At 38.9% G+C, this 72,089-nt stretch overlaps 1 protein-coding gene and 1 pseudogene across 1 annotated transcript; both read right to left on the reverse strand.

Moving 5' to 3' along the window:
- Nucleotides 1-15,465: 15,465 nt before the first annotated feature.
- LOC127081749 (uncharacterized) lies at nt 15,466-40,235 on the reverse strand (annotated as a pseudogene).
- A 611-nt stretch (nt 40,236-40,846) lies between these two features.
- Nucleotides 40,847-42,523, reverse strand: LOC127081751 (uncharacterized). Its single transcript, XM_051021971.1, has 2 exons — nt 41,729-42,523; nt 40,847-41,683 (listed from the first exon to the last, which is right to left on the reverse strand). Exons 1-2 carry the CDS (start codon nt 42,521-42,523, stop codon nt 40,847-40,849), a joined length of 1,632 nt encoding a protein of 543 aa, XP_050877928.1.
- Nucleotides 42,524-72,089: the final 29,566 nt, after the last annotated feature.

The following is a 72,089-nucleotide window of genomic DNA, read 5'->3' on the forward strand; positions in this document are numbered from 1 at the left end:
TGTGCACAACGATATTGGTATCCGCCCTGGCATATCCTGACACGACCAGGCGAAGATGTCCACATGCTCCTTCAACAAGGCTACCATTCTGCTCTCGATTCGCCTCTGAAGCGGCTTCATTTCCCTTTATGACCTCGGCGGTGCTCGGAATAACAATCTCAACCCGCTCCTCGTGCGGCTGAATCACCTTCTCCTCTTGTCTTGACAACCTGGCTAATTTCCAGCAGATCACAATCTTCTTCGTCTTCTTCTTCAGCAAGATTGCTCGGATTGTCGAAGTCATATGAGGGGTAACCCAATTGTTATCAACGAGATCCGGAGAATTATTTTTGAATTTGGGACGAGACAAATCAAAAAAGGAAAACTGAAAATAAACATTGCCATTTTTATTTGTTTTTAAACTGCAAAAATAAATGAAAAACAGAGAACACCGCTTTTTGACTGAAAAACATCCATTTATTAATGATGCAGAAAATGCAAATTTAGACATGAGGTGGCCCTTACAATGGACCATTACGTGTCGGGCAACACATATGGCTTTCATGCAAATAAACTGAAAACAAGAAATCGTTACTCTTCCAGACGAGTGACAGTGCTGATCTTGTTTAGGCCTTCCAGCTTCTTGGTACACACGATTTTATCCATTGATCAATCTCCCAGTCACTGTCAGTTTCTTTACCCATTGTATAGGCGTGATCTGAATCTAGCATTCCGGCACTTACAAAGGTGAACGACGGACGACGTCCTCTGTTCTGCTCAGACGAGTCTTGACCTGGATAATAACCAATCCCAAACATATCCGCCTTTACTACAATGCCTATGATTTTTCCCCAGCCTGGGATCCCTCCATTTCTCAACATTTCCAGTGCCTGTTTGTAAGAAGACACAGACGGTTTTTTCTCTTTCCCAACACCATTGTCATTTTCCACCTTGACGGTTTCAATCAGACTGGGTGTTTCAAATTCTCCACCGTCCATTTCCTTCACCTTCTGGATCATATCCCCCATCGGTACACCACCCTCTGTGGCGACGGCCATACAACAAGTATCAACACTAGGGAAAATTCCCTCTTTCCTCCGAGGTTTTGGGACCACAGGCCTCGGCATTTTTAACCGATCCCCATTCACCAACCCAATCGTCTTCCTATCCTCAGAAATTGCATTCATCTCCACCTCACCCTGCGCGGGCATATGATTAGCATTAACATTGGGAAATTGTGCAAAATTAATGGCCTTGGAATCCACCAGGTCTTGGACAGCATGCTTGAAAGCTCTACAACCCTCAATGTTATGCCCAGACGCCCCCGAATGGAATTCGCACTTAGCATTCTCATCGTAGTTGGTTGGCCTCTGATCAGGTTCTAATGGAGCTAATGTCCTCAATTGTACCATTCCGAGATCTTTCAACTTCCTCAACAGAAGAGCATACGGTATGGGTGGCCTATCAAATTGACGATCAACCCCTTTTCCTCTTACCTGGTTCCCAGCTCTCTGTGCTCCCGGGCGAGGTGACGGATGTCTCGGTGGTACAGATGAACCACCAACAGGAATGGTTGCAGTGGCAGCATAAGGGTGATAACGATCCTTACCGCATTCTCTTTTAGTCTGCGCACCACCTGATTCAACCTTCTTCTTGGGCTGACCACCGTCAAGGGATTTCTTCACCACAGAGCCAGAGGGATTTGTTACTTCGGACGACGGAACCTTTCCCCAAACTTTCTCCTTGATCATCCAGCCCTCAATCCTTTCTAATCTCTCGGCCATGGCTTTCTGCCCCAAGGCAAGCCCTTGCACAACCCTGAATAAATCCCTCACCATCTCTTTCAGTTCGAGGATGTCGGCGTTGGGAGGATCCATCAGCTTGGATTTGTTGCCCATAGCAGGGTATCTGAACAAACGAGCTATGTGCATCGGTCGACACCTACAAAATAGCAAATGGGTTAGTATGCATGAATGCAACGTCTATCCATATGAGGAAGATTCTGTCCTTTGATTCTGGTTTCATCGAGACAGATAACATTTTGACATCCACATTCTGAAATTCAAGATGTCTCTCAACCAGATTCTCAATCCATCATACTCCCCATATGGCTAGACGTGAGTTTGAGTGCAGATGAATGCAAAATGAGAATGATGCAGATGTATGCAATGCACTGAGCCATCCTCCAAGTCATCTGATCATCTTTTGCTCTGAATCACAGCCCTGATCTCTGAACTGATCACAACCATCTGAGGTACTGATTAACCATAAGTCCGACTCAAGGGTTCCGAAATAAACGGAAGACAGATACATCATCATCATCATCAGTCTCTGAGCAGACACACCACCACCATCTGAATCGGCCCGGGGAATCCTGAAATAAACGGATCCCCACTGATAAATATCTCGGCCCGGGGAATCCTGAAATAAACGGATCCCCACTGATAAATCACGGACAGCACTCCGGCGTCTCTGAAATAAGCGGCCATAAATCCGACTTATAAATAGGACCCGGATCCACGGAACAAAAGTCACCATCAACGTCACCATCAATCACCAACAGTCACCATCTGTACCTGTTAGAATGATCATTCCCTCCCCACTCACGGGTGTCATCTAGGCCAGGGTAAAGTCGAAAGAAACGCAGCATAAATAACCTTTCGCAGAATACCATCATATACACACCCGAAGTATGTAACGATAATATCCCACCAGGGTCTGAACTGCTCGTGATATCAATGTTCCGCTAAGTGGCGCCATACCACCCGCTTCCCATGAATCACTCTATTCCTAGGTTTCCTAGATTTCACTCATAGCCTGGGTATTGGGCCTTTTACCTCGAGTAACTCCCACCCCAAAACAGAGGAACCACCTGTACAGAGGACGGCAACAATATGATAGTATGATGCATGCAGACATTAAATGCAAATATATACACAGTGGTTAGAATAATAAATGCAATAAATAACACGACACAAGCAACCTAAACTAATCCTAGAACGCTAGGAGAGACTCGCTTAGGGAAGATGGACCAGCACAGGTCTACATCTATAGATCCCCAGCAGAGTCGCCAGCTGTCGCATCCTGCGAAAAATCAACCGGCGAGCCTAAAAATAAAAACACACAGAGCCGCCACTAAACGTTATTTATCCCAAGATAGGGAAAGGAAACGCTCAGAGAAACCTGGAAAGACATGGTCTCGCGACCAGAGAGAAAAGGTTCGGGAGTCGGTTACGCGAGGGGAAGGTATTAGCACCCCTCACGTCCGTCGTACTCGACGGGATCCACGTTCTAAGAAAAGAAAAGGTTGCTAAGCATCACACACACACTGGGAACGCAGGTGGGGTTAGGAGAAACGGGCTCGATAAGGTATCGCACCTTGTGCCTACATATCTTGTCTGGAACAAGAATCAGAGCCACTGTAGTTCGGCTTACGCACGCCAAACAACACAAAACATACAAACAAGCAAGGGTGGCAAACATGGAGCCCGACAACCACTGGATGGAATTACGTCGGCATCCGAACCAAAACACACTCAAAAGGGCAAACGTGGAGCCCGACTGCCAATCACTGGGCTTACGTCGGCATCCGAACCCAAACATACAGTCAGATAACAAGTAAACGCACGCAAAAAAGAAAAAGGTTGCCCGGAGTGGTCTCGCACGACCACCTGCCTACATACCTCGTCTGGCACGAGGATCAGGGCGATGTAGTTCCCCTGAAAGGGACTAAATTGCTAACCAGAAACCGGGGAAAGATACACAACTAGGGAGCTGAGACTCGAGCCTAATGTTGTCATGCATCGTTAACCCTAAGTTCGGTTTTCTATCCTACTTGCATAAGCAAACTAACCTAACCAGGAAAGAAGCTAGCACACAAGCATACAATCATATACCATCAAATGAGAACAGGTATCTCAAACAAGCATGTCAATCAGATATCCACATAACACGCACTATAGCCAAACAAGGGGCTCAATCAATCAGGTTTGACTGCCTAAGCAATCGTCTGTACAGGCTGTGTTTGCTCTTAACCTTGCCATTACGAGGCTAAGGTGAAGCAGATGAAAGGATGAAGTGAGGATCAGACCTCACAGCTCTTATCCCTAACCAGGGAGAGCTGACAAATGAGCATGGGTCCAGAATAGGGGAACCCTTCTATACTCGATGACTCTGACACGACAGATCTTGGGCTTTTGATCTCAATGCTACAACCATGTAATGGGAGCAAGGAGAAGACTCACTGAATAGTGGGGGACAGGTTGCTTGTCCCTACCTTCCACCAATTGCCTTACTTGAAGGACTTTTCCTGCTTGGGCTTAAAAATAAACATACACAAGCATTGCCTCTTAAGGAGGACTTCAGACAATTTGCCCGGCCCGGTAACAGCCGGGTCTCCAGACTACATGAAGTTAGGAAGTTACCTCAATGCAAGTTGCTTATGCAAAGCAAAGCAAAAGTTCACAAGGAACTAAGCAACTAAAGTACCTGGAAACAATCAAACTCAGTCAGTACTCAATCAGACAAACTATACAGCAAACAATCAAACAGTTTAAACAATACAACACAAAGCAAGCTCAAGGCTTAAGCCCAAGCTCCAACACCTACAAAACAATGTTATGTTAGTGTACAAACATCAACAACATCAATTAAAATTGATTTGAATCATTCTCCATGTGCATTATGCTTTTGATCCTGAAAAATCAAGCAAACATTAGCAACTAGACCACTAGGCCAAGCCTAGGGTCCAAAACAAGAAAAAATCCTTAAACAGCAAGGCATTCACAAACCAAAATCAAATTAAAGTCAAACAAGAGCAAACATCATCGGTCTCATGTTTATATCATCCATCATGTTCAATTCATGCACAAAACAATCCATATGAGGTCAAATGAACCACCAAGCATACAAACAGAAGTATTGCATTCAAATCCATACCAAAACACATCAAAAAATTCTCAAATTAAATACACCTAAACAGGGGTCAATCAAGGTCTACCATGTCAAATTTGAGCTCAATTGGGCAAATGGAACCATGTCAATGAAAATCAACAAAAACAGACACAATTACATGCTTCAATTCACACCATCAATGCATACATCCACTTCAAAAATTCATATCTCATTGGAAACTAAAAAGAAATGGATGAGACCAAAACAGGGAGGTCCTAACATGTGTCTAGTTCATGCATATCAAATTTCATGGCCATACAATACAATATGAGGATTTCCCAATCAATCTACCAACATGTATCACATGAGCTTGCAATTTCAACAACCAGAAATGAAAAATCAAGATTAAATTGAAAATACAGTGAAAAATCCTACAAAAATTCATCAAGCATCCTAACATGTCAACAAGTCATCATGCAAAATTTCAGCCAATTCCAACATGCATAGGTCATCCAATTAAATTCAACAAGTTGACATCAAGAGGTGTGACACAAATTGTCACACCTAAGTTCCAGAATTTGCTGCTCTCTAACCAGGTATCAAAAATTCATGAAATTTACATATAAATAATCCTCAATGAGTCAAGAATCATCACAAAAATTTTCAAGAATTTATTCAACACTATGAGCATTTCATGAGCAAATTGGTAGAATGTATCAAAATGTGACATACATTAGAAAAGCCTATGCCAAATAAAATATTTGCCAAGCACAACTTTGACCAATAGGTCAAAACAATTCTACACAAGTCAACAAAGTCAAGGAAAAAATCTCCATATTTTTAGGAATTTTTTACTATTTTTTATGAATTTTTAAAGGTGCTAATGATTAATTAAGATTTAATGTGAATTAAATTAATTAATTAATTTAGCAGTGGCAGTATTGTAAATAAGTGGAGGCGGGAAACATGTTTTGAAATTGGAACTAGCCACAATTGGATCAAATTGTACAATTTTCCAGAAAGTTTCTTCTCCCTCGCGCGGCTTACACACTCACGTTCAACATCAACACACAACTTCGACCTTGCTCACTTCATCACCAAATTTAACAATTTAATAACCGTTGGAAAGGTCTCGGTGCCTAGATCATGAATATGTAACTAATTTTGCCTAACTCTCACTGTGCGAACCGGATCGATCGCTTAAAGTTTCACACTCAAAACTAAAAAATCACTATATCTCCTTCTACAATCATCCAAATCGAAAACTACAAATTGCATCACGCTCAGCCATGAATGAACTACAAGAACCACATCTTAATTCAAGAAATAATGAAACTCGAATCCGTACCTTATTCCGATGACGGCGAGGAATCCGTGAGCTTCACCCTTCAATTTATGAAAACAGATGCAGATTAACATCCAAGGAGGTGATTGGAGAAGTCGAATTGGCTTGAACACGATCCAAACGCAAGAAAAGTGAAAACTCCATTGTTGAGCTCAAGCATGACAATTGCGATTCATCACTCTATTCCTTCCAAACAGCTCAAACAGATGGAGAAGAAGATGATATGAGTTGAATGCAAAAAGAATTTCGTGTTTTGGTTCAAGATTGAGGAAGAATTGTGAAGTTGAAGGTTTTGTGTTCTTGATGAAAACTTGAGAGAATGAAGAGTTTTCAGATCCAATCTTGGGGAATGTAATTTTGTTATGATTATGAAGTGTTTTAGAATATATATGGTAGCTTAATCCATCACTAATCATGTTAATTAGCATTTTGGCTTAATTAGTGAAATTGCAATTTTGCAAATGGAGGGTAAAATGGTCAATTCCTTTAGACAGCTCATGCCACCTCAGTGACAGCACATACACCTTCTAAATATCATATGTGAACTGTAGAAACTTGTTTCATGCTCATTGGTTGCTCCATTCTCAAATTCACCATGTGTATGCATTTGGTCCATTTTTGTCATTTTCATTTTTCAAGACAAAATCCAAATTAAAAGCCTTATGCATGAAATGAAAATTCAAACACATTCTAAATGCCATTCCTGAGGTGTTGGAAAAAGTCCCATTCAAAAATTCCAATTATTTTGACATTTGGACAATTTTGCCCCTGGTCCAATTCAGCTGTCCAGTTGAAAAGTGACTTTTTGCCTTGGCCATTTTTGGGAAATTCCAATGATGCACCCTCAAAGTACATGTCAAATGGAGTTTGTGCATATAAAGAACTTGCAATTTGGACAAAGTATGTGGTAGTTATGGCCTCCTGATTACGGGTCTTTTCTGAAATTCACTGAGCCATACTTTGCAAACCGTACATTGGATTTTCAAGTTCTTGGACTTTTTGGAAAGGTGAGAACAAGATCTACATCTGTCATGTTGAACAATTTTTCATTTGAAGCTTCCTTGGACATCTGTTTTTGAGGTTTTAAACTTTCCATTTTTGGAAACTTCAGTTACCAGTCACCTGCTATTTTTGGCAGTTTTTGTCCTGACTTGATTTTCTTCATTCTTAAGCTTCGAGATGTAAAATATCACTTGTTCCAACATGAATGAAGTGTATCCAACTCATTTCCACCTCCACATCCATCAGATCATGTACAGTTGACCACAGTTGACTTTTCATCTGACAGATGAATTTGGCAATGCATAGATCAATTTGAACCCCAACTTCCAACTGAAATGGCTCAAGGGTAACACCCTAGCCTCAATAAGCACAATATAATCACAAAATGAACCCCATAACCATCATGAACCCCATCTCCTGATCCAGCCCTGATTGGCCCAATACAACTGATTAGGGTTGACCAGTGGTCAAAACCCTAATCTCAAGGAATCTTCTTCAACCACTTGATGACATCCAACCCTGATGATGATGATGTATCAATTCAAACAAGATGAAGACCAATATCCCTTGAGAATCATGAAACCCTAATTCACGGCCCAATCCTCAGATGGCCATGATCAGTCAGTAAACCCTAGGCTTGCACCCTCTGACTTCCTCATCTCCTGATTAAGACTTGGGAAGATGGCTTGCACTATGTTACCACATGTTATGCAACATGAAATGCCTAATGCCCTAAAATGATATGCAAATATGTTAATGCTAGTCCCAAGAGAGGAGGACAAATTTTGAGGTGTTACAAGTACTAAGGTAGGAATTAGGTATTTTGAAATTTGAAAGACGAGTACTTGTGACCTACAAGCTCTTATAGCTTGGGTCTAATACTCGGGACTACGTCTGGACATTCCACCCAGGCAGTCTGTTTCTTTCCAATATTGCTAAGAAAATGATTCGAATATTTATGAATGTTTTGGAGGGAAGAAGAATATTTATGGTTTGCAAGCTCTTACAGCTTGAGCCTAATATTCGGGATTACAACTGGATATTCCCTCCAGGTAATCTTTTTCTTCCAACTTTATTAAGAAGATGATTTTTGAATATTAAAGTGTTAAAGAGAAGACGAATATTAACGGCTTGCAAGCTCTTACAGCTTGAGCCTAATATTCGGGATTACGACTGGACATTTCATCCAGGTAACCTTTTTCTTCACGTTTTATTTAGAAGGTGATTTGGGATATTTACGGATATTTTGGCGCGAAGACGAATATTTATGACTTACAAGCTCTTACAGCTTGAGCCTAATATTCGGAATTACAACTGGATATTCCCTCCAGGTAATCTTTTTCTTCCAACTTTATTAAGAAGATGGTTTGAGATATTTACAGGTGTTTTGGAGAGAAGACGAATATTTATGGCTTGCAAGCTCTTACAGCTTGAGCCTAATATTCGGGATTACTCCTCGACATTCCATCCAGGTAACCTTTTTCTTCCAACTTTATTAAGAAAATGATTTTGAATATTGGAGTGTTAAAGAGAAGACGAATATTAACGGCTTGCAAGCTCTTACAGCTTGAGCCTAATATTCGGGATTACGACTGGACATTCCATCCAGGTAACCTTTTTCTTCCAACTTTTATTTAGAAAACGATTTGAATATTAAATTAAAATAATCAAAGTACAGAGGTTTGAAATTGTTTAAAGTTGAGTTGATGTTGCTTAAGAGCTCATTGTAAGAAGGCCCAAGAGTAAGCCAAGTGAGGTTGATGGCGATGCTTAAAAAGCAATCGACTTACAAGGGTGTGGAAATGGGGCTCGACATTGAATCGAGAATTTAGTGATATCTATCATTATTTTTTGAATGGTTTTTCTTTCTTTTTATCAATGAAATTGAGATGATTTATCATGATTTAAACATACCTCACACATAAAAATTTATATTTCACATAAATCCCAAAGAAAGAATAATCACTTAAGTTATATTAAAAATAAAATAATAAAAATGAATAAACAATAGAAACATGTTAGTAGTAAGACTATTTAATTAAATCTGAGAATTGAAGGAAAGTAATTATATATGTGAGAATTGAGGGAAAAGATGGGACAGTAAAAAAATATTGAAGGAAACCCCACACAACACAACTGGGTATCGAACCCAGGACCAAAGGGTAGCTAAGTTAGCTCCATTTCCGCCAGGCCATGACTAACTTACTGTTAGACTTGCAGTGGCCCAAATATATAAACAACAAAATAAAATAAATAGATAAAATAAAAAAAAAATAAACAAATAACAAAAGGCCGGCATGGGCCGAGCATTTGGGCTTGGGTCGAAGGAGTCCCACTCCGGGAGTGGCCCCAAATGAATAGGAGAAACCCAACAGTCACCCTAGCCGCATGGCTGTTGGGTGACGGAACAAAAGCAATGAAGACCCTTAATGCCAGTTGTCGGCGTAATTAATGGAGGGTAGGCAATGAAAAAACGAAATGTCAGCAATAGCATTGGTGGTGTCAATTCCCAGACACGGTTCTTCTTCCCAACAAAGGGAATATTTTATTTGCTTTAATCATCAAAAAAACAAAAAAACGTTAACAGTATTTATTATTATCCTTTAAAAAGAACAACGTAACACAGTTGAAGAGAAATGCCTCTTCTCTCAAGTCGTGGTAGACGGTCACAGAGAAACAAGAATATCAGAACAGAAGGTGGAACAAGCAACAACAAACTAAGCCAAAGCAGTGAAGAGGACAATGGTGAAGCGTGAATCCAAGTGAAAAGAAAGCAAGAAGATCAACCCAAAGGGGAACCGATATTTACCTGATCGACGGTGATTGAATTGGTCGTGTTGAATCCTCTTTCAGAATGCTCTCTCTTCCGGCGAATCCACTTCAGTGTGCGTTGGATCGTCCGCTTGGGTGTCAGTAGGGTTCTTAAAAGCAGCGTCGAAATGAAGCCCTGGTGTTCCTTCCAAAAATGTCGGCTCTAGGTTATCTCGCTCCCTTCTTTTTAGCGTTAGGTTTTTGCCGTTTTTCCGTCGAAAGAAAAACTTTAGGGTTTTTACTCTTGAACAGTAGCCGCTCTCCTCCCTCAGTTCTTTTGTTTTCGCCGCTCTCTCCTCTTATACTCATCTGGTTAGGGTTTTTGATTCAGCTTATGGAGATCAAAAGGGCATGCTCTTGGGAGTGCTTTAAGGTGCTCAGCTTGTTTGCCTCAATTTGGCGTTTGATCTAGAAATGGTAATATGAACCACGTACTTTCCTCTTGAATTTGTCTTAATTCCTCTTTTGGGTTGTTTGTGAAATTTTACCGCCGGTGAGAAAGGTTTCACCACTGTGAACCTGTTTAGACGAAAATAGGACTTATTTCTTCTTTTTTCTTTCTTTGAAATTCATACTGATTTGTGTGTTGTTGTTGTATTCTTTTTTATAGGTTTGGCAATGGAAGATTTGATGCGTTGATTGCTGTGGTGTATCATCTGACTTTGAGGACCGATTCAGGACCTCTACTTGCTCCCTCGGAGTTTTTTCTGAATAATAAATTCTTTTAGGAACTGGAGGGGGATGAAGAGAACTCAAATCAATTGCATTGGAGTGGGAATCAACATAATTAGGAGCAAATGAACTGCTAGATGTAGAAGAAACATCTTTACAATCCTGGTGCTGAACTTTTTTGTGCAAGGGAACGAAGGTAGATGCCCTCAAAGGATTAGATGAAGCTGGTGCCAGAGTATGCCTCCACTTTTGAGCTAGCCATGTAAAATGTTACATCAATAATAAACTCTTATATTCACTTGTATTTAACAGATAACAGCAAACATGGAGAGCCAGCTGCTAGAATTTGAGGAATCTGTCGTTGATAAAGCAAAAGCCAAAGAGGAGTTGGGATTGCCTGTTGACTCTAGGGAGTATGGCATTGTTGCGCGGGTAATAGATATACACTTATTGGTTCGATGATGAACCTCTTGCAATAACATTTGAACTGTTTTAATACATGCTGATCACAATTGTTATGGAATTTGAAATGCTACTATTTTTGCAGATACTGAGGGATCTGGATGTTCAATCTATGAAGTTGATGACTAACAATCCATCCAAATATATTGGTCTCAAGGGTTATGGTTTATGTTTGCTGTAATGACAATGCCGACATTCACTTACGGTAATTTGAGTGATTCCATTTGGCTTGCTGCTGTTATGCTACGTTTTTCTGTCATGGAAGTTTCGCAAGTAATTTTGATGTAGGACTAGTTTTGGTGCAGGATTGATTAGATAGCAGCTTGTTGTTTTGGACTTACCATCTGTGGTTCCGTTGCAGCTGATGGTGGTGTCTTGAACTTGAAGAAACCAAAACTTGAAGGTGAATCATCATCAACATCTATGGATAACATGATGTCCGACTGCAGGAAGTGCGACGGCATAACCCCACAACGACGTGATAGCCTTGCAAACCGACACCATGACAGGTTCGGAACTGAGCTTCCAAACTCATTTAATCAGACTGTTGCTGCCGATTCAACGAAGCCCACCAACCAAAACTCATGAATACGAGACCTTAGATATTGAACCCAACCTGGAAAATGTACCATGGGTAGCAAAGGATAATGTAGAGAAAACAAATTGCATTTCTTGAGATATATAGAAATGGTGACTCATAGGCGAAGTATAAAATAATGTTTTTTTTCGAGAAAGTTTTGCAATTGTGAAAATTGGTTGGCTGTGGATTTCCTCTTTTACGTAGTATATGCACACCTTCGGTTTATGCTTACTGCACCTGCAGTTGGCAACTTGTATTTATTTCATGCATTTGTAATATGTTGTTCTTTTCCATGGAAACCTTTTGATAATGCCACGAGTTCCTATCATTTCTAGAAGAATTTTTGCTACTAAGTGTCCACACCAATGAGGCTCTTGAAGATTTACTTGACAACCCAACAACTTTATGTGACCGCCTCTTGGTAAACCTCAGGTTGCAAAGTACTCTACTAGCTTCTTGAACGTCAGAATTCCCAATGTTATTGGGCATTGCAACCGTGTGGTTTTCAAACGTATTCCTAGCCAATTGATTTTTTCTTTTGAAATAGCTATCAGAGAAGGTTGCTTGGCATTTGTCATCAGTAGAGACAATCAGAACTCGAAGTAGCAACCAAATGATTTGTTTTAGGCTTTACATCAACTATTCTTTTTGAGTTCAAAGAAGAAATATTTCCATCATTTGCTTTAGCTTGACACCCCCCATTGCTAAATGGATCAGTTTGGTTATAAAAATGGATGTGGATTTTTTAGGAATAATCCAATATTAGTTTGAATATCAATTTAATTAATAATAACAAATCAGCAAAAAAACCAAATTAAAAACAAATTAATCTATAATTCATTTAAAATCACTTGGATATCAACTCTAACATTCATTTGGAAATTAAAATCGATTAGAGTTTGAATCATTAGTAAAATAAACAATTAAGATTAAATTGACAATTGGAATTAAACTTAATTCGAAATTAAAATCAAATTGAAAAAATAAAAAATAAAAAAAATAAGATATTAAAATCCATTTTATAATCAAAAGCACCATGATCAAAGAGGCATAGACAATGATCAATGTGTAACAAAAATATGGATTTGGGAATGAATGTATGCAAATGAACTTTAGGCCAAGTGCCAAACAAAAATAAAAAATTCAGGACCAAAATCGGGGTATGACAGTTGCCCCTATTTAAGCGTCTTCTACTAGAGAATATGAAGCAGGATGTTCTTCATATGATCATAGTGGGAGATGGTTAAATACTAAGAAGACCCGGATTTTGATCTTGAATCCCTATGACATGGTGTGATATGATATGATATGATATGACATGATATGATATGCATGGATGCATGATTTTTTTGTATCTTCTTCCCTGCTAGGGATATGGTGGATCCTTGACAGGAGATGCTACTAGACAGACCAATATGTGGGGAATACTGATGATCCACAGGGAGACAGACAAATGGTAAGAAACAACTTGCTGGGGAAACAATCCTGCTGGAGAATCAGACGCACACTGGGGAGTATTCAAAGTGAGATTTGATAAACGACACTTAGAATACGAGGGATTTCGGTAGTAAGTTCACACATGACTTACTAAACCCGAATAAGAAAAAAATGTCACAGCAGGTTCAGATATGACCTGACAATACTGGAATAAAACACGACAAGACAGGTTCACATATGACCTGACAATGTTGGGGGATATCAAGAAATTCTGACAGCAGGTTCAGATATGACCTAACAAACTCAGAGAAGAAAACAAGAAGGGCTTATCAACAGGTTCATATATGACCTGATAATACTGGAATAAAAGTTCAAAAACAGGTTCAGATATGACCTGACAACACTGAAACAAATCAAAGAAAAAGACTCTTCAGAGCAGATTCAGATATGACCTGACACTGGAATAAGGTTCAACAAAAGGTTCAGATATGACCTGACAATGGATTAAAGTTCAATAACAAGTTCATATATGACCTGAATAGGATTGAACGACAGGTTCATATATGACCTGACAATGGATAAAAGTTCAATAACAGATTCACATATGACCTGAATAAGATTGAACAAACAGAGAGAAACAAATCTCCAGAACAGGTTCAAGTATGACCTGATACCGGAATAAGGGTTCAACAGCAGGTTCATATATGACCTGACAAATGGATTAAAGTTCAATAACAGGTTCATATATGACCTGAATAGGATTGAACGACAGGTTCATATATGACCTGACAGTGGATAAAAGTTCAATAACAGGTTCACATATGACCTGAATAGTATTGAACAAACAGAGAAAAATCTTCAGTACAGGTTCAAGTATGACCTGATACCGGAATAAAGCTCAACGACAGATTCATATATGACCTGAATAGTATTGAACAAAAGTTGGAAAAACTCTTCAGAGCAGGTTCAAGTATGACCTGACACCGGAACAAAGCTCAACAACAGGTTCAAACACGACCTGAATGGTATTGAACAAAAAGAGAAAAATCTTCAGTACAGGTTCAAGTATGACCTGGCACTGGAATAAAGCTCAACAACAGGTTCAGATATGACCTGAATGGTATTGAACAAAAGTTGGAAAAACTCTTCAGAGCAGGTTCAAGTATGACCTGACACCGGAATAACAACAATTGGACTCCGACCGTAAGCAATGGACTACAACCAGCTTTTAACGGATTTTGCCAATAACAATTGGACTTGAAAATGACTGCGAAAACCGGATGTTGGTTTAAAGATACCAAAGACAAAACGGAATTAGAGGTCCAAGGACATAGGATCAACGGCAAGACCTAGGTCAATGCAAAATGAGCACGAAGTACATTTCGGCTATGCATGATTTGAATGCATGATATATGAATGATCATGATTATGAGAATGCTGACACTTAGCAGACTGGGTGTTTGTAGGGACAGAGATTCTGATTCCTCAACACCAATAACTCATACTCGTATAATTAACAGGCGCATCCAGAGGAGAAACTATCATGACTGACAGTTATAAATAATCAAAGGTCCATCCTTCTAGAGGATTCATAAGTTGTACTCCATGGAGACTTTTGTTGGTGATCCTGGAGTATTTATGCAAACTTTGAGCCTTTCGGGGAAACAAATGTTTTTCCTTCGATTTTCACATGTATCAAAGTAAATTTGTTCTAAGTTTCAAATTCTTTTTCCAAGTTTCAAAACTTCATTATTAACAAATAAATGACATTTTGCATAACAAAGAAAAGCATAGATGAACACAGACTAACAATGATTGGGAAAAACTTGTATTTTATTCAAGAATGGTAGCACACAAATGGCGTAGCTCCATAGAGTGTTACAATTTTTTTGAAAATGGCAATAAGAAAAGGTTTACATTGAATTCAGTGACCCCTAACATCCTTAATAGATATGATCCCCCAAAAACCTTGCTCCTAAGGGGAGTGACTGGATTAATCTTCCACTTCAAATTCTTAGGCGTTAATCAGTAACAACTGATGCAGTTTATGCCTTTATGCCCCTAACTTTTGCCTGGATCGTCCTTTCGGGTTTTCGATCCACCGGGACGCTCCTTTTTGCCTAAGTCGCCTTTTCAGGTTTTCAACTTAGCGAGCTACCATTTTTATTCATCCCTAACTTTTGCCTGGACCGCCCTTTCGGGTTTTCAGTCCACCGGGATACCCTTTTTTGCCTAAATCGCCCTTTCAGGTTTTCGATTTAGCGGGTTTTTGTTAGGCATAGTATTTTTTAACTGCATCAGAGTTCACGGGGTGTGAGAGCTCTTCATCGTCCATAGTTGTGAGAATCAAGGCACCTCCGGAGAAAGCTTTCTTCACAACATATGGGCCTTCATAATTGGGAGTCCACTTCCCACGTGAATCCTTGTGTATTGGCAAGATCTTCTTAAGTACGAGGTCTCCTTCTCTAAATTCCCGAACACGTACTTTCTTGTCAAAAGCCCTTTTAAGCCGTTTCTGGTATAATTGTCCATGGCACAAAGAAGTCAATCGCTTCTCATCTATGAGGTTCAACTGATCAAATCTATTTTGAATCCACTCAGCCTCTTCTAGCTTGGTTTCCATCAAGATTCTCATTGAAGGTATCTCTACTTCAATTGGGAGAACTGCTTCCATCCCATATACCAAAGAGAACGGGCCCCTGTTGAGGTGCGGACGGAAGTCCGATATCCATGCAGTGCAAAGGGTAGCATTTCGTGCCAATCCTTATAGGTTTTTACCATTTTCTGCAGGATCTTCTTGATGTTTTTATTAGCGGCTTCAACAGCGCCATTCATCTTTGGACGATATGGTGAAGAGTTATGGTGCTCAATCTTGAAGCTCTCGCATAATTCTTTCATGGTCTTATTGTTCAGATTCGTCCCATTATCTGTGATGATCCGGCTTGGAATTCCATAACGGCAAATGATCTCTTTCTTGAGAAACCGTGCAACCACTTGTTTTGTCACATTAGCGTAAGAGGCGGCTTCTACCCATTTGGTAAAGTAATCAATTGCAACCAGGATGAAGCGGTGACCATTGGAAGCTTTAGGCTCGATGGCGCCAATCATGTCGATGCCCCACATTGAGAAAGGCCAAGGTGACGTCAAAACATTCAGTAGGGTCGGAGGCACGTGTACCTTGTCGGCATATATTTGGCATTTATGACATTTTCTAGCATAATTGAAACAGTCAGATTCCATGGTCAACCAGTAATAACCAGCTCTTAAAATCTTCTTGGCCATGGCATGCCCATTGGCATGAGTTCCAAAGGATCCTTCATGAATCTCCTTGATCAACATGTCTGCTTCACGTCCATCCACGCATCTGAGCAGAATCATGTCGTGATTTCTCTTGTACAACACACCATTGCTCAAGAAGAATTTGGATGCTAACCTCCTCAATGTTTTCTTGTCAAGGGTTGTGGCATCTGTTGGATATTCTTGATTTTGCAAAAAACATTTGATGTCATGAAACCATGGTTTACCATCGGCTTCCTCTTCAACTGACTGGCAGTAGGCCGGCTCAACTTTCCGCTCGATCTGAATGAGAGGTGTTTCATTATGGAATCTAACTTGATACATTGAAGCCAACATAGCCAAAGCATCAGCAATTTGATTCTCAGTTCTCGGGATATGACGGAAAGTGATTTCGTCAAAGTATTTTATTAATTCCATGACATAGGCACGATATGGGATCAACTTGGTATCACGGGTTTCCCATTCGCCCTTGACTTGGTATATCACCAAGGCTGAGTCTCCACATACTTCGAGGATTTTGATTCGGAGATCAATTGCTGCTTCAATGCCTAGGATGCACGCCTCATATTCTGCTATATTGTTCGTGCAATCAAAACACAACCTTGCTGTGAAAGGAGTGTATCCACCATTTGGATTCAACAGGACAGCTCCTACGCCATGCCCCATGTAATTGGAGGAACCATCAAACATGAGCTTCCACCGAGATCCGGGTTCAGGTCCTTCATCAAGTCCTGGGATCTCACAATCTTTTACTACCATAATGTCTTCATCAGGGAAGTCAAACTTCAACGACTGGTAGTCTTCAACGGGCTGGTTTGCCAGGTAATCAGACAACACGCTTCCCTTAATGGCTTTTTGAGATACATATTGGATGTCATTGTCGCATCCTGCGAAAAATCAACCGGCGAGCCTAAAAAGAAAGCACACACAGAGCCGCCACTGCGCGTTATTTATCCCAAGATAGGGAAAGGAAACGCTCAGAAAAACCTGGAAAGGAAATGGTCTTGCGACCAAAGAGACAGGGTAAGGGAGTCGGTTACGCGAGGGGAAGGTATTAGCACCCCTCACGTCCGTCGTACTCGACGGGATCCACGTTCTAGAATAAAGAATAGGTTGCTAAGCATCACACACACACACGGGGAATGCAGGTGGGGTTAGGAGAAGGGCTCGATAAGGTATCGCACCTTATGCCTACATATCTTGTCTGGAACAAGAATCAGAGCCACTGTAGTTCGGCTTACGCACGCCAAACAACACAAACAACACAAACAAGCAAGGGTGGCAAACATGGAGCCCGACAACCACTGGATGGAATTACGTCGGCATCCGAACCAAAACACACTCTAAACGGCAAACATGGAGCCCGACTGCCAATCACTGGGCTTACGTCGGCATCCGAGCCAAAACACGCACAAAACGGCAAACGTGGAGCCCGACAGCCAATCACTGGGCTTACGTCGGCATCCGAGCCAAAACACACAGTCAGATAACAATTAAACACACGCAAAAAAGAAAAAGGTTGCCCGGAGTGGTCTCGCACGACCACCTGCCTACATACCTCGTCTGGCACGAGGATCAGGGCGATGTAGTTCCCCTGAAAGGGACTAAATTGCTAACCAGAAACCGGGGAAAGACACACAACTAGGGAGCTGAGACTCGAGCCTAATGTTGTCATGCATCATTCACCTAAGTTCGGTTTTCTATCCTACTTGCATAAGCAAACTATCCTAACCAGGAAAGAAGCAATCACACAAGCATATATCAGATGAGAACAGGCATCTCAAACAACACAAGCATGTCAATCAAATATCCACATAACACCCACTATAGCCAAACAAGGGGCTCAATCAATCGGGTTTGACTGCCTAAGCAAGTCGTCTGTACAGGCTGTGTTTGCTCTTAACCTTGCCATTACGAGGCTAAGGTGAAGCAGATGATGGATGAAGTGAGGATCAGACCTCACAGATCTTATCCCTAACCAGGGAGAGCTGACAAATGAGCATGGGTCCAGAATAGGGGAACCCTTCTATACTCGATGACTCTGACTCAATGTGCACTGCACAGGATCTTGGGCTTTTGATCTCAATGCTACAACCATGTAATGGGAGCAAGGAGAAGACTCACTGAATAGTGGGGGACAGGCTGCTTATCCCTACCTTCCACCAATTGCCTTACTTGAAGGACTTTTCCTGCTTGGCTTAAAAATAAACATACACAATCATTGCCTCTTAAGGAGGACTTCAGACAATTTGCCCGGCCCGGTAACAGCCGGGTCTCCAGACTACATGAAGTAAGAAGGTTATACCTCTATGCAAGTTGCTTAAGCAAAGCAAAGCAAAGCAATAGTTCACAAGGAACTGAGCAACTAAAGTACCTGGAAACAATCAACCTCAGTCAGTACTCAATCAGACAAACTGTAAAGCAAACAGTTAAACAGCTTAAACAATACAACACAAAGCAAGCCCAAGGCTTAAGCCCAAGCTCCAACACCTACAAAACAATGTTATGTTAGTGTACAAACATCCACAACATCAATTAAAATCAACTTGTATCATTCTCCATGTACATTGCTTTTTTGATCCTGAAAAATCAAGCAAATATTAGCAACTAGACCACTAGGCCAAGCCTAGGGTCCAAAAGCAAGAAAAAAACTTAAAACAGCAAGGTATCCACCATCCAACATCAAATTATCATCAAACACAAGCAAACATCATTGGTCTTATGTTTATATCATCCATCATGTTCAATTCATGCACAAAACAATCCATATGAGGTCAAATGAAGCCCAAAGCATACAAACAGAAGTATTGCATTCAAATCCCTATCAAAACACATCCAAAAATTCTCAAATTAAATACACCTAAACAGGGGATAATCAAGGTCTACCATGTCAAATTTGAGCTCAATTGGGCAAATGGAACCATGTCAATGAAAATCAACAAAACAGACACAATTACATGCTTCAATTCACACCATCAATGCATACATCCAATTCAAAAATTCATATCTCATTGAAAACAAAAAAGAAATGGATGAGACCAAAACAGGGAGGTCACACAATGTGTCTAGTTCATGCATATCAAATTTCATGGCCATACAATACAATATGAGGATTTCCCAATCAATCTACCAACATGTATCACATGAGCTTGCAATTTCAATCACCAGAAATGAAAAATCATGATCAATTAGAAAAGGCAGTGAAAAATTCTACAAAAATTCATACAACATCCTAACATATCAACAATTCACCATGCCAAATTTCATTCAATTCTAACATGCATAGGTTATCCAATTAAATTCAACAAGTTGACATCAAGAGGTGTGACACAAATTGTCACACCTAAGTTCCAGAATTTGCTGCTCTCTGACCAGGTATTAAAAATTCATGAAATTTACATATAAATAATCCTCAATGAGTCAAGAACCACCACAAAAATTTTCAGCCATTTATTTTATGATATGAGTATTTCATGATCAAATTGCCAAAATGTATCAAAATGTGACATACATTAGAAAAGCCTATGCCAAATAAAATATTTGCCAAGCACAACTTTGACCAATAGGTCAAAAAAATCCTACACAATTCAACAAAGTCATAGAAAAAATCCTCACATTTTTATGAATTTTCTACAATTTTTTATGAATTATTCAATGTCACATGAATTTTTTAAGAATTAAACAAAATTAATTTAATTACATAGTGGCATTTTGGTAAATATTTGCGCGGTGGAGGGAAACATAGAATTCAAATATTTGAATGGAAATTTGGATCAAAACACAGTTCATCATCGTTCTCACCAAGAAATTTTCCAGAAAATTGAAAAACACGAAGAACATCAAACGTTCACCAAAATGGACATGGCTATAGTCGTTGAACTCGTATGAACATGTAGATCTCAAATATACATTCCAAACAACCTAACAATTCCTAAAACTCAAGAATCGATCGATCTAGGGTTTGTGCTCATAAATTCATTTCCAGATTTCTCAGGCTATGGTACACTATTCTCAAAACCAAACACATATCCACGATCTACATAACAAGGCCTTTCACACGCATATAATGATTAAGCAAATGGTGACGATCGATTTTGCTCAAACCTGGATATGGCAGCGGAGTTCTTGTCGTTTTTGAGCTTCAATTACACGAAACAGAAGTAGTGCAAGCTAGTGGTAGATGAATGATGCATCCAACTTCAGTTGCCTTGGCCTCTAGTGCTCGAAATCCACATTTCACCATTGAAGCTCCTCATGCTACAGTCACGATTCGATGAGTTTCTTCCTCCAATCTCCAAAACAGTCCAAGATAATGATGATACAAATCCAAAGCAAAAAGAATTTTGAGATTTGGTTGAAGAATGAGGAAGATTGATGCATATGAAGTTCTTGTGTTCTTGATGAAATGTGAGAGAATTGGAATGGTTTTGAGATCTAACTTTGGTAATTGTGAGGTTCTGTTATGATTATGAAGTGATTATGAATTTATATGGTAGCTTAATCATTCACTAATCAAGTTAATTAGTTAAATGGTAATGTTAAGTGAAAGTGTCATTTTCAAAGGAGGGGTAAAATGGTAAATACACAATGACAGCTAGTGCCAGCTGTTTTGACAGCCCAAGCAATCCCCAAATGACATATGTAATGTGTAGAAACTTGTTTCATGTCCATTGGTTGAGTATTTCTCAAAATCACATGTGTGTGGTAATTGATCCATTTTTGACCATTCATTTTTCAAACCAAAATCCAATTCACATGCCTTAACCATGAAATGAATATTCAAACACACTTAAAATGCCATTCCTGAGGTGTTGGAAAAAGTCCCATTCAAAAATTCCAATTATTTTGAGAGTTGGACAATTTTGCCCCTGGTCCAATTCAGCTGTCCAGTTGAAAAGTGACTTTTTGCCTTGGCCATTTTTGAACAAATCCAATGATGCACCCTCAAAGTACATGTCAAATGGAGTTTGTGCATATAAAGAACTTGCAATTTGGACAAAGTATGTGGTAATTATGGCCTCCTGATTACGGGTCATTTTTGAAATTCACTGAGCCATAACTTTCCAACCATACATTGGATTTTCAAGTTCTTGGACTTTTTGGAAAGGTGAGAACAAGATCTACAACTTTCATGTTGAACAATTTTTCATTTGAAGCTTCCTTGGACACGTGGCCTTGAGGTCCAAAACTTTCCATTTTTGGAAACTTCAATTACAAGTCACTTTCTATTTTTGGCAGTTTTTGTCCTGACTTGATTTTCTTCATTTTTAAGCTTTGCAATGTCACTTAACACTTGTTCCAACATGAATGGAGTGCCTTCAACTCATTTCCACCTCCAAATTCACCAGATCATGTACAGTTGACCATAGTTGACTTTTCATCTGATAGATGAATTTGGCAATGCATAGATCAATCTGAGCCCCAATCTTCAACTGAAATGGCTCAAGGGTGAAACCCTAGCCTCAATAATCACCATATAATCACAAAATGAACCTCATAATCATCTCAGACCTCATCTCCTGATCCAGCCCTGACTGGCCCAATGCAATTGATTAGGGTTGACCAGTGGTCAAAACCCTAATCTCAAGGAATCTTCTTCAATCTTCTGATGACAACCAACCATGATGATGATGATGTATCAATTCCATCAAGATGAAGACCAACATCCATTGATAATCATGAAACCCTAATTCACAGCCCAATCCTCAGATGATCAATGATCAGTCAGTAAACCCTAGGCTTGCACTTTGACTTCCCCATCTTCTGATCAAGACTTGGGAGGATGGCTTGCACAATGTAACCACATGATATGCAATATGCAATGCCTAATGACCTAAAAATGATATGCAATATGTTAATGCTAGTCCCAAGAGAGGAGGGCAAATTTTGAGGTGTTACAGCTGCCCCTATTCAATCCACTGTGAACCTGTCGATACGAAATAGCCTCGGATTTCGGATGATCAGGATGAAGAGTGATTGAATACCAAGAACAGACGAACAATTTGCACTCTGATGGGATATCATTAACAACGCCTGTCAGCATCGGCGAAGAAAAACTCGAAAAACCGACGACCTGGATGCCAAAATAAATGGTAACGCAGGGATAACCATGGTCTGAACACCACATCCACTCGGGATTCTCATTCTTTTTTTGCTTTTCTTGAACCCCGAAAATTTTCTCTTCTTCTACCTGGTCCGAAAACCACTTCGGTCTGAACTCCGAAAAACTGGCCTGAATACCATAAGTGCTTCAACCTGATAGTCGGAAACTTCACTAATCACCACTCTAAGGGCAACACGTCAGAGGGTACACCTTCAACCAGACACTGACTGATGACTGGGAAGAAACTCGACGTTTACTGAACATCGGACGATGATGTTTACTGACACCAAAAAAAAGCTCGACCAGACATTAACCAATGACCGGGAGGAAACTCGATGTTTACAGGCACCGAACAATGATGTTGACATGACATCAAACAATGATGCGGACAGACATCAAACAATGATGCGGACAGACATCAAACAATGATGCGGACAGACATCAAACAATGATGCGGACAGACATCAAACAATGATGCGGACAGACATCAAACAATGATGCGGACAAACATCAAACAACGATGCGGACAGACATCAAACAATGATGCGGACAGACATCAAACAATGATGCAGACAGACATCAAACAATGATGCGGACAGACATCAAACAATGATGCGGACAGACATCAAACAATGATGCGGACAGACATCAAACAATGATGCGGACAGACATCAAACAATGATGCGGACAGACATCAAACAATGATGCGGACAGACATCAAACAATGATGCGGACAGACATCAAACAATGATGCGGACAGACATCAAACAATGATGCGGACAGACATCAAACAATGATGCGGACAGACATCAAACAATGATGCGGACAGACATCAAACAATGATCGACCAAACACTTACTGATGTCTGGGAAGAAACGGTGGTTCCAAACTCCCAATGCTGAACTCCTCGGAGCATCGTCTTCGCTGTCAGACAAAACCAAACCTCAAGCGGTAATCACGGCTTGAATCGCGCTGATCGCGTAACGTCTTCTGACTGTATCCCCATCTCTGTCCGACGGGAACATTTCCTCCAATATCGCACTACTGGGGAACATTGCTGATCTGACGTTGTGATGCTAATCTCCTCAGAGTAACATCTTCACCTTTGGTGAACCCCAAATCTTCAAGCGGTAACCACAGTTTGGGTTGCGTTGAATACATCCCTTTTCCATCTCCGTCCGACGGAAGGAGTCTTCTCCAGTGTCGTACCACTGGGACAATACCTGTGATCCAATCATGAGACTATACTACTCGGAGTAACACTTTCATTTTCTGGCAAAATACCTCTCAAACAGTAACCACGGCTTGAGACTAGCTGACGTTTGCAATGATGCATGCTTGATTTCTTCTGCGTAATGCTCCATAATTATGGAAATGCTACGCGATTATTTATTTTTCTATGCAATATGCAATGCTTATTCTACATGATGAATGCATAAAAATATCCCCCTCAAGGGAATTTTCTGGGGAAAACGAGACTCTCTGCTGAGGAACTCGCCACTGCTCCGATTTCCACCCTGCCGGGGATAGCACTGCTGCTAGGAAATAGACAACCCTTGCTGGGGATACAGATCCTTTGCACCCAACCCTCTCGAGGACATGCTGGGGAATACCTCCTTTGCACCCCACCCTCTCGAGGACATGCTGGGGATACAGATCCTTCACTGCACTCTGTGGGAATACCACAGTCTTTGACTTGCTGGGGATATAGATCCCAACTCTGCTTTGGGAACCCTCACAGATACTCCCGCTGGGGAAATGAGCAATCTTCAACCTGCTGGGGGAATATCATCCAGACCCTGCTAGGGGAACGACAACTACTCCGCTGGGGAGGACCCAATCAATCCACATGTAGGATACCCTCGGCTGGGGATGCAGATATCCGTCTGCTACGGAAACTTGTTCAATCCACTGGTAGGATGAACACTGTTGGAGAAATATGTCATTGAAAAAACCCGCTCCACTCGGGAAATAGCAACCTTCTGGCCTGGCTGCTGAGGAAACACCATTGCAAACCTACCGGGGATAACCATCCTGACTCGGCTGGAGAAGTCCACAGACTTTGGATCTGCTGGTGAGTTGGTCCTCTAATTCTGCTTGGGGACCTCGCTGGGAAATGAGAAAAGTTGATACAATACACCCGTCGACTCGTCGACCCCTGGTATCCACCTTCCAATCTCGTATCAGCTTTCCACTTTTGAGAACTCCCGGACTCGTCTGGACCTTTTCTGCTCCATCATCTTGTATTCCAAATCGCTCCGCGCCCGACGAGAACGTACTCCTGGGATGTACAAAGAATTTTCAATCTTCCGACTTTGAAGAGTCTTCTTGATTAATTTCAATGGTCGTCGGGCGTCTCTCGTCGTCTCTCCGTTCCTCCTTCATCCCTGATCGAACTCTGCGGGGAATTACAAACTTTCCAGTCTTCCGACTTTGAAGAGTCTTCTTGATTATCATCAAGGCTCGTCATACGTCGCAACGTCGCTTCGTCGTTTCTTCATACGTTCGTCCCTGATCGGACTCTCATGGGGATCTCCCTTGTCAAAGCTTCCACATCACAACCTGCAAGTGAGTGAAAAACATCTAACAGTTCCTGCAAAACAGATCGTTAGATAAAACCGTGCCCCAGGCGTGTCAAGATTTCAACACTTGGGTCACTCAACCTTCCAAATAAGATTTCAAGCTCTCAATCTTATAAACATGCATCGGAAGGAACCTGTATGTGTTAAAATGCAAAGATTCTTTATCAAAAATAATTGGATGTTCTTGCAATCAAAACGGTAATGAAAAACAAAAACAAAATTATTTGACTGAATGTGCATTTTGTTGATTTGAAAAGTGTGGCTCAAATGAGCAATACAAAAGGAAGCAATTCCTGAAAAGAGGTAATTGCGCTCAAAAGGAAAAATCTATCCTAATGGCAATGTGAAACCCGTGATCTCATCGAGTTCCAACTCGGTTACACCCCATATGTCCTCAGACTCTCCGCGCTTTCTGCTTTCTGAACAAGACAATTCTGACTGATCCCTACCGGGTATTATCCATGATGCTTTAACCAAAGCGCAAACGATCATGCTAGACGCAATTGTTCGTTTCAATCCCTCTTTTGCCTGGACCGCCCTTTCGGGTTTTCAGTCCACCGGGATACCCTTTTTTGCCCAAGTCGCCTTTTCAGGTTTTCGACTTGCCGGGTGTACATTTTTCATTTTATCCCTAATTTTTGCCCGAACCTTTTTCTGATTTTGGTTCGCCGGGACGCCCATTTTTGCCTGGACTATTTTATTCTTTTCGTCCAGCGGGTCTCTTTACGAAGTATTTTTTTAACTGCGTCCGCATTCACAGGGGATGGAAAATCCTCGCCATCCATGGTCGTTAACAACAAGGCTCCATCAGAGAAAACCTTCTTGACCACGAATGGACCTTCATAATTCGGTGTCCATTGCCCCTTCGATCGTTTTAAGGAGGAAGGATCCTTTTCAGCACCATATCACCTACGTGATATGCTCGAGGTCGTACCTTCTTGTCAAAAGCACGCTTCATCCGCTGCTGGTACAACTGCCCATGACAGATGGCTGCCAGCCTCTTTTCCTCAATCAGGCTCCCTGAGTGAGAAAGGCGTGTGCCCCAGTAGGCGCACCGAGGTTCAATACCCGGTATACAAGCTTCGCACTTGCCACATTCGTTGGTCCTTCAGGCAACAAAAGCTTATTCACCTTAACCTCCCCATCAGACATCAGAATCCGTTCGGATTCAGGGTCAGGCCCCTCCTCCGGGATCGGTTACTCTCAATCTTTCGATCAGAGCACCTCGAGATGTCCTCATCGAGGAACTCAAACTTCATCGGTTGATAACCTCAACGGGTTGCAGAAAGATGTAATCAGACAATACACCCCCCTTGATTGCTTTCTGAGAGTATCACAAATCAGTCAACATTCTTTTGCACTCTCACAACCCATCCGGTCGCTGTTGGCTTCTCAAACCCATACTCGATCAGATCCATCTTGGAAATCCACAAAGTGGTATGAACCAGCATAAACTGTCTCAGTCGGCGAGCAGCCTATGCCAAAGTACCGCAAGTTTTCTCGAACAGCGAATGTATTGTTTCGCAGTCGGTAAACTTTTTGCTAAGGTAAATTGCATGCTCTTTTCGACGAGACTAGTCATGCTGACCCAATACACCTCATAGACCCCTCGAAGGCTGTCAAGTACAGATTAACAGTCTCTTTCCATAGGAGACATCGGAATCAGAGGTTCCTGCAACTTATCCTTTTATTTTTCAATGCCCCTTGGCAATCATTATTTCACCTGACCGTTTGATCTTTCTTTTTTTTTTCAACATCTTGAATATAGGTTCGCACGTGGCTGTTAGAAGAGATGTGAACCATGACAGGTAGTTCAATCTTTCTAAGAAACCACAAACCTCTTTCTTTACTTTTCTTTCGGTTCAGGCATTTCTTTTTTTCTTTTTTTTTTTTTTTTTTTTTTTTTTAAGCAGGATGAACCTCGATTCCTCCCTTACAATGAACCCCAACAGCTTACCGGACCGCACTCTGATAGTGCACTCACTTGAATTCAACCTCAGTTTGAATTGTCTTAATCGGTCAAACGACTTGGCCCGATCTACCAGATGCCCTTCTCCTGTTTGGGACTTTGCTATCATGTCATAGCATAGCATTCGGTTGCATGATGAATTATATCATGAAACAAAGTCACCATGGCTCTCTGCTAAGTAGCACCGACGTTCTGCTCCTCTAGAGGACACTCTTCTCTCCATGGTAGCTTGTGCGCAATGACACCGATATCCGACCCTGGCATATCCTGACACGACCAGGTGAAGGCATCCACGTGCTTCCTTCAACAGGACTACCATTTTGCTCTCGGCTTGCCTCTGAAGCGGCCTCATTTTCCTATTTCCTTCCTGACCTCGGCGGTGCTTGGAATAACAATCTCAACTCGCTCCTCAAGCGGCTGAATCACCTTCTCCTCTTGTTTCAACAACCTGGCTAATTCCAGCAGATCACAATCTTCTTCGCCTTCTTCTTTGACATGAAAGATCGATTTGTCGAAGTCATATGAGGTGTAACCAAATCGTTATCAACGAGATCCGGAGAATTATTTTTGAAGTTGGGACGAGACAAATCATCAAAAGGAAAAATGAAAATAAACATTGCCGTTTTTATTTGTTTTTTAACTGCAAAAATAAATGAAAAACAGGGAATACCGCCTTTTGACTGAAAAACATCCATTTATTAATGATGCAGAAATGCAGATTTAAACATGAGGTGGCCCTTACAATGGACCATTACGTGTCGGGCAACACGTATGGCTTTCATGCAGATAAAATCAAAACAGAAAATCATTACTCTTCCGGACGAGTGACAGTGATGATCTTTTTAGGCCTTCCAGCTTCCTGGTACGCACGGCTTTATCCAACTATTGAACTTGCAGTTACCATCAGTCTCTTCACCTACTACACAGGTGTGACCTGAATTTTCAGCAATTGCACTCACCATCGCCTGACCATGTGCCGGCATGGGATTGGCATTAACATTTGGTGATGGCGCAAAATTGATAGCCTTGGAGTCTACCAGATCCTGGACAACATTCTTGAATGCTCTACAGCCCTCAATGTTATGCCCCGGTGTTCCAGAATGAAATTCGCACTGGGCGTTCTCATCATAGTTGGGCGGCCTCTGATCTGATCTCACTGGAGCTAACATCCTTGGCTGAACCATCCCAAGATCCATCAACTTTTTAAACAGAGCAGCATATGGCATGGGTGGCTTGTCAAAATGGCGATCAACCCCCTTTCCTTTCACTTGACTCCCAGCTCCCTGTATCTTCTGGGGATTAGTCTGAGGTTGCTGTCGGACTGCCCGATTACCAGCAGGGATGGTTACTGCAGCAGTGTGCTGGTAGTAACGACCCCTACCGTGTCCTCTCTGGGCGTATACAGCACTCGATCCACCCTCATCCTTGCGCTGGTCGTTACCAAAGGATTTCTTCGGTCCAAATGACGAAGCGTTTCCTTGCATGTTCCCCATCTCCAGCCAGTCTTCAATCCTCCTCACCTTTTCGGCAATTACTTTCTGCCCCAAGGCGAACTCTTGCATGACATTGATCAGCTCTCCCATCTTCTCTTTCAGTTCGAGGATGTCAGCGTTGGGAGGATCCATCAGTCTGGGAGTATTGCGTCTGGTGAAGTATCTGTGAGGACGAGTTGAGTGCAAAGGGATGACTCTACGAGCGCGAGCAATGATTCCTGCAAAACAGCAAACAGGTTAATATGCATGAATGCAACGTCTATCCATATGAGGAAGCTTCTGTCTTTTGATTCTGGTTTCATCGAGACAGGTAATATTTCACCAATAACATTTTGACATCCAGATGTCTCTCAACCAGATTCTCGATCCATAATACTCCCTATATGGCTAGACGTAGGTTTGGTGCAGATGAATGCAAAGTGAGAATGATGCTGATGTATGAATGCAATGCACTGCCATCCTCCAAGCCATCTGATCATCTGTACTGAATCTGGATTTCTGAACTGATCATAACCATCTGAGGAACAAACAAACACAATTCTGACCCACGGGTTCCGAAATAAACGGAAGACAGATACATCATCATCACCACTGGTCTCTGAACAGACACACCATCACCTGAATCGGCCCGGGGAATCCTGAAATAAACGGATCCCCACTGATAAATATCTCGGCCCGGGGAATCCTGAAATAAACGGATCCCCACTGATAAATCTCGGACAGCACTCCGGCGTCACAGCAATAACTGACCATAAGTCCGACTTATAAATAGGTCTCTGATCCGCGGAACAAAAAGTCACCATCATCTGAACATGCATCTGAAAGAAACACCCTCCCCTCACAGGTAAATTCTAATCAGGTCATCCTAAGGCGGATAATAGTCTCGACAATCGGGCAGAGATACTCAATGGGTTTGCCCTTTCGGGTGGGCCATTGTAGCTCCCTTAAGATCGTCTAAACCAAAAATCCGGGAAATGATCGGTCACCAGAGTCAACAACTCAGATGGAGTGACTCAAACAAAGTGGATACTCCACAAAGATGAGCACTATCAACTGAGCCTCGTCCGGCTTGTGGCACATCACGCCGCCAGGCACATGTTGATCTAACATGAAAGAGGCAACGTGAGACCACACTAGTCCTAGGTGTATACTCGGGCCTGGGTTTTAGCCCCACTCAGAACACCCACCCCACACAGAGGAACCACCTGCAAAGAGGACGGCAACAACATGATAGTATGATGCATGCAGACATTTATGCAAATATATACACTGGTTAGAATAATAAATGCAATAAATCAACAACACACAATAAGCAACCCAAACTAATCCTAAAACGCTAGGAGAAACTCGCTTAGGGACCATGGACCAGCATAGGTCAACATGCAGTTAGTCCCCAGCAGAGTCGCCAGCTGTCGCATCCTGCGAAAAATCAACCGGCGAGCCTAAAAAGAAAGCACACACAGAGCCGCCACTGCGCGTTATTTATCCCAAGATAGGGAAAGGAAACGCTCAGAAAAACCTGGAAAGGAAATGGTCTTGCGACCAAAGAGACAGGGTAAGGGAGTCGGTTACGCGAGGGGAAGGTATTAGCACCCCTCACGTCCGTCGTACTCGACGGGATCCACGTTCTAGAATAAAGAATAGGTTGCTAAGCATCACACACACACACGGGGAATGCAGGTGGGGTTAGGAGAAGGGCTCGATAAGGTATCGCACCTTATGCCTACATATCTTGTCTGGAACAAGAATCAGAGCCACTGTAGTTCGGCTTACGCACGCCAAACAACACAAACAACACAAACAAGCAAGGGTGGCAAACATGGAGCCCGACAACCACTGGATGGAATTACGTCGGCATCCGAACCAAAACACACTCTAAACGGCAAACATGGAGCCCGACTGCCAATCACTGGGCTTACGTCGGCATCCGAGCCAAAACACGCACAAAACGGCAAACGTGGAGCCCGACAGCCAATCACTGGGCTTACGTCGGCATCCGAGCCAAAACACACGCAAAAAAGAAAAAGGTTGCCCGGAGTGGTCTCGCACGACCACCTGCCTACATACCTCGTCTGGCACGAGGATCAGGGCGATGTAGTTCCCCTGAAAGGGACTAAATTGCTAACCAGAAACCGGGGAAAGACACACAACTAGGGAGCTGAGACTCGAGCCTAATGTTGTCATGCATCATTCACCTAAGTTCGGTTTTCTATCCTACTTGCATAAGCAAACTATCCTAACCAGGAAAGAAGCAATCACACAAGCATATATCAGATGAGAACAGGCATCTCAAACAACACAAGCATGTCAATCAAATATCCACATAACACCCACTATAGCCAAACAAGGGGCTCAATCAATCGGGTTTGACTGCCTAAGCAAGTCGTCTGTACAGGCTGTGTTTGCTCTTAACCTTGCCATTACGAGGCTAAGGTGAAGCAGATGATGGATGAAGTGAGGATCAGACCTCACAGCTCTTATCCCTAACCAGGGAGAGCTGACAAATGAGCATGGGTCCAGAATAGGGGAACCCTTCTATACTCGATGACTCTGACTCAATGTGCACTGCACAGGATCTTGGGCTTTTGATCTCAATGCTACAACCATGTAATGGGAGCAAGGAGAAGACTCACTGAATAGTGGGGGACAGGCTGCTTATCCCTACCTTCCACCAATTGCCTTACTTGAAGGACTTTTCCTGCTTGGCTTAAAAATAAACATACACAATCATTGCCTCTTAAGGAGGACTTCAGACAATTTGCCCGGCCCGGTAACAGCCGGGTCTCCAGACTACATGAAGTAAGAAGGTTATACCTCTATGCAAGTTGCTTAAGCAAAGCAATAGTTCACAAGGAACTGAGCAACTAAAGTACCTGGAAACAATCAACCTCAGTCAGTACTCAATCAGACAAACTGTAAAGCAAACAGTTAAACAGCTTAAACAATACAACACAAAGCAAGCCCAAGGCTTAAGCCCAAGCTCCAACACCTACAAAACAATGTTATGTTAGTGTACAAACATCCACAACATCAATTAAAATCAACTTGTATCATTCTCCATGTACATTGCTTTTTTGATCCTGAAAAATCAAGCAAATATTAGCAACTAGACCACTAGGCCAAGCCTAGGGTCCAAAAGCAAGAAAAAAACTTAAAACAGCAAGGTATCCACCATCCAACATCAAATTATCATCAAACACAAGCAAACATCATTGGTCTTATGTTTATATCATCCATCATGTTCAATTCATGCACAAAACAATCCATATGAGGTCAAATGAAGCCCAAAGCATACAAACAGAAGTATTGCATTCAAATCCCTATCAAAACACATCCAAAAATTCTCAAATTAAATACACCTAAACAGGGGATAATCAAGGTCTACCATGTCAAATTTGAGCTCAATTGGGCAAATGGAACCATGTCAATGAAAATCAACAAAAACAGACACAATTACATGCTTCAATTCACACCATCAATGCATACATCCAATTCAAAAATTCATATCTCATTGAAAACAAAAAAGAAATGGATGAGACCAAAACAGGGAGGTCACACAATGTGTCTAGTTCATGCATATCAAATTTCATGGCCATACAATACAATATGAGGATTTCCCAATCAATCTACCAACATGTATCACATGAGCTTGCAATTTCAATCACCAGAAATGAAAAATCATGATCAATTAGAAAAGGCAGTGAAAAATTCTACAAAAATTCATACAACATCCTAACATATCAACAATTCACCATGCCAAATTTCATTCAATTCTAACATACATAGGTTATCCAATTAAATTCAACAAGTTGACATCAAGAGGTGTGACACAAATTGTCACACCTAAGTTCCAGAATTTGCTGCTCTCTGACCAGGTATTAAAAATTCATGAAATTTACATATAAATAATCCTCAATGAGTCAAGAACCACCACAAAAATTTTCAGCCATTTATTTTATGATATGAGTATTTCATGATCAAATTGCCAAAATGTATCAAAATGTGACATACATTAGAAAAGCCTATGCCAAATAAAATATTTGCCAAGCACAACTTTGACCAATAGGTCAAAAAAATCCTACACAATTCAACAAAGTCATAGAAAAAATCCTCACATTTTTATGAATTTTCTACAATTTTTTATGAATTATTCAATGTCACATGAATTTTTTAAGAATTAAACAAAATTAATTTAATTACATAGTGGCATTTTGGTAAATATTTGCGCGGTGGAGGGAAACATAGAATTCAAATATTTGAATGGAAATTTGGATCAAAACACAGTTCATCATCGTTCTCACCAAGAAATTTTCCAGAAAATTGAAAACCACGAAGAACATCAAACGTTCACCAAAATGGACATGGCTATAGTCGTTGAACTCGTATGAACATGTAGATCTCAAATATACATTCCAAACAACCTAACAATTCCTAAAACTCAAGAATCGATCGATCTAGGGTTTGTGCTCATAAATTCATTTCCAGATTTCTCAGGCTATGGTACACTATTCTCAAAACCAAACACATATCCACGATCTACATAACAAGGCCTTTCACACGCATATAATGATTAAGCAAATGGTGACGATCGATTTTGCTCAAACCTGGATATGGCAGCGGAGTTCTTGTCGTTTTTGAGCTTCAATTACACGAAACAGAAGTAGTGCAAGCTAGTGGTAGATGAATGATGCATCCAACTTCAGTTGCCTTGGCCTCTAGTGCTCGAAATCCACATTTCACCATTGAAGCTCCTCATGCTACAGTCACGATTCGATGAGTTTCTTCCTCCAATCTCCAAAAACAGTCCAAGATAATGATGATACAAATCCAAAGCAAAAAGAATTTTGAGATTTGGTTGAAGAATGAGGAAGATTGATGCATATGAAGTTCTTGTGTTCTTGATGAAATGTGAGAGAATTGGAATGGTTTTGAGATCTAACTTTGGTAATTGTGAGGTTCTGTTATGATTATGAAGTGATTATGAATTTATATGGTAGCTTAATCATTCACTAATCAAGTTAATTAGTTAAATGGTAATGTTAAGTGAAAGTGTCATTTTCAAAGGAGGGGTAAAATGGTAAATACACAATGACAGCTAGTGCCAGCTGTTTTGACAGCCCAAGCAATCCCCAAATGACATATGTAATGTGTAGAAACTTGTTTCATGTCCATTGGTTGAGTATTTCTCAAAATCACATGTGTGTGGTAATTGATCCATTTTTGACCATTCATTTTTCAAACCAAAATCCAATTCACATGCCTTAACCATGAAATGAATATTCAAACACACTTAAAATGCCATTCCTGAGGTGTTGGAAAAAGTCCCATTCAAAAATTCCAATTATTTTGAGAGTTGGACAATTTTGCCCCTGGTCCAATTCAGCTGTCCAGTTGAAAAGTGATTTTTTGCCTTGGCCATTTTTGAACAAATCCAATGATGCACCCTCAAAGTACATGTCAAATGGAGTTTGTGCATATAAAGAACTTGCAATTTGGACAAAGTATGTGGTAATTATGGCCTCCTGATTACGGGTCATTTTTGAAATTCACTGAGCCATAACTTTCCAACCATACATTGGATTTTCAAGTTCTTGGACTTTTTGGAAAGGTGAGAACAAGATCTACAACTTTCATGTTGAACAATTTTTCATTTGAAGCTTCCTTGGACACGTGGCCTTGAGGTCCAAAACTTTCCATTTTTGGAAACTTCAATTACAAGTCACTTTCTATTTTTGGCAGTTTTTGTCCTGACTTGATTTTCTTCATTTTTAAGCTTTGCAATGTCACTTAACACTTGTTCCAACATGAATGGAGTGCCTTCAACTCATTTCCACCTCCAAATTCACCAGATCATGTACAGTTGACCATAGTTGACTTTTCATCTGATAGATGAATTTGGCAATGCATAGATCAATCTGAGCCCCAATCTTCAACTGAAATGGCTCAAGGGTGAAACCCTAGCCTCAATAATCACCATATAATCACAAAATGAACCTCATAATCATCTCAGACCTCATCTCCTGATCCAGCCCTGACTGGCCCAATGCAATTGATTAGGGTTGACCAGTGGTCAAAACCCTAATCTCAAGGAATCTTCTTCAATCTTCTGATGACAACCAACCATGATGATGATGATGTATCAATTCCATCAAGATGAAGACCAACATCCATTGATAATCATGAAACCCTAATTCACAGCCCAATCCTCAGATGATCAATGATCAGTCAGTAAACCCTAGGCTTGCACTTTGACTTCCCCATCTTCTGATCAAGACTTGGGAGGATGGCTTGCACAATGTAACCACATGATATGCAATATGCAATGCCTAATGACCTAAAAATGATATGCAATATGTTAATGCTAGTCCCAAGAGAGGAGGGCAAATTTTGAGGTGTTACAGTCATACTCAGATAGTAACATCTGCCAACGGGCGAGTCTTCCAGTCAGAGCAGGCTTTTCAAAGATATACTTTATTGGATCCATTTTGGAGATCAACAAAGTAGTGTGGCAAATCATGTATTGTCTTAGACGACGAGCGGCCCATGCTAAAGCACAACAAGTTTTCTCCAAGAGTGAGTATCGGGATTCACAATCGGTAAATCTCTTACTTAGATAGTAGATAGCATGTTCCTTTCGACCGGTTTCGTCATGTTGTCCCAGCACACATCCCATTGACTTTTCAAGCACAGTTAAGTACATAAAGAGTGGTTTCCCCTGGACAGGTGGAATTAGAATAGGGGGCTCTTGCAGGTATTGTCCGATCTTATCAAAAGCCATTTGACAGTCAGAGTTCCATTCAACTGCTTGATCTTTTCTGAGCAATTTGAAGATAGGCTCACATGTGGCCGTCATATGTGAGATAAACCTTGAGATATAGTTCAAACGTCCCAGGAAGCCTCTAACCTCTCGCTCGGTGTGTGGAGCAGGCATTTCTTGTATTGCCATAACCTTGTCTGGATCTACCTCAATTCCTCGTTGACTAACAATGAAACCAAGCAACTTTCCAGACCGGACACCAAAGGTGCATTTAGCAGGATTTAGTCGTAGTCGGAATTTCCGAAGACGCTCAAATAGCTTTTGCAAGTGGTCTATGTGATCCTCTTCACTTTGGGATTTTGCAATCATATCATCCACATAAACCTCAATTTCCTTATGCATCATGTCATGGAAAAGAGTGACCATTGCTCTTTGATAAGTTGCCCCAGCATTTTTGAGACCGAATGGCATTACCTTGTAGCAAAATGTTCCCTAAGGGGTGATGAATGTGGTCTTTTCCATGTCTTCTGGATCCATCTTGATTTGATTATAACCCGAGAATCCGTCCATAAAGGAGAAGACTGCGAACTTAGCAGTGTTGTCTACCAGAGTGTCAATATGTGGCAGGGGGAAATCGTCCTTTGGACTAGCTTTGTTTAGATCCCTGTAATCAACACACATCCTGACCTTGCCATCCTTTTTGGGTACTGGCACAATGTTGGCTACCCATTGAGGGTACTTTGCAACTGCTAGAAAACCGGCATCAAATTGACGTTTCACCTCGTCACAAATCTTTAGAGCCATGTCGGGTCTTGCTCTACGGAGCTTCTGCTTCACTGGCGGACAATCTGGCTGTAGTGGTAGCTTGTGGACAACAATGTCAGTATCTAAACCTGGCATATCCTGATACGACCAAGCAAATACATCTACATATTCATGTAGCAACTTGATCAATCTTTCCTTGATGCTTGCCTCAAGTGTAGTCCCAACTTTGACCTCTTTCTTGTCCTCTTCAGTGCCAAGGTTGATTGTTTCCACTGGTTCTTGATGTGGCTGAAGGGCCTTTGACTCGTGCTCGAGCATCCTTTCCAGTTCTTCAGGGAAATCACAATCTTCCTCACTCTCCTCTTCCGCTTGGTAGATGGGGAGTTCAAAATTATAGGAAGTAGCGGGGTCATCGAATTCAACTGGTTTATTGATTATTCTGCATGTTTTTTAATGATGGCTTTTTTTTAGAAAAATGGAAATAAAATGCAAAAGAAGTAAAAAATATTTTTGTAGTTTTTGAAAGGATTGCCATTTTAAGAAAAACAACAGATAAATGAACGACAAGAATTTGAACAAAATGCTCTTTATTTGTCATAATGATTTTTTGAAATTCAAAAGGGGCCCTACAAATGATCCATTAGCCTTGGGCAGAGCTAAGGATTTTCAAAAACACAAAGGAAAACAACAATTACTTTGACACAGGAAAAACTTCTGGAATCTCAACTGCTTCCCAATTTGTTAGGGCTGCTTCACACCGGTATATCAGATTTGATGTTTCTCCACCTTTCAGTGTCATCTTCCACTGCACCAACTTGTTCTCCATGGATAAATCCATTGCTCAGGAAAACTTCTTGTATGCTCCGCACACGGTCCTTTGCAGGGACCAGGGCTCCTCCATTAGCAGAAGGCTTGTACCCCAAACCAAAACGGTCATTTTTCTCATTAACGTTGATGACTTGCCCCCAACCTGCAGGGCCTCCACTTTCAACTGCTGATCTTGTGCTCTTCAAAGAGGCGAATGACAAACTGGTTTTCTCAGCAGGATCCTTAACCTCTTCAAGTGTGGCATTGGATATTTCAAGGGCTTGAAACGAAGTTTCTAAGGCATCCTCATCGGCCTCAATATAACGGAAAGAGGAGAGTTGACTGATGATAAAATCTTCTTCACCTGAGACAATGACGAGCTTGTTATCGACAACGAACTTCATCTTTTGATGCAAAGTAGAAGTCACTGCCCCAGCAGCATGTATCCATGGGCGTCCCAAAAGGCAGCTATAAGCTGGATTTATATCCATGACTTGGAAATTGATGGGGAATACATGCGGTCCAATCTATATCGGTAACTCTACCTCCCCAACTACTGTCCTTCGCGAACCATCAAATGCTTTCACCACAAGCGCACTAGGTTTCAACTCTGAACCTTGATAAGATAATTTAGAAAGTGCCCTCTTTGGTAGAACATTGAGGGACGATCCAGTGTCAACTAAAACTCTAGCCAGAGCATCTTCTTGGCACTTTATGGATACATGCAGAGCGCGGTTGTGATTCTTCCCCTCTTTGGGCAGCTCTTCATTACTGAAGCTTAGAGTGTTGCAGGCTGTGATATTGGCGACCACTCCATCGAATTGGCCAACCGTTATATCTTGGGTAACATGAGCCTGGGCAAGCACTTTCAGTAGAGCCTCCCTATGAGCTTCGGAATTCAGAAGCAATGACAAGATAGATATTTTTGATGGCGTTTGATGTAACTGATCAACTATCTTGTAGTCAGATTTCTTTATTATCCTTAGGAACTCACTTGCTTCATCTGTTTGCACAGCCGGTTGTGCCCCTCCATGTTCTGGGGTAGGAATTACATTTGAAGCTCCCCTTGTTGGCTCTTGAGGGTTCACATCAAAATTGGGAGTATAAATCCGACCACTGCGGGTCATTCTGCTTATTCCTGCGATGTTGGTGATGTCGGCGTCAACATTCTCCACACCTTTCTTACTTTCAGTGGCCTCGGGTTTTCCATCTACCACTGTTATGCCGTACTTCCAGGGTACTGCCTTGGTACTTTCAAAAGGGAATGGTGTAGGCATGCAAACTACTACAGGTGATGGGTGAACAACGTCTCTCCTGTGATAAGTCACCTCAAACGGTTCTGGTATGTTAAAGACAGGTTCAATGACCGAAACTTCCTCATTCGTTGTCAGACCAGAAATTTGTAAAACACCTTGATTCATCAAATTCTGAATGTCATTTCGTACCACTTTACATCCTTTCGGCTGAATGGCACATTCCTCACAGCTATCGTGACAAGTATCAATCAATCTAGCCCTCACCAATCCTGCATGAAGCGCTAGCAATGGAGTTTTAACATCTTCCACATTCTTGATTACACACACATCAGAAGCATCTTCGATGGCATTAACATCACCATGTGCTGGCAAAGGGTTGTTCTTGACATTGGGTCCGACGTCTCGAAACGACAGAATCTTCTTTTCAACCAGGTCTCGCACAATATGCTTTAAAGCATAACATCCTTCTAAATCATGTCCCAGGGCACCCCCATGGAAAGGACAATGAGCATCTGGATTGTACCATGGAGGTAAAGGATTTGGTGGAGGACCCAAAGATCTGGGCGTCACCAACCCTTTCTGTAGCAATGACGGGTACAATTCAGTGTATGTCATAGGGATTGAAGCAAACGGAACTCTACTTCTCTGTACCCTATTTTGATTTGGAGGATTTTGTGGACGAGGAGCCTGTGCCCTTGGTTGTTGATAAGCAGGTGGCGCGGGCGCTTGCTGGTATATCGGTGCTTGTTGAGTAGGAACAGGTTGATAAACTGAAGCTGGTGATTGGTTAAAATTTGGTGTGACAGCTGCCACATACGGTTGTTGGACATATTGTACTGGATAAATTGGTTGTTGTTGAGAAAATTGGTGTTGTTTCTTCCATGACTGACTCCTTCTTTGACTGGTTGACACTGCATTCGTATCCCCCTCCTTCTTTCTTTGAAATCCTCCAGGAAACTTTTTGGCATTACTACCAGATGTTTCAGAGGTAGTCGTCATCTTTCCATTCTTTAATCCAAGTTCGACCTTTATGCCTACAGCGACCAGGTCAGAGAAACTTGCAGATACACTACTTACCATTCTTTCATGAAACACAGGTTTAACTGTATCCATGAACCAATCCGCTAATTCCTTCTCAGCCAGAGGTGGTTCGACCTGCGAAGCCACTTCCCTCCATCGTTGCGCATACTCCTTAAAAGACTCCTTGTCTTTCTGGGACATGCTGAGAAGTTGTCTCCTATCTGGGGCCATATCCATGTTATACTTGTAGTGTTGGATGAAGGCATCAGATAAGTCCTGGAAGCAACGAATCCTGCTTTGATCAAGGCTTAAGTACCACTTGGAGGGAGCACCCCTCAAGCTGTCTTGGAAGCAATGTATCATAAGCTTGTCGTCCTCTACATGCGCAGCCATTTTTCGATAGTACATAATAAGGTGACTCTTAGGACACGAGTGACCCTCATACTTATCGAAATCTGGGGTCTTGAACTTCGCAGGAATCACAAGACCCGACACCAAACACATCTCCTTAGCTGTAGCACCAAAAACTTGGTCGCCCTCCATAGCCCTCAATCTCTTCTCCAGCATCTGGTAATTCTCCTTCATCCCTCTTAGGTCTTCCTGCCTTTCCTCATCTTCATCTGAAAAGTCTGGAGCATGTTGCTGATCCTCAAAGTAAGGTTGCACATGTGCCCGAACGAGAGGAGGTGCGAACGTGTGAACCACTGGATGGTTTTCATTGATGGTCGGTAGAGGAGCTGTCTGCTGAGCAGATGGTGCAAAACCAGGGACGCCTTCAACTGTAGGCGTGAAACCGGGAGGTAAACCATAGGTTGGCCAGGTTGTTGGTACCGCTCTCGCAGGTTGGGGTTCAATCGATGGACCTGTGATTTCAGAAACAACCGTTGTTTGGGTGTCTAGCTTTGCCCTGATGACCTGCAATATCTCCATGACCTGACCCATGTTTCCACGCAGGTCCTCGAGCTCTGAGCTCACTCGCTCCAATTCATGCTCCTGATCTGCCATTCTTTGACGAGCTCTGGCACGAGTGTTATACTGGTGTTGAAAATTCAGCGTGAAACTGATGGAAGAAAGGGCGGAGTGAGACTCTTTTTTTTGAAAATGTATGAATGCATGTATGGATGCATCTTGTTTGCAAAACTCTTAGTTATCTTTATTATTTGTTCAAGCAATGTTAGAATATAAGAGCAACATGTAATAATTGAGACCCAAAATGACAACTTCCATTAATTAAAATCAGATTCGAATACAAAGGGATTTGACTTCAAGTACACATGATTCGAATACAAAAAGATTTAAACACCAACAATTCAAATTCAAGTACAAGTAAACTTAAGTTCTGTCTCAGCTCTTAAGATCGTAGCCAGATCTGTGGTGAGCTCATTCATCATCTTCTTGATAAACTTGACGAAGTTGAAAACTTGAGGAGGCGTGTTTTCTGGACACATACACCAATCCGCTTCCTGGAGTTTTTCTGGGAGTTCCAACATGTTGAGGTTAACAAACCTAGCCAAGTTGCGGAACTTGCCATTCCATTCAACATAGAGCTCTTGGAGTTCCTTGATGACCTTTTGATCTTCATCTAAGGTTGCTCTAGCTTCTCTGTACAACCTCTTCTAGTACACACAATCATTCTTCAGGAGTAAATAGGCCGCGTCACCTTCTTGGCTCTCCAAAATTGCAAACCTCCTAGTAGCTTCTTCCAACTCGTACCTGAGATGGTGACAGTTCCTTTCAGCTTCTTCCTTTTGGAGGATCTCGCGAGACAACTTTTCCTCGCATTTCTTCAGAGCTTCCCTCAAGTCACGGATTTGTGCCTCAAAGTCAAGCTTAATTTCTTTTTTATCCATGAGAGATTTATCCAACAACCTCCCTAACTCACAAATCCTATACTCAGCTTTCTTGAGCTCTTCCTTCCTGGTTCGGATCACTGATGTGGAACCCAATAGGATATGATCAAGATCATCTTTCTGGTCTTCCAAAAGCCTAGCTCTCTTGTTGCTATCCTCAAGTTCTTGGGCTTTTCCCTTACGTTCCTCTTTCAAATTCTGATTTTCCAAGATAACTCGGTTCATCTGAATTCGTAATTCGGCATTCTCCACTTCGAGCTCCTTAACCTTAGTAACGAGTTTCTCCATGTCCTCAGGGAGTATGGGCTCGGGCTCAGGAGTTTTAGGAAGAGCTGGAGCCTTTAAGATATATGGCAACTGGATTTTCTCAACTCTTTCTTTCATCCATTGCGTGTAAGGTTCTTTGGCAAGAATGTTTCTCTTTCCAAACTCTTTACCCATTCTTACAACCTTTAACCAAGCCTTTCGTACTGCTCTTACATCAGGATTGCTTGCTTGGATGTCGGAGAGCACAAATGGCTGTAAGTCCTTTGCGTCAGGAGGACCATCCATGGAGTAATCGTGTTGTAATCGAGATAACATAGGGTTATAGTTGATGCAACCCTTGGTACCCAACAACGGTACATTAGGAAATTCCCCACAGCTGACTATAATGTCTGGGGTTTCCCACTCTCGGATATACCATCTGATGGAACTCGCGGTGAGAGAAGCTAATTTCTGGGGAGACTTAAGTTCTTTTGCCACAAAAGGACCTTCTTCAGGCATGTGTTGCATGAACCAAGTGTAAAGCAAAGGAGCACAACATAACAACATTCCACCCCTCTTTTCATGTCGAGTGTGAATGGCATAGTAAATATCAGCTAAGAGAAATGGTACTGGATTGCCAGAGAGAAAGACTTCTATGGCCACTTGATCCACAAATTTTTCAACATTTGGGAATAACACAATCCCATGGATCAATAAAGCCAACACAGCATAGAATGCATTCCAATTTCCACTTTTCTTGAACTTTAGAGCTAAATCCTCTAAAAACATTGCGGCAAAACCTTTGCAACCCCCTTTTTCAGTCCAATTGTCTCGAACAGTCGGGACATTGATGCTTAGGGCCGAAGCTATCTTCTTTGGGCCCATATCTTCTTCGAGCTTTGGAAACGGATTAAAATCTTTCAACTTGAGTCCCACGATCCTCTCAACTTCTTCCAAAGTAGGAGCTAGCTGGAAATCAGCGAATGTGAAACAACGCAGAGGGGGATCATAATATTGTGCCAGAGAGCTGATAATTTCATAGTCAACTTTCTTGTTTAGAAGGCTCAAAATTTTCCCATAGTTTTTTCTGAACTCATCACGTCTGCTGAGAGACAAATCAGAGATCAAACCCTTCAAACTGTCCAACTTAGGTTCCTTGTACTTAAGCGTGAAAGTGTGTCTTATTGAAGTTGTCATTTTCAAGTTCTCAATTCCTTAAACAAATAAGAGGTAACTAAGAGTTTGCTTTTTATGATGTTGATGCAATGTATGAATGTAATGCATTTTTTGTTGTATAGGTTTAATAGGCTTATGGCATGGATAAGTCTGATTGCTTTGTATAGAACATGGTTCTCACCGGGTATGGTCTAAGGTTTTTTTTTTGAAAAAGTTCCTAGAGTCATGGATCCATTAGACTGTTTGCTACCTGCGGCAACTTACTTGCCGGGCATCAACTCCATCTAAAGAATCTACTCTAAGTGAGGTTCTCGCATCGATCCAACGAGAAATACATCTCGCAGACCCACACTACGCAACCATCTTTCCTAGTTGGGCAAAGAACTAAGGTTCTACAAATGGTTCTCAGAGTCATGGATCCTAAAGAAAATATCGAAGCTTACGACAACTTACTTGCCGAGCGACAACATCTTCTCAAGAATCTACTCTAAGTGAGGTTCTCGTACCGACCCAACGAGAAATACATCTCGCGGACCCGCACTACTCAACCTCGTCCTATCTTATGTTTTTACTCGAGACTCGGGTAAAAAGTCTTTCCCACAAGGTTTGCAATCAGAGTATCCAAGCACCAAACCATAATCGAACCAATACAACAGATTCATATCAATATGACAATAGAGATAGTAAAAACAATAAAGAAAAGCCACATAGGTAAACAAACAAAGGCACACAAACGACCTAACTAGGCTTGACTCACTTAGGGAAACTATGCAGTCCCCAGCAGAGTCGCCATCTGTCGCACCTCAAAAAAATGGGGATACGACTTCAAAGCGAAGCGCGATCGCACGCTCGCAATGACGGACTGAACAGAGTCGCCATCGAATTTTATTTATTCCTAAAAACGAAAGGGGGAAATATCGATAAAACCCAAGACAAAAGAAAGGATAAGATATGGTCATCGCAACCAATATCAGGGTTCGGGAGTCGATTACGCAAGGGGAAGGTATTAGCACCCCTCACGTCCGTTGTACTCAACGGGAACCATTAGGTCAGTTGTGTGCGTTAGTGTTAGTTGAAATATTAGGCTTTTATTAGGTGGGAAAGAAAGAATATAAGAGAGAAGAAATGTTTTTGGATTTTTGACAAAGGACTAAACCTAAGTTTTTTATTAGTGGGCCTGACAAGATTTAAAAATCCTGCTCCTACGTATCTCAAAAGAGAAATCAAGGCTTACGTAGTTCTGGGTAGAAAAATGTTTGTTTGTTGGTCGATTTTAGCGAAAGCTATACTGTATTAATCGACGAAAACATTGTTTTACCCAAAACAGATGAGGAGTGGACGCATACCACACATCGAACGGATTTATAAATCTACATTCGGAAAAGCGTCATTTATCTCTACTCAACAATCGTGGCCGAAACATTGTTTTGTATCACTTAAGACAGTATATCTTTCATTTATGAAAAAGGTTTTTTGATTAATCGCACGGCGGCGAGAAAAGAGTTTGATTGGTTGGATGTATTTTGGGTGATGGCGAGAACTTGGATGAGCGAGATATACATCTCGAATCCTAGCCTCAGGAGTGCATGGTATACACCATGTTCCATTTCCATCTTATTGAAAAAAGTACTAAGGTAGGAATTAGGTATTTTGAAATTTGAAAGACGAGTACTTGTGACCTACAAGCTCTTACAGCTTGGGTCTAATACTCGGGACTACGTCTGGACATTCCACCCAGGCAGTCTGTTTCTTTCCAATATTGCTAAGAAAATGATTCGAATATTTATGAATGTTTTGGAGGGAAGAAGAATATTTATGGTTTGCAAGCTCTTACAGTTTGAGCCTAATATTCGGGATTACAACTGGATATTCCCTCCAGGTAATCTTTTTCTTCCAACTTTATTAAGAAGATGATTTTTGAATATTAAAGTGTTAAAGAGAAGACGAATATTAACGGCTTGCAAGCTCTTACAGCTTGAGCCTAATATTCGGGATTACGACTGGACATTTCATCCAGGTAACCTTTTTCTTCACGTTTTATTTAGAAGGTGATTTGGGATATTTACGGATATTTTGGCGCGAAGACGGATATTTATGACTTACAAGCTCTTACAGCTTGAGCCTAATATTCGGGATTACAACTGGATATTCCCTCCAGGTAATCTTTTTCTTCCAACTTTATTAAGAAGATGGTTTGAGATATTTACAGGTGTTTTGGAGAGAAGACGAATATTTATGGCTTGCAAGCTCTTACAGCTTGAGCCTAATATTCGGGATTACGACTGGACATTCCATCCAGGTAACCTTTTTCTTCCAACTTTATTAAGAAAATGATTTTGAATATTGGAGTGTTAAAGAGAAGATGAATATTAACGGCTTGCAAGCTCTTACAGCTTGAGCCTAATATTCGGGATTACGACTGGGCATTCCATCCAGGTAACCTTTTTCTTCCAACTTTTATTTAGAAAACGATTTGAATATTAAATTAAAATAATCAAAGTACAGAGGTTTGAAATTGTTTAAAGTTGAGTTGATGTTGCTTAAGAGCTCATTGTAAGAAGGCCCAAGAGTAAGCCAAGTGAGGTTGATGGCGATGCTTAAAAAGCAATCGACTTACAAGGGTGTGGAAATGGGGCTCGACATTGAATCGAGAGTTTAGTGATATCTATCATTATTTTTTGAATGGTTTTTCTTTCTTTTTATCAATGAAATCCCAAAGCAATGAGATGATTTATCATGATTTAAACATACCTCACACATAAAAATTTATATTTCACATAAATCCCAAAGAAAGAATAATCACTTAAGTTATATTAAAAATAAAATAATAAAAATGAATAAACAATAGAAACATGTTAGTAGTAAGACTATTTAATTAAATGTGAGAATTGAAGGAAAGTAATTATATATGTGAGAATTGAGGGAAAAGATGGGACAGTAAAAAAATATTGAAGGAAACCCCACACAACACAACTGGGTATCGAACCCAGGACCAAAGGGTAGCTAAGCTAGCTCCATTTCCGCCAGGCCATGACTAACTTACTGTTAGACTTGCAGTGGCCCAAATATATAAACAACAAAATAAAATAAATAGATAAAATAAAAATAAAATAAACAAATAACAAAAGGCCGGCATGGGCCGAGCATTTGGGCTTGGGTCGAAGGAGTCCCACTCCGGGAGTGGCCCCAAATGAATAGGAGAAACCCAACAGTCACCCTAGCCGCATGGCTGTTGGGTGACGGAACAAAAGCAATGAAGACCCTTAATGCCAGCTGTCGGCGTAATTAATGGAGGGTAGGCAATGAAAAAACGAAATGTCAGCAATAGCATTGGTGGTGTCAATTCCCAGACACGGTTCTTCTTCCCAACAAAGGGAATATTTTATTAGCTTTAATCATCAAAAAAACAAAAAAATGTGAACAGTATTTATTACTATCCTTTAAAAAGAACAACGTAACACATTTGAAGAGAAATGCCTCTTCTCTCAAGCCGTGGTAGACGGTCACAGAGAAACAAGAATATCATAACAGAAGGTGGAACAAGCAACAACAAACTAAGCCAAAGCAGTGAAGAGGACAATGGTGAAGCGTGAATCCAAGTGAAAAGAAAGCAAGAAGATCAACCCAAAGGGGAACCGATATTTACCTGATCGACGGTGATTGAATTGGTCGTGTTGGATCCTCTTTCAGAATGCTCTCTCTTCCGGCGAATCCACTTCGGTGTGCGTTGGATCGTCCGCTTGGGTGTCAGTAGGGTTCTTAAAAGCAGCGTCGAAATGAAGCCCTGGTGTTCCTTCCAAAAATGCCGGCTCTAGGTTATCTCGCTCCCTTCTTTTTAGAGTTAGGTTTTTGCCGTTTTTCCGTCGAAAGAAAAACTTTAGGGTTTTTACTCTTGAACAGTAGCCGCTCTCCTCCCTCGGTTCTTTTGTTTTTCGCCGCTCTCTCCTCTTATACTCATCTGGTTAGGGTTTTTGATTCAGCTTATGGAGATCAAAAGGGCATGCTCTTGGGAGTGCTTTAAGGTGCTCAGCTTGTTTGCCTCAATTTGGCGTTTGATCTAGAAATGGTAATATGAACCACGTACTTTCCTCTTGAATTTGTCTTAATTCCTCTTTTGGGTTGTTTGTGAAATTTTACCGCCGGTGAGAAAGGTTTCACCACTGTGAACCTGTTTAGATGAAAATAGGACTTATTTCTTCTTTTTTCTTTCTTTGAAATTCATACTGATTTGTGTGTTGTTGTTGTATTCTTTTTTATAGGTTTGGCAATGGAAGATTTGATGCGTTGATTGTTGTGGTGTATCATCTGACTTTGAGGACCGATTCAGGACCTCTACTTGCTCCCTCGGAGTTTTTTCTGAATAATAAATTCTTTTAGGAACTGGAGGGGGATGAAGAGAACTCAAATCAATTGCATTGGAGTGGGAATCAACATAATTAGGAGCAAATGAACTGCTAGATGTAGAAGAAACATCTTTACAATCCTGGTGCTGAACTTTTTTGTGCAAGGGAACGAAGGTAGATGCCCTCAAAGGATTAGATGAAGCTGGTGCCAGAGTATGCCTCCACTTTTGAGCTAGCCATGTAAAATGTTACATCAATAATAAACTCTTATATTCACTTGTATTTAACAGATAACAGCAAACATGGAGAGCCAGCTGCTAGAATTTGAGGAATCTGTCGTTGATAAAGCAAAAGCCAAAGAGGAGTTGGGATTGCCTGTTGACTCTAGGGAGTATTGAAGGAGAATTGCGACCCAAAGCGCAGCGGAAATTAAAAATTTCTCCTTTAGAGATCCTTACGAATGGTCATGATCAGTGATAGAATATTTACCTCTTGTGACGGTTGAAACCTTTGGTGCAGATCTCTTGTAGCGATCAACACCTTTGATGCAGATCCACGGAAACGATCACGAACGTTGAACGATGACAACGTCTCTACTCAGTCCACACGAACGGGTTCCTTCAATCTCAGTGCTAGCTGGTACGAATGAAGGCTTTGAGTGAGAGAGAGAGAGAGTGAAAACGAAAAGAATGCAACCGCAAATTTTTGCTTCTGCACAAGGGTTCTATTTATAGAACCACTTGTGTGGACTTCAAGCTAAAAGCCCACTTAAGTGTATTTTGGCCCATATCTTATAATATGCCCAAAATCACTTAAGCCCATGGTATCTTACCATATTTCGTATTCTACTCAAGTACACCGTACCTTACGATGTTCCATAACTCACTTAAGGGCACCGTACCTTACGGTATTCCTTAGTTACTCTATCTCTCATTAATCCGTCCTTTGTGTGTGACCCTGTAGGTTTTCGTGACGTTGGCAATTATATTAAATCACGTATTTAACATAATAAACAGTGAGAGGTATCTAGCAACACATCACTGCTACCCAAGACACGAAAATGTCTTGTGATCTGACAAAACCTTCTGTGATAATACTTATGTGTATAATTACCCTTTTGCCCTTATGTCTATATTGAACACAAGGCATAGACCGTGTCATCCTTGTCCAGTTCAATATTGGGCCCATAGACATTTATCCTGTTATGCAGGATGGGCAAATTCCATCTAGGTCACTCATGTCCCTCAGCATGCTTTGTGGAGTACCCATCAACTGTCTTTATGGTTATCCAGTTACGGACAACGTTGGATCAGCAATAAAGCACTCGACTCTACATCTAGGATCCATAGTGGTTTCAGGTCGAAGAGTGGAATACACTATTATCACCATGAGAATAACTTATGACACCTTGCATAACTTTCTATATAGTATTCTCATAGCGGGTCAATCCGGTATAAATATTACTCCTAATATTCATACCTATGTTTAAGACTTGATAACTCTTTATCCATGATCCATGAGATGTGATCATCAGTCTACAAACATAATAGTCTTAATGCTTTAATGTTATCCCACTTCACACTAAAGCTCGACTACGGATACTTTAGGAATAGTGTCCTTATGTTTAATGTGTTCTCATGATTAAGTCACACTTAATACATTAAACGGACTATCTATTCCAGGGACTTTATTAATCAACCATAATAAAGAGAATGCCTTTTATTATTCGATACAAGTACCAAAATGTATTGGCCTCTAGGGCTTACACCAACAAGTATGGCATTGTTGCGCGGGTAATAGATATACACTTATTGGTTCGATGATGAACCTCTTGCAATAACCTTTGAACTGTTTTAATACATGCTGATCACAATTGTTATGGAATTTGAAATGCTACTATTTTTGCAGATACTGAGGGATCTGGATGTTCAATCTATGAAGTTGATGACTAACAATCCATCCAAATATATTGGTCTCAAGGGTTATGGTTTATGTTTGCTGTAATGACAATGCCGACATTCACTTACGGTAATTTGAGTGATTCCATTTGGCTTGCTGCTGTTATGCTACGTTTTTCTGTCATGGAAGTTTCGCAAGTAATTTTGATGTAGGACTAGTTTTGGTGCAGGATTGATTAGATAGCAGCTTGTTGTTTTGGACTTACCATCTGTGGTTCCGTTGCAGCTGATGGTGGTGTCTTGAACTTGAAGAAACCAAAACTTGAAGGTGAATCATCATCAACATCTATGGATAACATGATGTCCGGCTGCAGGAAGTGCGACGGCATAACCCCACAACGAAGTGATAGCCTTGCAAACCGACACCATGACAGGTTCGGAACTGAGCTTCCAAACTCATTTAATCAGACTGTTGCTGCCGATTCAACGAAGCCCACCAACCAAAACTCCTGAATACGAGACCTTAGATATTGAACCCAACCTGGAAAATGTACCATGGGTAGCAAAGGATAATGTAGAGAAAACAAATTGCATTTCTTGAGATATATAGAAATGGTGACTCATAGGCGAAGTATAAAATAATGTTTTTTTTCGAGAAAGTTTTGCAATTGTGAAAATTGGTTGGCTGTGGATTTCCTCTTTTACGTAGTATATGCACACCTTCGGTTTATGCTTACTGCACCTGCAGTTGGCAACTTGTATTTATTTCATGCATTTGTAATATGTTGTTCTTTTCCATGGAAACCTTTTGATAATGCCACGAGTTCCTATCATTTCTAGAAGAATTTTTGCTACTAAGTGTCCACACCAATGAGGCTCTTGAAGATTTACTTGACAACCCAACAACTTTATGTGACCGCCTCTTGGTAAACCTCAGGTTGCAAAGTACTCTACTAGCTTCTTGAACGTCAGAATTCCCAATGTTATTGGGCATTGCAACCGTGTGGTTTTCAAACGTATTCCTAGCCAATTGATTTTTTCTTTTGAAATAGCTATCAGAGAAGGCTGCTTGGCATTTGTCATCAGTAGAGACAATCAGAACTCGAAGTAGCAACCAAATGATTTGTTTTAGGCTTTACATCAACTATTCTTTTTGAGTTCAAAGAAGAAATATTTCCATCATTTGCTTTAGCTTGACACCCCCCATTGCTAAATGGATCAGTTTGGTTATAAAAATGGATGTGGATTTTTTAGGAATAATCCAATATTAGTTTGAATATCAATTTAATTAATAATAACAAATCAGCAAAAAAACCAAATTAAAAACAAATTAATCTATAATTCATTTAAAATCACTTGGATATCAACTCTAACATTCATTTGGAAATTAAAATCGATTAGAGTTTGAATCATTAGTAAAATAAACAATTAAGATTAAATTGACAATTGGAATTAAACTTAATTCGAAATTAAAATCAAATTGAAAAAAAAAAATAAAAAAAAATAAGATATTAAAATCCATTTTATAATCAAAAGCACCATGATCAAAGAGGCATAGACAATGATCAATGTGTAACAAAAATATGGATTTGGGAATGAATGTATGCAAATGAACTTTAGGCCAAGTGCCAAACAAAAATAAAAAATTCAGGACCAAAATCGGGGTATGACAATATGGATCATTCCAAACTCTTGCTTCTAAACATACATATAATCTTATTATAATTTGTTTAGTTAAGTTTGACCCATTGTTTTAACAGTTGGATATTACAATTATCCCATCGCACCTTACTAATATAGAACATGCACCTCGCGTAGGCGAAACCTACATTATTCGATACTAGTCTTGATGAGTGTTACAACTTGAAAAGCTTAAAACTTAATATTTATTTTGAGGGAATTGCAATTTTTCTGATCTCACCGGCTTGTTTATCATATAAACCGTCTCTCACATGCATCAACATACATTCACATGCATCAACATACATACAAACAAAATGAAACAGTTATGGCCCTTAGCGCAATTGTTCTCCCAAGCCAATGAGAGAACCTAAGCTAACCTAACAACGATCTAAGCTTCTCCAAGCAAGATCTTCAAGGTTGTCCTCCTTTGGCACTGACTTCCTTGCTTTCTTCATATCATTACATTACATGAAAGAAACTCGTTTTACATACAAGGGAGTGAGATGAAAAAAGAAGTTACATTTGGGAGATTAAGAGAGAGGCACGACACGCAGGTCGTATTTTAAAAACCGAAAACAAAACAAAGGAAAACTAAGGCCATAACTGATCACCACAAGACAATAATAAACACTTTATTATTATTATTAATTCCTTTAATTAATTAAAATCAAATTAAATTTCGACGACCGATCACACTACGCAGAGTTAGCTGGGGGTCCGCTGCCCGGACAGCGGGAACGGGTGTTCCACTGCCCGGTCAGCAGACGGTGGTTCCGCTGACCGTTCAGCGGACAGGGGTCAAGGGGGCAGCACCCCTTACGGGGTCGAAGGGGCAGCGCCCCTGCTCGAAAATTTTAATGAACAATTCATTTAAAATTGACGTCATTTTTCGTATCAACACTTGATACTTCAAAGCACTTTTTCTAGCCGAACGGGTGAATTTTTTCTTGCGTTAACCAGTTAACCATATGCGTTAACCGGTTAACACTGTTTGAAAACTTTTAGAAAATTCTTTTCTGCCTTGCGTTAATCGGTTAACCATATGCGTTAACCGGTTAACACTGTTGAAAAATTTCTTGGAAAACTGTTTTCCGCTTTGCGTTAACCGGTTAACCAAATGCGTTAACCGGTTAACACTGTTTGAAAATCTCAAAAAAATTTATTTCGCATTCCGTTAACCGGTTAACCATATGCGTTAACCGGTTAACACTGTTCCAAAAAAGTTTAGAAGGCTGTATTCAGTTTCTCGTTAACCGGTTAACCCTATGCGTTAACCGATTAACACTGTTCCAAAAAGTGTTTAGAAAGCACAACTCTTGTGCAGTCAAACCCCAATCGCATAACTCTCTGACAACACAACCCTTGTGCCGTCACTAACCCTGATGCACCGATTTCAGACCGTCAAACACATCTCGATTGTTAATTCAGTATGATTGATCAACACGTCATTGCTTCACCATACTAATGTCGGATCAAGAAGCAAACGACCATTGATCGCTCAAAGGAAAACAATCATTGAGGGTTTGAATGAACGAAACGAGAACACTATATCATATATAATGTATTTTGCATCAGGATTACATATATCACATATATGTAACTTGATCGATCTCAATTTAACCTTTGATTCATTCTGTCTTTAATCATATTATTACAGAATAAAAACAAATATCAGATTCATGGTTTCGTAAGTGGCTCTGATACCACTGTTGGAGAATGGCCATCCAAGGCGCAGCGGAATTTAAAAATTTCTCTATTTAGTGATCCTTACGAATGGGCATGAGCAGTGATAGAATCGTTACCTCTTGTGGCGATTCAAACCTTTGGTGCAAATCTCTGATAATGATCAAAACCTTTGATACAGATCCACGGGGCGATCACGAACGTTGAACGATGACAACATCTCTACTCAGTCCACACGAACGGATTCCTTCAATCGCAGTGCTAGCTGTTATGAATGAAGGCTTTGAGTGAGAGAGAGATACGAAATTCCAACTCTTCAGTTGTGTTTTCTGTCTCAGTGAGTTACAATGCTTCTACCCAAGGGGTTCTATTTATAGAACCACTTGTGTGGGCTTCAAGCCAAAAAGCCCACTTAAGTGCATTTTGGCCCATATCTCATAAAATACCAAAATCACTTAAGTATTTGGTACCTTACCATATTTCGTATTCTACTGAAGTACACCGTACCTTACGATGTTCCTTAATTATTCTATCTCTCATCAATCCGTCCTTTGTGTGTGACCCTATAGGTTTTCGCGGCGTTGGCAATTATATTAAATCACGCATTTAACATAATAAACAGTGAGCGGTATCTAGCAACACATCACTACTACCCAAGTCACGAAAATGTCATGTGATCTGATAAAACCTCCTGTGATAATAATTATGTGTATAATTACCCCTTTGCCCTTATGTCTATATTGAACACAAGGTATAAACCGTGTCACCCTTGTCCAGTTCAATATTGGGCCCATAGACATTTATCCTGTTACGCAAGATTGGCAAATTCCATCTAGGACACTCATGTCCCTCAGCATGCTTCGTGGAGTACCCATCAACTGTCTTTATGGTTATCCAGTTACGGATAATGTTGGATCAGCAATAAAGCACTCGACTCTACATCTAGGATCCATAGTGGTTTCAGGTCGAAGAGTGGTATACATTATTATCACCATGAGAATAACTTATGACACTTTGCATAACTTTCTATATAGTATTCTCATAGCGGGTCAATCCGGTATAAATATTACTCCTAATATTCATACCTATGTTTAAGACTTGATAACTCTTTATCCATGATCCATGAGATGTGATCATCAGTCTACAAACATAATAGTCTTAATGTTTTAATGTTATCCCACTTCACACTAAAGCTCGACTACGGATACTTTAAGAATAGTGTCCTTATGTTTAATGTGTTCTCATGATTAAGTCACACTTAATACATTAAACGGACTATCTATTACAGGGACTTTATTAATCAACCATAATAAAGAAAACGTCTTTTATTATTAATAAATAATTCGATACAAGTACCAAAAGTATTGGCCTCTATGGCTTATACTAACACATACGTGCTTTCCAATAGTCATAGTTAGTTCCATCAAGAATGGGTGGTCTACTCACAAAGCCTCTTTCCTTTTCCATTGTACCATAAAGTATCTTCCCTGAATCTCACTCAGAAACAGAGTAGGATGCCTACTCCAATACCAATTGAAATTCTGGTATGCAGATATCATATGTCCTAAGAGATGTCGAGACACGGATATCTGAACAATAATAGGACAACATAGATATAGAGGAACATAAAATAACATAACACATAAAGTTGTTAATCCACTTTGGTGTGCAACAACACCTACATCTGGGGGCTACCAAGCCAGGGAGGAAATCCATTAAATAGTATTAGTTTATATGGCTTCTGCAAACTATCTCCAATTTACAGAATACACCCTAATCACTACCCGTGCCTAACTTCTACCTAAGACACTCATAGGTGTGAAACCCTTCTCACCTCCCTATCAATCACATCAGTGATATTTAAACACTTACAAGAAAATTAGAAGATACACTTCAAGGACACACAGTCACTCAATGCTTAAAAGCTTATGAGTGCTTGACAATGCTTACAACCAATCAACACAGTCTTACTCATATATAAACATGATATTTGAGAGGCTCACAAAATAACACAAACACTCAAATCCTAATACGGTCAACTATATTATCTTCTACGCTCATAATTAGGTTTTGAGACATTCTATTTATAGCCATAGAATGTATTGGGTTTGGGCATTGTATTCCACGAGCACCAATTGCACAACATTAGGTTATCAATCAAAAGTTTCTTAAAATATCTTAATATTTAGGAAACGGAATCTGTTAACCACAATTCGCATCTCTGATTCCTCAATCACGAATGTCATAAGGGAAAGCATAACATTCCTAGAATATTCTGTAGACAGTTAACCCTAAAATTGTTACCAAGGTATAAACCTGTTTCAGACAAGATGTCACAACCACATGTTAGGACATCTTGTTCAACATGTTGCAGCTAAGTTAGTGTTATCAAAATTATTGTCAATCAAAATAACCAGGACTTAACATTATGCAATCCGCAACACCCCTCATGTCAGGATCACTGTCGTCTTCCACAAAATCCAAACTAGACCTAAAATTGTCACTGAGAACGTCTTGTTTGCAGATGGGTTGGTTAACTTCTAAATGATCCATGATGTCTCGATTTTCCATCCTAGTAGATAATGAAGACTCATCACCATCAGGTTTGTTTGCTACATTAGTAGGTACATTCTATAAGTTGGCAATTACAAAATAACACAAAAAAGGGGACAAGAAAGTACTTGAGAAAAAGAAAAATGAGTCAAAAAAAGAAGAGAGATATCGAGAGATCAAGCTCGAAGAAGATGATGATGCAAAAAATGTAAGACCAAAAAAAGCGAGGTAATAAGGAGATCAAAGAACAACAGTCAAATATTATCTTGGGAACACAAAAGTATTTTAGTACACTCGAGCATCCTAGATGGAAATGTCACGCCCTAACTTACGAACCTAGGGTCGTATGTTTAAAAAATTGACAAAATGTCTCAATAATGGGAAAATATTTAATGTGTTTGTTCTCCATTTCTTCGATAACTCACTCTTAGACTTTCTACCTTCCTCTACGTAATAATCGACATCATAAGGTCGACATAGATTCCGAAAGACTTCCCATTCAGCACTGCACCGCAAGTCTTGGGAGCAATTATTTCGGCCCAACCATAAGCCCAATATAGAAAAGGCTCAAGCGTTAAACCATAAACGGTGAAAAGTCCATTAAATTGTCCATCTTATAAGACTCATCATACGTAAAAAATTTAAGGTACACATTCTTTCCATATTTCACTTTATCTCTTTTTGTGGACTTAATTCTTAACTTGAGAGTTAAAATGTTAACTATGCAGATTGAAAACTTACACTACCACATCATTAGTCCACTATTTCAATTAGTCTCGATTCTTGTTTCTCATATGAACATTTAAAGGAATTATAATATTTTAATTATAATTAACAATAATAAACTCAAATACTAGTAAAATTAATGTAAATTAATAAATCTTATACTAAATGAGTTAGTCAGGAAATCTAGCATATTCAAAGAGAAAAAAACTAATACATTAATAATATAAAAATATTATTTATATTTTATTTCGTCGGGCAACCTTCGGCTCTCAGCCGCCAACATCCACCCATAACCCATCTTCTATAATCCGTTTCCCAAACTTTCTACCTTTCTTTACGGTATAACCAACATCATAAAGCTATAACTAGGGGTGTACGCGGGTTGGGTTGTATCGGGTTTGGTCTAACCCGTTATCCAACCCGTTCAAATTTCAATGGATTTGGTCCGTCTGTAGTACCGCAAAATTTGCCCCCTATTTTTGTTTTTTCAGCCTATAACTCGAGACCCATCTAACCTCATCCATGCCTCATTCATATTCATCATTCATGATTAACACTTGCTAACAAGCCTCGTAGATTCAATGCTTGGTTAATAAAATAAGGGTTTTGCTTGAGGGTCGTGGTATTGCACATTTTATGGGTTGAGACCCTAATTCTTGGTTTTGCTCGTATGGGATCTTGTGTCTGATCTTCTGTATACTTGACTTAATTTCTAAACCCTAATTATGGGCCCATGGTTGGGGATGTTGACTGTGGGGATTCGTGATTGATTGGAAACCCTAAGGGTGGGTCATGGCATTGGTATACCACTTGCCTTGATCATTGCTTGGTTTGGAATTCTTAGTTATTTGCTTGGCACTTGGATCTTTGATCCACCTAGAACCCTAATGCATGGCTTGAATTTCATTCATACTCATGTTCGCATGGTCCAGTTGATCCAAGTTTTATTTCACCCACATTCCACTCATGGTTCTCTTTATCTCACTAGGGCGTTGACAAGTCATGGTCTCATGTTCTATAGTTGTGTCAAGGCGCATACATGTCCCGTTGAAAAAATCACAAAGGATTTGTATATTGTGACATAAGTTGACTTTTGATCAACTGTTGACTTTTTGGTTATCCAGTTGACCAAAGTCAACTCACCCTTTTCAAATCCCCCTGAATCTTAAGACCAATCATCCTTGCATTTATGCATGTCCTACAAAATGAATCCAAATTAACATGCCGTTTGTCATATACGTTCCAAAACCATTCTCAAATCCTAACACATGTATATCTCCATTTGCAATACATAAATCATTTGTGTCCAAACTAGTACATAAGTCATGACTTGAAAAAAATACATAAACCAATTTCAATGCAACTCAAATTCATTAAGCTATAAACATTCAAAACATTTTGCATTCATTTGACAATCTTTCATCCATTTTCAAATTCATTCACATTTCCAACAATAATTCCAAAACTACATTGACTCCCAAAATCACAATTTCAACACATTCAATTCCAGTCATTAGATGCAATTTAAAACTACATCATTTACAAGCCAAATATATAATGTATATTACAATTGCCTTTCATAACTACATGACTATTTCAAAACCCAACTGTACACAATAACAATAAAATTGCACTTCTAATTATTGGGAATTGATGTCGGTAGCTATTTGGATATCACAAAAATTAGCAACCATTGATGACTTCACATGAAAACAGCCCAGTTTCTCCTTGTTAGTTCACACGACGAGGTTTATGAACCATCAATCCAAACTGAAACTCATCCAAACCAATTCCCAACTGAACTTCGCCTTTAATAACATTTGAGCTAACAGGAAATATTGGAGAGCTTCGCCCTACTTTAGACTGGTTCAGTTCACAACAGAAGCCAACCTTCACTAGCCTTGCATTTTTCCTTCAACATCATACCGCTTACAGTTCCGCATAACTTCACTTGGTGAAAGCAACATGTACCTGCAAAAAACTGGTTCATTAGCGGTATGACATTTCCCAGCTAAGAGACCTTCCAGAAAAGAGCAAAGTTAATGGAAATTTCAATGGAAAATAACATATGTCAGTCCTAACATAACTAACAGGTCCGAGCTCGACTAACTAGTGCAAAACAGTTAGTAGTGCACGCAACAACTTGCAGCTTTCACTGTTTCACAAGCTCTAACAAGATCGAAAACAGAAATGAGTAGAAGAAGAGGAGATCATAAGGAATCCAGTAAAAAAACATTGGAAAACTCACCTCATAGAGCCACCGGTTTCTGGAGATTCACGGTGCTATGATCGGGTAAATCAAACTACCCCTCCTCAGCAAGCCCTTCATGATTTTGAAGCTTCGGTTCAATCCCAAAGAGTTGACGCAACCGAGACCAAAAGTAGATTCCATCATAAGGGAGAATTCTCCGATTTGCCACCTCAAAAAGACAATTTTGCACCGATGGAAGATCGAGCCGGAGAAGAGTGAGAACAAAGAGTCAACGGAGATACAATTGTTAATGGTGTTGGTAGTACTCCGTCTGAAGATGGATAATTGGAAAAATACGGTAAAAAGCAAGTCAAGGGTCGCGAGTTCCCACGAAGATACTGCAAATGAACCCATTCAAATTGCCTGGCTAAAAAAGGAAAGTAGAATGTTCTACAAACTCAAGACAAACAACCTGCAACCTGCAAAATAAGAGAACTTAGGGGACGTGTCATACCCTAAATTTTACCATGAGTTTTTCACTCGCATCAACATAGCATGAATCGATCCATTTTGTCATGCATTTCATCAGTTAAAAAGAATTTATCAAGATTTTAGATGAAAAGTCAGGAGTTTTGACATTTTATCTTATCTTAATAACCTTCATTCATCATATGTTGATTAAGAAGTCGAAAGACTTGATTTCTCGATCTCAGTGCATCATTCATTCAATTACATCTTGTTTTAGAGGTTCAGAAGGTGAGAATCAAGAGCGTTGTCATTGTCTGAATATATATATATATATATATAGGGTTTTTTTTGTGCTTAAAAATGAGAAATAAATGGTCCAATGTCGATTCATTTACATCTGTTTGTTTGTTCGTATTTATTCAATTAGTGAATCAGTGCATTCACCAAACATTTGTATTTTATACTTGTCACAACATATATTTTGTTTCGCATAGTACTTGAAGTATCGCTTGGAATAATTTAGGTGACCTCCAGACAGATCGGTCGAATCGTTTCTCAACTATACGTCAAATTAGTAGGAGAAAAATTTCAAAATTGATCTTGCAGAAGTCAATTTTATTAATCTACGGTTCATGTAACCTGGTGTGCTCGTTTTAATTTTTGACTACTTTTTCTGTCGCATTTTTATCCGCCTGAGCATTTTGACTGGTGGATTTTTATTTCAAAATTTGATCAAACTATGTATGTTTCCGAGAAGTTTATTTCACGTTGACAATTTTGGTGCATTCAATTTCATTTTTTGAGCATTTTCTTGTCCGACTTTTATTCATTTTTTATCCGATTATTTTTATTTATTTTACCAAAATATTCGTAATAATTAATCACAATTTTCTACGCTTTTGTTTAGATCCGGTTTCGGTTATTTAGATTTATTTTATTTTATTTTAACTTAGTTTTTGAATTTCTCTTTTATTTCTAAATATTATCAAAGGGGAAATTTTATGGAATTTCCAAAAGCTTTGGAACTCACATGTGCGCATGGTTGCATGGAAAGAAGCCAATCAAAATCTAATTCTCTTTGTTATTATTTTCAGTACTTTATTTTCTTTTGAAATAAAATAAAAAAACAAAATGACTTTGTTTTCCATAATATCTCCCTTTCTCTAACCACAAGTAATAGGGTCACGTGGCCGTTTGTTATCCATGAAAGAAAGAAAAAAATGGTTTTTCATTGAAACGAAGATCCAAACGTGGCCTTGCAAGTTGAGATATTTTTCATTTCTTTTCTTTCATATACTTTCATGATACAAGACGCATAAGAGGAGAGAGAAACCACATCACTTGAAAAATATCTTCAGCTTTTTATCAAACCACACAAAACCTTCTTTATCAATACTTCATCCTCTCACTTCAACTATCATCATTTTTTCTTTTTCTTCTATTACAACATACATGATACACACTATCTCTCTTTGTTTTCAGAAGAAAAAAAATATCTTTTTTCTTCCTTTATCTCAACCACCATTCTACACCATGAAAACAACCTCACATAAACACCTCTTCAAACTTCTTTACATCATTATCAGAACTTTAACTACAACTTCATAACACCATTTTAATTATCACAACATCAAAATTACCCCACCTCCAACGTCATCAAACACAACCAAGCTTCACGTTAACCTTCCCTCTCTCACACTAACGACAACCGAAAATGCACCACCGTAGCACGAACCGGAGGCGAAGCTTTCCGACGAACAACAACACACAACCGTGTCTCTTTCCTCACGCGAGATCCACACAAACTCTGCTATTTAGCCGCAATGACTCCGATCTGACGTTGTCTCCAGCCGGTACTCATATATCCATCTCTTCCATACTTTGTTTTGATTCATATACTTCTTTTGATTTTCAATTTCTTTTCATATATGTGTATTGGTTTTAAGTTATATATATATAAGTCTAAGTTAAAGTTATATATATATATATATATATATATATATATATATATATATATATATATATATATATATATATATATATATATATATATATATATATATATATATATATATATATATATATATATATATATATATATATATATATATATATATATATATATATATATATATATATATATATATATATATATATATATATATATATATATATATATATATAAGTTTCAGATAAAGTTGGTTTTAAGTTATATATATATATATATATATATAAAAGTTTCAATTAAAGTTTTATTTATATATATAAAAGTCTATTTCAAATTTTTATGAATACTTACGTTCTTGTTTTTTAGTTTTTTTTATTAATATACACTTCTATTACAGTAATATGTATATACTTGTTGTTTCAAGTTTTATACATTATATAGATACATACTTCTACCGTTAGCTTTTATGTATAGATAATATATATACTTTTTTCTTTCAAGTTTTATATAAATATATGTACTATTAGTTTTCTTAGTTAACTTTTTGTCATGAATTTATATACATATAAACATTGTATAAATTTTTTTTTTCTATTACTATTATTTATTATAATTATTAATGAGATTAATTGAAATACACTGTCAGTGTAAAAGGATTTTACACCATCACTTAATTATAGACGTTGGATATTAAAAGAAGTTTAACTTTTATTTTAAAAATCTATAAATTAATACAAACGGCTGATGGTGATGAACCGACGGTGTAAAACTTTTTACACTAACAGTGTATAGTAATTAATCTCATTATTAATCATTATTATTACTAATTATTTTTACTTATTATTATAACTGATTATTATTATTGCTAATTTTATTATTGATTATCATTTGTTTTTTTTTATTGAGTTATTGTTATCATTTATAATTCATATTATGGATTATTTGTTATTAGTTATTTTTATTATTTATCATTTATTTATTATTATTATTATTATTATTATCATTATTGTCATTATTATTTATTAAGTTATTTTATCTTTAATCGTTAAATTATGTAGTTCAATTTCTAATTTTTACTTCGAGTCCCTTGACTTTCTCTTGGGCCTTCTTACAACGAGATTCTTTTATTTTTTTCAAGTGACTTTCAAAACTTATATTATTTAATCATCGTATTGTATCCCCATTCAATAAACTGTATCCCCATTCCCGAAAATTTGTAATAAATTTACCGCTTTTATTTACTTTATTGTATTAGTTGATTGTTAATCCAAAGATTAAAATCAATCACTTTTAGAAAAGAACAAAAACAAATACTCGATCCAACGTCGAGCAAATTTTCAAAAAAAAAATAGAATCATTTTCATATCCACTTCTTCGTCATTTTTAAAACTTTCAAATCATTTCATTCTATTTCGATTCAAAAGCAAAGAATAAAAACCTCAGTCCAACATCGAGTGCCTTTTCCCTAGTCAAATTCAAAATACCTAATTATATTTAAACATTATTTCAAAAAAGATGAAAAGGGTGATGGTCTCGAGTCTTCGATTCCTCTCCTCAATTACTTGGATAAGAGTAGCCTTACTCGACCATTCAAGAAATTGTCATCTGTTAAAAACTTCTAAACCCCCGCCACATCCAAATTATTTTTCATAAGTCAACTTCTGACACTTGATCCAACGTCAAGTCGTCCCCCTGTTTTTAAAAGTTTTTCACAATAAAAATGGAAGGAACTGATTAAGTTTAGACTTTCTCTGTTTCGAATGTTAGGATACTGCAGTAGAGCTCAATGTTCAAACATTCGTATTCCATATTAACATACAGTAATTACCAGAATTGGGTCATTTCTCTTATAGAAGAAAAAGATTGATTGGGTATCGACCTTCTCTTTCTCGATTATTTGGACACTGCTGTAGAGCTCTCTATCTGATTAATCGTCTTCCGTTAATGAACTTTGACCTAATTTGCCATACATTTTCATAAACAAACTTTTGGATGAAAAGAGAGTGATTGGGCTTAGGCCTCTTCCTTTTCGAGCATCTGAGTACTGCAGTAGAGCTCCCTGCTTAGATGCTTGTCTCCGCTTAAAATCAACTCAAACTCTTCAAACTTGTTTTCAGCCCTTGCGCGACTCCAAAAACATTTTTAGAAAAGAGTATGCAATATCCATTTTGATGTGAAACAAACAAAGACTTCAGCCTCCAAGAGCGAGCAGCAAGTAAAGGTTTAATCGCTCAAATATGATCCAAGCATCACTCTCTTTAAAAGCAATCCACCCAGTAGTTCTCTTTAGGTATAACTACGTATGCCTTGAGTTCTTCATAGCACCTGGACATACGTAGGAGCAAGATTGCGAAATCTTGTCAGGCACATTAATATTAAAAAACCATAAGTCTTTCCTTTCTTTCTTTCTCTTTCCTCACCCGATAAGTAGAAGATCGCAAACGATATCACGCTAACACTCTAACACAAAACTAACTAAATGGGTCCTATCGAGTACGATGGATGTGAGGGGTGCTAATACCTTCCCCTTGCATAACCGACTCCCGAACCCGATTTGGTTGTGACGACCATTTCTTTTTGTTCTTTTGTGGGTTTTATCGATATTTCCCCTTTCCCTCTTTGGGAATAAATAAAGTTCGGTGGCGACTATGTTTTGTTTATATTTCGAGTGTTCCTTACGCTCGAGTATTTTTCGCGTCGCGACAGCTGGCGACTCTGCTGGAGAATAAACATCTCATATGTGAGTCCACCCTAATTTAATTTGTTTTGTGTTTGAGTTTTTGCTTTTATCTGTTTATTTACTTCTTATTTGTTTTATCTATATATGCCTTTATTATCTGTGTTTCCAATTGTTGTATTATTGCTATATGGTATCATTGGAACTTTCTGGACTATTGGCATTTGTGTGAGGAAAAGCTTTATACCCGAGCTATGAGAAAAAATTAAGTTAGGATGATGGTTGCATAGTATTGACCTGCGAGACATCGGACTCGTTAGGTTGATGCGAGAACCCCACTCAGATGAGATCCCTTGAAAGTATTACTGTCTTACGATTAGTCGTTTTGGCGGTGATACTTTTGACCTCGATCTATGATTCTGAGGACCTTTTGTAGAACCCTGAACATATGGCTTTTAGGACCGATGGTTGTGTAGTGTTGACCTATGAGACTTAGGACTCGTTGGGTTAATGCGAAAACCTCACTCAGAATGGATCATTTTTTAGGATATTATTGTCTTACGAGTAGTCGTTCTGACGATAATATTGTCAGGTGCGGTCCATGACTCTGGGAACCATGGAGTCGATAGTTGTGTAGCATTGACCTACGAGACTTAGGACTCGTTGGGTTAATACAAAGACCTCACCTATAATAGATCCTTTTAAAGATATTATCATCTTACGATTAGTCGTTCTGACGATAATATTCTTGAATTAGGTCCATGACTCTAGGAACCTTTTAAACCCTAGAGCCTACCTGTGTTTTGTTTTCTTATTCTTGGAACCTTTCCTCCATGAAGTAATTAATCAGAATGTTTAATGATCATGTACTCAAATATGCATACATATACATGAGCATTTCATTGTCATAACATACATAATATGATCATAAAAAGTTGTCGCTTTTGCATGTATCAAACATGCATATGCACACATTCACAAAAAAAAAACTCATTCCATCCTTTGTCCATAATCCGTACTTGATTTCCTGACACCCGTATCAGACTCAAAGCAACTTTCAAAGGATCATGGACCTAGGGGATCAAATCTAGTTTGTGTTAAGAGAAGATGTTGGCTTGATAAAGAATCAGATGAACCAACTATGAAGAAGGACAACCCTACAATGAATCAAGCGAGAAAGCTTATCCTCAACATTAGCAATCATTTGGCTACTGTCGTTTTTCATTTGTATTTCCTTTGCAAGTTTTAATGTGTATTTTCTTTGAAGTATTGTTTTCTTTCAATTGTAATATTAATGGAGTGATCATGCATTTTTTGAATCAATCATGTCGTATCCACTCATTTTTTTATATCAAAAACAAAAAAAAAATATTTCTCCCATTAACCTTTCTTTATTAAACTGTTTTTTTAGCAAATATTTGAGGGAGGATGATGAAAAAAAATTGCTGACAAGTATGTTTTTAAACAAATATTGTTGATGATGTAAGGCATTGTTTCAACTCCCAAACACCGGAGACATAAGGAAGATAATCCCTCGTTAACCCCTTTGAGCCTAGAAATTGGTGTTTCTTTCTAAAAGAAAAAAACCCTTTATTTTGAACCCGGGACAGGGTAGTTTTCAGTTAATTTGGCTATGCATTCAAAGTTCAAGAGAATCATTCCAAACACCTAAATAGGTGTAACCACATGCTTTTCTTCACACATCAAGAAGTGTCGAATCAAACATAAAAGTCGAAAGATATTGTGGTTATTCCTCAATAAACCAATGACATGGCAGTCATATTCAGTTGAAAAAGAAAAAAAGACAAAGAGTATGCTAAGTCGAACACCAAGAAGGTGACTTAGGCAAAAATTAGGGCATCCCGGTGGACTAAGAGTTCAAAAGAACCATTCCACGCAAAAGTTAGGGAAAAGGAGAAAAAAAGGAAAGAATAAAAAAAATGTGACCATCAAATCAAGAACCAAAGGGTCACCCAAAATTCCTAAACATTAAGAAATTTTTGTGATTACCAAAGACAAGTGACTGCAACCTCAAATGAATGATCATCATTGATTCTTAAGCCAGCAATTTCACACTTTCAAACTGTCTTGGAAGTTGAACGCATTTGTCAAATTGACTGAATGTAAGATTGGAGATCATCATGAAGAAGGGGTGGGTTAAAATTGAATTTTGAGCCTCATATCCTTTTGTTTATAACCGTGAACCAGGTCACATTACAACCCTCAAAAGACCTAATTGAAGCAAGATTTATTTTTAAAGCATACTCAACAAGGTTGCGTTAACTTGACTCCTAGATATTTGCTAAATCATCTGTATTGGTATCATATCCCCTTGTCTATCGCACTTGGAATAAACCAGTGATTTGTTCACTATACATCACCATTCATTTCAATAATGATTGATTTCAAAATTTGCATAAGCGCTGCATTAAAATTACTATTTTTTGAATGAACAATTTTATTTGCAAATCACAATTTAGTATCATGGAAATTTCTCCAAAGAGCAGTCAGCTTGGTGCAAGTCGTTTCAAGATTCAGTGATTCTGGGGCAATCACGTCGAGACGCAATAGGTCTCTCCGAGGCTCATGCTGGGGCAAGCCATATCCATAGTACAATGAAGCTCTCCACACCATAAGTCGGTCAATCAGGGGTATACTACTGCAGAATTCAGAATATTAGGGCAAGCCGTCTTACAGTCATATCTTGGAAAATAGTTGTCATTTCCTTTTTTCAAGGGAAGTTTCTCTTTAAAGGCCCAACAAACTGGTGCACAATAAGTTCACAAAGTGTGAAGCAATCTCATTGATCACCATGATGTGAGTAAGTCAGAAGTAACTTTTCTTCCAGAAATAAGATTCCCCACTAAAGCCCGCCAGGAGACATAGCAAAAATCAGAGTTTTACAAATCATATTCATGGTGTCGAAACTATTCAAGGACAGTGGTGTTGGGGAATCAGAGCTTAATACCCACAAAATGCATTAACTAGTATATTCATGCATTCACATTCATTTTGCATATCATGCATAAAGAATACATGCATAAACCTCAGTCGTGTCCAACAACCTCTTAAGAAAGTTCAGTGTAATCTTCAGCAGACCAAGATGCAAGAGATGTTCTCAAGAGTAGAACGATTATCTTCTCCAGTACTACAGTACTTTCAGAATACAATTATTGTTGGTAATAATTCTTAAAACAATTTTTTCCCCAACAAGGTGATTGATTTTCTTCCGTTGGAACTCTGGTGTAAATAGAATTTCTGCTTGGTTTCCCCTGTAGATATTTCCCTACAGAGTTTCCTGTGTATTTTATTTTATTCGGCAGAACTTCATGAACTCTCCAACCGAGTTTCATACCAGCAGGATTCCTTGAGAAAGGTATCCCAACAACATCATCTTCAATAAGTCTCTTTGAATTAGTTGTCTAAGATGGACATCTCTTCATAAGTTAGCAATCTCCCCAGTGAGACTAATGGACGAGAGTTCCATGAACAAATAAGCTTTACTAAATGTTCCTCAGTATATCTCCAGTGAGTTTCCTGTGTGTTAATTTCCAAGAGAGTCTCTTGTATTCCCCAACAGGTTACTTCAATCAATCCTCAAAAGAGTTAGTGTTCCATGTTGATCTACTATGCGATGGAGCATTAGATTGGACATGTCAGTTTGATAATTGAGAGTAATGTTAATCCTTTTGGATATCATTAACTTTTCATCCCAAACAAGTCTCTGGGATCTTCTCATTCCCCAAAAGAGTCTTATGTCATCCAAGAGTAGCTGAATATGCGGTTATTCCCCAGAGGAAGTATTTTGTTTATTTTTCAGCAGTTTGCTTCAACCATGAGTAGTTGAATGCATTAGTTTCATCCAAGAGCAGTTGAATACTATTTTATTTTTCAGCAGTTTACTTCAACCAAGGGCGGTTGAATGCAGTGGTTCAGCCGAGAGCAGTTCGACACTATTTTTATTTTATGCAGTTTGCATCAACTAAGAGCAGTTGAATGCAGTTGGTTTCATCCAAGAGCAGCTGGACACCATTTTATTTTGTGCAGTTTTGCTTCAACCAAGAGTCGTTGAATGCATCAGTTCAGCCAAGAGTTGATGAATATGACATCTTTAGCCAAAAGCAGCTGAATATGATCATTTATTTCCCCAGGAGTGTCTGCCTTCAACGAAGAACGTCTGAAGACCAGTCGAGCACGTTACCTTATAACAGATCCATCCTAGAGACCTAATGTTAGTCAAGAGCAACTGAACATGATTCTCTCATCCCTAGTCATTTGCATGTCATATGAGAAATCAAGGGCATTTCTCATTTACATTCATGATTAAGGAATCAAGAGTTTTTCTTAATTCATCTGCATTATCATGATTAAGAAATCAAGAGTATTTCTTAACTCATACATATTTCATTTACATTCATGATTAAGAAATCAAGAGTATTTCTTAACTCATCTGCATGTCATCTAAGAAATCAAGAGCATTTCTCATTTACATTCATGATTAAGGAATCAAGAGCATTTCTTATTTCATTTGCATTCTTATGATTAAGAAATCAAGAGTATTTCTCAACTCATACATATTTCATTTACATTCATGATTAAGAAATCAAGAGTATTTCTTAACTCATATGCATGTCATTTGAGAAATCAAGAGCATTTCTCAATTCATTCACATTCATGATTAAGGAATCAAGAGTGTTTCTTAATTCATCTGCATTTTCATTCATCCATATGATGATTAAGAGATCGAGAGTATTTCTTAATTCGTTCATCTCTAAGGAGTCAAGATTACTTCTTAACATACATATCATTTGTCATTTCATGATTGATAAATCAAGAGCATTACTTAACTCATTTGCGTTCATTTTTAAGGAGTCAAGAGTACTTATTAACATTCATTGCATTCATATCACCCAACAATTAGGAAATCAAGAGTATTTTTTAAATCTCGTTGCATTCATTTGCATCATCGTCTGTTGATTAAGAAATCAAGAGTGTTTCTAAAATTTGAGTGCATTCAGTCATAACCATAAGCATATCATTCTTCTAAATAAGAGGGCAAAATTTGGGTTTGTTTAGTATTTAAACTAGCTTTCACCATGATGATTTGAAGAAGAGTTCTTCATATCCTCTAATTAAAGATGTTTAAATAGGGGCAGCTGTCATACCCTAAATTTTACCCTGAGTTTTTCACTCGCATCAACATAGCATGAATCGATCCATTTTGTCATGCATTTCATCAGTTAAAAAGAATTTATCAAGATTTTAGATGAAAAGTCAGGAGTTTTGGCATTTTATCTTATCTTAATAACCTTCATTCATCATATGTTGATTAAGAAGTCGAAAGACTTGATTTCTCGATCTCAGTGCATCATTCATTCAATTACATCTTGTTTCAGAGGTTCAGAAGGTGAGAATCAAGAGCGTTGTCATTGTCTGAATATATATAGGGTTTTGTTTGTGCTTAAAAATGAGAAGTAAATGGTCCAATGTCGATTCATTTACGTCTGTTTGTTTGTTCGTATTTATTCAATTAGTGAATTAGTGCATTCACCAAACATTTGTATTTTATACTTGTCACAACATATATTTTGTTTCGCATAGTACTTGAAGTATCGCTTGGAATAATTTTTCAGACCTACAGACAGATCGGTCGAATCGTTTCTCAACTATACGTCAAATTAGCAGGAGAAAAATTTCAAAATTGATCTTGCAGAAGTCAATTTTATTAATCTACGGTTCATGTAACCTGGTGTGCTCGTTTTAATTTTTGACTACTTTTTCTGTCGCATTTTTATCCGCCTGAGCATTTTGGCTGGTGGATTTTTATTACAAAATTTGATCAAAACATGTATGTTTCCGAGAAGTTTATTTCACGTTGATAGTTTTGGTGCATTCAATTTCATTTTTTGAGCATTTTCTTGTCCGACTTTTATTCATTTTTTATCCGATTATTTTTATTTATTTTACCAAAATATTCGTAATAATTAATCACAATTTTCTACGCTTTTGTTTAGATCCGGTTTCGGTTATTTAGATTTATTTTATTTTATTTTAACTTAGTTTTTGAATTTCTCTTTTATTTCTAAATATTATCAAAGGGGAAATTTTATGGAATTTCCAAAAGCTTTGGAACTCACATGTGCGCATGGTTGCATGGAAAGAAGCCAATTAAAATCTAATTCTCTTTGTTATTATTTTCAGTACTTTATTTTCTTTTGAAATAAAATAAAAAAACAAAATGACTTTGTTTTCCATAATATCTCCCTTTCTCTAACCACAAGTAATAGGGTCACGTGGCCGTTTGTTATCCATGAAAGAAAGAAAAAAATGGTTTTTCATTGAAACGAAGATCCAAACGTGGCCTTGCAAGTTGAGATATTTTTCATTTCTTTTCTTTCATATACTTTCATGATACAAGACGCATAAGAGGAGAGAGAAACCACATCACTTGAAAAATATCTTCAGCTTTTTATCAAACCACACAAAACCTTCTTTATCAATACTTCATCCTCTCACTTCAACTATCATCATTTTTTCTTTTTTCTTCTATTACAACATACATGATACACACTATCTCTCTTTGTTTTCAGAAGAAAAAAAATATCTTTTTTTCTTCCTTTATCTCAACCACCATTCTACACCATGAAAACAACCTCACATAAACACCTCTTCAAACTTCTTTACATCATTATCAGAACTTTAACTACAACTTCATAACACCATTTTAATTATCACAACATCAAAATCACCCCACCTCCAACGTCATCAAACACAACCAAGCTTCACGTTAACCTTCCCTCTCTCACACTAACGACAACCGAAAATGCACCACCGTAGCACGAACCGGAGGCGAAGCTTTCCGACGAACAACAACACACAACCGTGTCTCTTTCCTCACGCGAGATCCACACAAACTCTGCTATTTAGCCGCAATGACTCCGATCTGACGTTGTCTCCAGCCGGTACTCATATATCCATCTCTTCCATACTTTGTTTTGATTCATATACTTCTTTTGATTTTCAATTTCCTTTTCATATATGTGTATTGGTTTTAAGTTATATATATATAAGTCTAAGTTAAAGTTTTATATATATATATATATATATATATATATATATATATATATATATATATATATATATATATATATATATATATATATATAACTTAAAACCCACCTTAACTGAAACTTTCATACATTATATACATACATACTTCTACCACCGTCAGCTTTTATGTATAGATAATATATATACTTTTTTCTTTCAAGTTTTATATAAATATATGTACTATTAGTTTTCTTAGTTAACTTTTTGTCATGAATTTATATACATATAAACATTGTATAATTCTTAATGAGATTAATTGAAATACACTGTCAGTGTAAAAGGATTTTACACCATCACTTAATTATAGACGTTGGATATTAAAAGAAGTTTGACTTTTATTTTAAAAATCTATAAAGTAATACAAACGGGTGATGGTGATGAACCGACGGTGTAAAACTTTTTGCACTGACAGTGTATAGTAATTAATCTTTTTATTAATTATTATTATTACTAATTATTTTTACTTATTATTATAACTGATTTTTATTATTGCTAATTTTATTATTGATTATCATTTGTTTTTTTTTGTTTTTATTGAGTTATTGTTATCATTTATAATTGATATTATGGATTATTTGTTATTAGTTATTTTTATTATTTATCATTTATTTATTTATTATTATTATTGTCATTATTATTTATTAAGTTATTTTATCTTTAATCGTTAAATTATGTAGTTCAATCTCTGATTTTTACTTCGAGTCCCTTGGCTTTCTCTTGGGCTTTCTTACAATGAGATTCTTTTTTTTTCCACCGTGTTTCAAAACTTATATTATTTAATCATCGTATTGTATCCCCAATCGATAAACTGTATCCCCATTCCCGAAAATTTGTAATAAATTTACTGCTTTTATTTACTTTATTGTATTAGTTGATTGTTATTTCAAAGATTAAAATCAATCACTTTTAGAAAAGAACAAAAACAAATACTCGATCCAACGTCGAGCAAATTTTCAAAAAAAATTAGAATCATTTTCATATCCACTTCTTCGTCATTTTTAAAACTTTCAAATCATTTCATTCTATTTCGATTCAAAAGCAAAGAATAAAAACCTCAGTTCAACATCGAGTGCCTTTTCCCTAGTCAAATTCAAAATACCTAATTATATTTAAACATTATTTCAAAAAAGATGAAAAGGGAGATGGTCTCGAGTCTTCGATTCCTCTCCTCAATTACTTGGATAAGAGTAGCCTTACTCGGCCATTCAAGAAATTGTCATCTGTTAAAAACTTCTAAACCCCCGCCACATCCAAATTATTTTTCATAAGTCAACTTCTGACACTTGATCCAACGTCAAGTCGTCCCCCTGTTTTTAAAAGCTTTTCACAATAAAAATGGAAGAAACTGATTAAGTTTAGACTTTCTCTGTTTCGAATGTTAGGATACTGCTGTAGAGCTCAATGTTCTAACATTCATATTCCATATTAACATACAATAATTACCAGAATTGGGTCATTTCTCTTATAGAAGAAAAAGATTGATTGGGTATCGACCTTCTCTTTCTCGATTATTTGGACGCTGCTGTAGAGCTCTCTGTCTGATTAATCGTCTTCCGTTAATGAACTTTGACCTAATTTGCCATGCATTTTCATAAACAAACTTTTGGATGAAAAGAGAGTGATTGGGCTTAGGCCTCTTCCTTTTCGAGCATCTAAGTACTGCAGTAGAGCTCCCTGCTCAGATGCTTGTCTCCGCTTAAAATCAACTCAAACTCATCAAACTTGTTTTCCGCCCTTGCACGACTCCGAAAACATTTTCAGAAAAGAGTATGCAATATCCATTTTGATGTGAAACAAACAAAGACTTCAGCCTCCAAGAGCGAGCAGCAAGTAAAGGTTTAATCGCTCAAATATGATCCAAGCATCACTCTCTTTAAAAGCAATCCACCCAGTAGTTCTCTTTAGGTAGAACTACATATGCCTTGAGTTCTTCATAGCACCTGGACATACGTAGGAGCAAGATTGTGAAATCTTGTCAGGCACATTAATATTAAAAAACCATAAGTCTTTCCTTTCTTTCTTTCTCTTTCCTCACCCGATAAGTAGAAGATCGCAAACGATATCACGCTAACACTCTAACACAAAACTAACTAAATGGGTCCTATCGAGTATGATGGATATGAGGGGTGCTAATACCTTCCCCTTGCATAACCGACTCCCGAACCCGATTTGGCTGCGACGACCATTTTTTTTTTTGTTCTTTTGTGGGTTTTATGGATATTTCCCCTTTCCCTCTTTGGGAATAAATAAAGTTCGGTGGCGACTCTGTTTTGTTTGTATTTCGAGCGTTCCTTACGCTCGGACATT

This window comes from Lathyrus oleraceus, chromosome 5, assembly GCF_024323335.1.
Source record: "Lathyrus oleraceus cultivar Zhongwan6 chromosome 5, CAAS_Psat_ZW6_1.0, whole genome shotgun sequence".
NCBI lineage: Eukaryota > Viridiplantae > Streptophyta > Magnoliopsida > Fabales > Fabaceae > Lathyrus > Lathyrus oleraceus.

What these genes read in the sequence shown, in the direction of transcription:
- LOC127081751 (XM_051021971.1), bottom strand. Translation starts at nt 42,523, where the DNA reads ATGACAACTTCAATAAGACACACTTTCACGCTTAAGTACAAGGAACCT. An exon ending in GGGAAACCCCAGACATTATA is followed by an intron (nt 41,684 to 41,728) that starts GTCAGCTGTGGG and finishes TTGGGTACCAAG; the next exon opens with GGTTGCATCAACTATAACCC.